At 37.7% G+C, this 72089-nt stretch overlaps 1 pseudogene; it reads right to left on the bottom strand.

Annotated features, from left to right (window-relative positions):
- Nucleotides 1–29661: 29661 nt before the first annotated feature.
- On the bottom strand, nt 29662–31340 carry LOC127095315 (uncharacterized; annotated as a pseudogene).
- Nucleotides 31341–72089: the final 40749 nt, after the last annotated feature.

Here is a 72089-nt window from a genome sequence, read left to right as displayed (position 1 = left end):
TCCAACAAAAAATCAAACAAAAATGAATTAAAAAAGCGAACTAAAATGATTTTTAATGAAAAATAAAGAGAAAATTCAAATCAAGCACCAAAACATAAAAGAAATGATTGAGAAAATTATGAGAAGTCAAAAGTATTAAAAATAAAAGGACCTCAAAAGTTGGATGCCAAAATATTTGAAAATGATGAAAAATAAAATTGAAAATGAAGGAAAATATCAATTAAATGCAAAAATGATTTTAAAAATATGCAAAAAATATATTTGATGCAAAATATTTTTATGAATTTTCTATAAAAAAATTGAGAAAAAAATGAATTAAGGATCAATGGAAATTAAATAAGAAAGTGAAAGGAAAAAGATAATAAAAATAAAAGAAAAAGAAAATGTTTGAATTAGGGCGCGCCAACGGCTAGCACGCATGTCAGGCAATGATTGGAGGGATTCAAATTTTGGCACTAAACAGCGTGTATCTGAACTTCATTTTCAACATTGAGCTGATTTGGAAAATCCTTGAACTCGTGTTTTTAGCAACACCTAAGCATAGAGTTAGCTTCGTAACATATCATCGTTCATGTCTCTTTGCATCAGAGCCATTGATTCCCTCTGAGCAAAGAGAATTTGCTCAAGCACACGAAGAACTCTAGTTCTTCAAAGTAAAATTAAATGATGAATGCAAAGAATAAATTCAAGGTAATTGAGGGTTTTTGATCAGTGAATCACGACGAACACACTGGTAACTTGTTTGCTTATAAATGTAACTTGTATCTACCTTTCATGTTGAAGCTTTAAAGGTAAACAATGCTGGATTTAGAGGTCAGGTTCTGTAAGACCCCAATTTTGACCCTAAGATCCCTCATGCAATTTCATCATATGCATTCGCATTGGGATCATACCTTGGCATCCTCCTTACCCCTCTTTCATTGGGTTTGTTTTGGGAGAGATCACCAAGCACCATGTGATTGTATCATACTTGTATATTTATCATTTTACTAACCAAAATACCAAAAATATGTCTTTGCATTTGCCTAACTCTTTTGTAGGTAGGGCATGATCCTCATTGGTCTATCAAGTTCACATCTAGGGTTTAAGACCCTCATGGCTAAGAGCACAACTAAGGATTGATCCACAATGTTTCAAAGCATCATATATAAGTCCCATTTATCTTTACATGTTATTTTGATCAAGCATTCTTCAAGGGTTTGGAGTTGGTTTGCCTTGGAAACCCTAGTTTGACTGGGTATCTTGAGTAACTTCTTCAACAAGCTTCCTCACCAATTGATCAAATTTTCTCAAGGGAAACTTCAAAATTCATCATATTATGAATATATGATCTACCATGAGCCTAAAAAGTCAAGAGAATTGCAAGTTAGCAAGTTGATTGATGGTGGTTGACCAGATGAATTCATCTGATCAAAATTGGGTCTCCCTAGACCCTATCTCCTACAATTTTCACCAAATGAAAATGATCCCAAGATAAACGTTACTCTAAGTGACATTCCAAACAACTTTAATGTTGAAGTCTAGATCTAATTTTGCTTGGAAAATCATTTTCTATGTTGAAACATTATAGGTCATTTTGTCTAAACCCTAATTTGAAAGTCAACTTCCCAAGGCAATAACTTGCTTAATTTTTATGAGAGGAAAGATTTAAAATTTGCACAATCAAATTCAAGATGTATATTTCAAATTTTATGTTTGGAGTGAAAGCTAAATCAACTTTTATGAGCATGTGATATGAGGATACATTATAGGTCATTTTGGACCAATACCATTGAACAAGTGATTTTCCCCAACTTCAAAAATGCATAAATCTCTCATTATAAATCCAAATGATGTCAAATTGGTTACCACTTTTATGAAGACACTTTTCTCATTTGGAGCTCACATGAAAAGTTGAGTAAGATGGAACATTGAAGTATATGACTTGACACCTAGAAAAAATTTTAACATGTTGGAATTTCCAAACTTCCACCTCAAAATTCACCTTGATCCAAGTTCCAAATGAAAAAGTGTTCAACGTACGAGTTGTTCCTCTTGATCTAAGCTTTCCAAAGAGTCCTCATTCATTCATTTTGGACCAAGTTTTCTAGGGCTGCGCATGGTTTCAACAGGCCTACATCATTGGTAGAAATCAAAGTTCAAATGATCACATAACATTGCCTTGCCATTCAAGCTTCATTCTATCATTATTTCAGTTGCATTTGGACCTAATTGGATTGCTTCATGGGTCTGTACACGCCCATGCAAGCTTGTGCATGACATTGCCAATTTTGGAAGAAACTTCAAGTGTGCAAATAACACTTCCAATTTCTATAAATAGGGACCCTCTGAGATCATTTGAAAGGACCCTTGTGCGCCATCTTTGCCCCATCTCTTCAAACCCTCACAATTCAAAGGAAAACCTGATAATTTTCACTTGAAAATTGATTTTGAATCTCACTGTTTGGAGATTCAAAAACTCCAGAATCCAAAGCTTCTTTCCATTCCTAATCCACTTCTACAAGTCATTGGAGCAAGATCAAACAAGAATTGAAGCAAGGAAGAGCAAGTTCTGCACAACATTGAAGGTATTTTCCAGAATTTTTCTTCTCTTCGATTCTCACTTAATTCTCATCAATTTTCTTGGATTTTTGGTTGTCTGAAGTCCTACCAATGTAGGCAAGAAGATTGAGTTGCTTTGAGGCCAAATCGAAGCAACTCAGTTGACACACCTCAAAATTCAACTCCTCATATCTTTCTATATATTTGGAGTTAGTTGAACTTGAGGTCAGATTCGTGCTCTACGCCATTTTTTCTTTCAGATCATGTCCTCCTTTTTCATTTTTGTGATGGTGATGACTGAACCAGTCCGGCGAGGTTCGCCTGAGAAGGTGACCAACCATTTGCTCTAGCGATATGCTGGACAGGTTCTGAGCCACATGATCAATTCAATTTGTTTTAATCTCATACGTTGATTTTGATTACCATCTCTGTAACGCATTGACTAATGTCCATTGTGGAACTCGCGCTGAGGACCACTTGATCTGCCACCTCAATTAATGAGGGAGATCAAGTGGTCCATGTTTTTTGTATTTTTTTAATTTTCATTTTATTCCTTTAATTTTCATTAATTCATATTAATTTTAATATTGATCCAAAAAATATGAGAGTTTCACCACAAATTTTTAAATAAAATCCTCTTTCATATTTTGAATTTAAATTATTTTTTGGATCATTATTAATATTTTTCATGACTTGATTGATTTTGTGAATATTTTTGATTGTTTAAAAATACTTTTAAGTTTCTAAAAATTCTGAAATTTTTTCTCCAAGGTCCTTTGACCTTGTTTGACCTATGATAAATCTCATGGCCATTTCTTTGGTGTTTTGATGAGGTTTTAGGAATTTGACAAACCATATTTAATTTAATGCATTATTTTTAGTATTTTTAAATTGAATAAATGCCAAATAATTATGTTGAGCCATTTTGATTGATTGTGTAGGTTTGACTTGTGTTGTTGGGCCTTGGTCAAGGTTGATTTTCTTTGTTAAGTTAAGATCATTGGATTTAGGGGATTGATGGAATGTACATTCCATCTCCCGAAATGAATGAATGATCTTAATTTGGTAAAAATCCTCCTTTTTCCAATTTGAGTTTTGATCCATTCCTCTCCCTCTTCATCTCATTCCCCTTCTTTATGCATTCATGTCATGGACCTATGATATCTCCATATCCTAAGGCTAGTTGATTGCAAGATCAACATAATTATGGATGAGATTATACCACCACTTTTTCATATTCTTTTTGTGTGTCGTATGTTTCATGAGCATAGTCCATTATACTATGTCTCTAACATGCATTAACATCAATATTCTATTGCCTGGCCTCAAATAGTTGTGACTTCTACATAAGTTCAATTACGATTGCTTAACATAGCGCTAAATTTGTGGTACAAAAGACATAGAATTCTAATTAGTGAGATTTTAAGTCTCCCCTTTTTCATGGTATTGTGTGGAAACTTGACATTTTTTCCTTCCTTTGGAAGATGTATTGGTTCAAGGATCCATGCTTGTGATAAGTGGGTGGAGTGTTGTCCAAAGAATGACTTAAAATAAAAAGCAAAAGCAATACTAACTTCTAACTCATTAACAACTAACATTTAATTTCAAGTCATTTACTTTAATGCACCTTATTTTTAAGCCTTATTCATTTGCCATTATTCATACCATTTTAATTGTTTATGTTAATGCCATTTTCACTTTGTACACTTGGACCATATTGTGTGATATATCTTGTTTGTGTGGTCTTGGACCATTAATGTACATAATAAGAACAAAACCCCTAAAAAATATCTTGTGTGGATTGTTGGTTTGATCTGAAACAATTAGACTTAGAATTTAGGCAACACTCCCTATGCAAAGAACTTGGCCAATGCCAACTTTTATGAAACCAAGTGCTTGCAATTTGAAACTTCATCTGATACATTATTGAAGATCCATTTGAGTTCATCTGCAACATGATCATTGTGAAGTTGTTATGTTGAACCTGTGATTTATGGAATTCATCTGCTACATGGGCAAATTTGAAGAAGATCATGGAGTTGCTAAGCTTGGATGTGGCTATATTTATTTGATGCCTTGCTCTTTAAGTTGATTTTTGTGTATTGTTTTTTGCATGATTCTAATGTCCAAGGGAATTTGGGTTTCTATATGACATTTTTATCTATTGGATTGCATCCCATTGGTCAGATCTTTTCAACTCTTAACTTTTAAATTTGTGCTTAGGATTAGTCCCTTCATCTTCTCCCCATTTCTTTAATTTCAAAGTCTCTCCCCCCTTTTTTGCAAACTTCTTTACTTGTGCTTGTTTTTCTAAAATTAGACCATATTGCAAACTAGAAACTTTGGCCTTATGCCATTGCATTTTTAAACTTCTTTTCTTAATCATCAAGGAAGCTATTGCATTTGCTCAAGCCGGTAGTCTGGACATTTTTGAAGATATTTTTGTGTTGCTCATCTATGGATTAGCTTTGTTCCCTAACATTAACGGTTTTGTTGATGTTAACGCTATTAGAATTTTCTTGATTGGAAATCCTGTGCCTACTTTGTTGGGTGATATATACTTTTCTTTGCATCTAAGAAATTCTAGGAGTGGTGGAACTATTGTCTGTTGCATTCCTCTTTTGTGCAAGTGATTTATTTTGCACTTGCCTCAGACACCCGCTTTTGTGGAGAACAAACAATGTCTACGGTGGTCTCAGAGACTCATGTCTCTCACTAATGATGATATGGTTTGGTATGATCCTTCTTTGAGCAGTTTGGAGATTATTAATTATTATGGTGAATTCTCTAATGTGCCTTTTATTGGTACACAAGGAGGAATTAACTACAATCCTGCTTTGGCTCGTCGTCATCTTGGGTTCCCCTTGAGAGACAAACCTAATAACACTTTGTTAGAAGGTATTTTCTATCACGAGGGTAAACATCCTCAACATTTGAAGTAGAAGATTGTGCATGCTTGGCATAACGTGCATAGGAAAGGAAGATCCGAGTTTGGCCCATGCAACTGTGTAGCTTTGGAAGCTTACACTCTTTGGGTGAAGAAGGGAGCTTTGGAATTGAAGATGTCTTATCCTTGTGAGAGACCAATGTCTATGGTTGTGGTTGAGCCATTAACTCTCCCTAACCAAGATTTAGAGGAGTTTGAAGACGCACTCGCCCATATGAAGCGAGAGAAAGATATGTGGGAAGAATGGTTCCATGCTTTGAGAAAAAAGCATGAGGAGTTGCAGTTGGAGTCTAAGGACAAAGATGCACTCATTGAGCTACTTGAAGACCGAGTGACAAAGAGATAGAGAGAGTCAGAGGTTTCATCTTCCTCTAGCATGCCTAAACCTTCCGTCGTTTGGAAGATGATTGTTGATCAACTTGTCCTCGAGAAGACTCAGATGAAGGCTTCTTTTGAGTCCAAGATTCGACGCATTTGAAGGAAGTACGCGCCTACAGCCAGATCTTCTGATATTGTTGTTAGGGATCCTTAGGATGACTAGTCTCCTTTTCTCTTGTATTTTTCATTTGGTTTCTGAAATTGTACTCAGTGTAATCCTTCCAATTATATAAATAAAAGAGACTTTTGGTCATATCAAATTGTTGCAATTGTTGTTTATCTATATATATATATATATATATATATATATATATATATATATATATATATATATATATATATATATATATATATATATATATATATATATATATATATATATATATATATATATATATATATATATATATATATATATATATATATATATAGTAAGTTCCTTGAAAATAAAAATAATCAAGCATTGCATTTCATACATCATTTGCATAAACAGGTTTCCCTTTCGCCATATGTCTCATTGGTGTTTCTTTTATGCTTCAGCCAAGCCGACTCATCTGTACGATACTCGCGCCAATCACTCTAGAATCATGGAATATCTTGAGCAAGAGAATAAAGATTTGAAAGAGGAGATCGTCCGCCTGACTGCCATGATGGAGTCAGTGTTAGCTACATAGAGCCAGTCTTCTCCAACGCCCGTAACTCCTCCTCCTCAGAGGACTGTCATTTCAGAGGTGGCTACCTCTACTGTTCCTGCAACTGCCGCTCAGTTCGCGCCTGCCATGCCCGTCGGATTCCCGTGGGGAATGCCGCCTAACTTCGTGCCTGAAGGCTTTGCGCCTACATTTGCTTCTATGCCAGCATCTAGCCTGGTCATGTCTGTGCTGCCGCCTGTCGTGCATACCTTACATCGTGTGGAAGACACCATTTACCATTCCGAGCCATATGTGGGCCCGAATGTGTATGAGAAGATGGATGAAATGAAAGATCAATTTCTTGAGCTGCGCAAGGAGTTGAAAACTTTGAGAGGTAAGACCTATTTGGGAAGAGTGCTGCTGAGTTGTGTCTAGTGCCGAATGTGAAGATTCTAGTAAAATTCAAAGTGCCTGACTTTGAAAAATACAAAGGGAACACATGTCCACTTAGTCATTTGGTGATGTATGCCCGCAAAATGTCTACCCAAACAGACAACGATCAGCTGTTAATCCACTACTTTCAAGACAGTCTGACCGGCACTGCGCTAAGATGGTAAATAGGGTTGGATAGTGCGAGCATCCTCACTTTCAACGATTTGGGTGAAGAATTTGTTAAGCAGTACAAGTACAACATTGATATGGCTCCGGACCGAGATCAGTTGAGATCACTATCTCAGAAGGACAAGGAAACGTTTAAGGAGTATGCGCAGAGGTGGAGAGAACTCGCTACTCAGATCAACCCTCCTTTAGAAGAAAAGGAGATAACCAAGATTTTTATGAAGACCCTGAGCTCATTTTATTATGAGCGTATGATCGCCAGTGCCCCCAGTGACTTTACCGAAATGGTAAATATGGGGATGAGGCTAGAAGAAGGTGTCCGAGAAGGATGATTGTCTAAGGAGGAAGTATCATCTAGCAAGAGATACGACAACAGTTTTGGCAAGAAGAAGGACAACGAAGCCAACGCAATTAGTAGTGGGAGGCAGAGGAGGACTCAAATCAGAAGAAATCAACCACCCTATCAACATCATCATCAAGTATATTTAGTAATTCCTGTATTTTCAATTAGTCAATCAACACCAATTCAACAACAATAACGTCAACAACAACAACAACCACAATAATGAGCAAACACCTACAACAACAACAATACCAACAATCATCAACAATAATCTTTCAAGAGGAAGAAGGTCTCTTTCGACCCGATTCCGATGACATATGCAGAGTTGTACCCATCATTGGTTCTCAAGAACCTACTCCAACCAAGAAATCCTACACAAATACCTAAACCACTTCCATGGTGGTACAAGCCTGAACTTCGATGTGCTTTTCATCAAGGAGCACCCAGACATGACATTGAGAACTGCTATCCACTTAAATATGAAGTGCAGAAGCTAGTGAAAAATGGAATGGTGTCCTTTGAGGACCGTGCACCTAACGTAAAAGCTAACCCACTGCCATCCCTAGAAATTCATCCGTTAACATGGTAGACGGTTGCCCTAGGGAGTCCAAAGTGTTCGACGTACGTTTCATAAGGAGATCCTTGGTGACGATGCACAAGGAATATTTGCTTGGTTAGTGAATGTGAGCATGACCATGATGGTTGTGCTATTTGCAGTGTTAACCCAAGAGGTTGTGAGATTGTGAAAAGAGACATCCAGCAGTTGATGGATGAAGGTATGATCTAGATTGTTCAATCCCGTCACGTAGATGACGGTGTGAATGTGATTGTTCCTGTGTTTAAGAATCCCGAGAGAATGGTAATTCAATATGATAGCAGCAACAGTAACAATATCAGCCAAAGATCGGCATCGCCGTTAGTTATACGGTTGACGGGTCTAGTCCCGTATTCATCCAATAAGATTGTTCCTTATCAATATAATGCAACTATGCTGAAGAATGGTCAATAGGTTCCATTACCTATGACCAATTCTGTCGTGAGCATTGTTGATGTTACCAAGGTGACTCGTAGTGGTCGAGTGTTTGGGTCGGTGTTCCCAAAAGATGTAGAAGATTTAATCATCAGTAAGAAGGTGGAAGTGCCGGCAGTAGATCCAATTAGCACTTCAAAGTGTCAATCTAGTGAATCCATCAATTTGAAGACTAATGATGATGATGAGGTACTTCGGTTAATAAAGAAGAGTGAGTTTAATGTGGTGGAGCAACTGCTCCAAACCCCCTCAAAAGTTTTACTAATGTCTCTGCTTATGAATTCAGAAGTGTACAGAGAAGCACTGCAAAGAGTTCTTGAGCAAGCGTTCGTAGAACACAGTGTTACGGTGGATCAGTTTGATCATATTGTAGCTAATATCACTTCTTGCAACAATCTCTGTTTTTGTGATGAGGAACTCCCTGAGGAGGGTAGGAATCATAATCTGGCTTTGCATATCTCCATGAACTGCAAAGATGACGCTTTATCTAATGTTCTTATTGACACTGGATCATCGTTGAACGTATTGCCGAAGTCAACATTATCAAAGCTGTCATATCAAGGAGCGCCTATGAGGTATAATGGCGTAATCGTCAAAGCTTTTGACGGTTCATGCAAAACAGTGATTGGTGAAGTGGACCTTCTAGTGAAGATAGGTCCGAGTGACTTCCAGATTACTTTCCAAGTAATAGATATCCACCCGGCCTACAGTTTTTGTTGGGAAGGCCATGGATCCACGAGGCGAGAGCTATTACTTCCATATTGCATCAGAAGCTCAAATTTGTGAAGAATGGCAAGCTTGTCATTGTTGGCGGGGAGAAGGCATTGGTTAGCCACCTGTCATCTTAATCTTATGTTGAAGCTGAGGATGAGGTTGGAACTCTGTTCCAAGCCTTGTCTATTGCTGTTGAAAAGAGAGTTGGGGCACCTATGTCCTCATTGAAAGATGCCAGGAAGATTATTGAGGAAGGAATTGTTGATCAGTGGGGACAAATGGTAGAGGTCTCCGATAACAAGAATAGAACCGGTCTGGGTTTTCAGCAAGGTTCATCAGCTGCTAGATCAGAGGATATATAACTTAGCTTCCATAGCGGAGGGTTCGTTCATGGCAATGAACAACACTTAGCTGCTGTGCTAGAGGATGACAAAGAGGAAGACTGCACCAATTTTGTGACGCATGGAAAGGCTTGCGACAATTGGACTGTTGTTGATATTCCTGTTATTTTGCATCGATCTAAGTAATTGTTTTTATTTGTTTTAAAAATCCTTCTTCTATGCCTAAGGGAGAAGTGAACATTGTTGGGAATTTCAATTTGATCATCAATAAAATTTATTATATTCATCCACATCTATGATGTTTTATTTTTACTTTTTGCTTTATTCTGAAAATGATAATCACAAAAAACATAAATAAACAATATAATTGTCCATCTGCATAATATTTGGTCACAAATTCACTTCTCTAAAATCAAAATATCAAATCATTATACAAGTTGGTTTCTAACCCCATTGAATACAATGATCCTTCTCCTTCTCCAAATTTTGAATTCCATGTGTTTGAGGATGAGGAGGAAAGTGATGAAGAAGTGAGTGATGAATTGTCTAGTCTTCTTGAGCATGAAGGAAAATCCATTTAGCCATTCGAAGAGCAGGTTGAGCTAGTCAATTTGGGTTCCGAGGATGATGTGAAGGAAGTCAAGATTGGGTCTCGACTATGTCCAGATGTAAAGAAGGGATTGATTGATCTTCTCCAAGAGTATTCAAATGTGTTTGCTTGGTCCTATCAAGATATGCCTGGTTTGGATTCTGAGATTGTGGAGCATAGATTTCCGTTGAAGCCAGAGTGCCCGCCAGTCAAGCAGAAGTTGAGAAGAACGCATCCAAATATGGAAGTGAAGATTAAAGTAGAAGTGCAAAAGCAGATTAATGTTGGTTTCCTTGTGACCGCTGAGTATCCGCAATGGGTGGCCAGTATTGTACCTGTGCCGAAGAAAGATGGAAAAGTCCGCATGTGTGTTGACTATAGAGATTTGAATAAAGCCAGTCTAAAAGATGATTTCCCTCTGCCACACATTGATATGTTAGTAGACAATACATCTAAATTCAAAGTCTTTTCGTTTATGGACGGATTTTTCGAATATAATTAGATCAAGATGGCACCCGAAGATATGGAGAAGACCACATTCATTACACCTTGGGGAACATTCTGTTATAAAGTGATGCCTTTCGGTTTAAAGAATGTTGGTGCAACTTACCAAAGAGTAATGACTACTCTTTTTCATGATATGATGCATAAAGAGATTGAAGTTTATGTAGATGATATGATTGCTAAATCAATTGATGAAGAGGAACATGTTGAGCATTTGTTGAAGCTATTCCAGCATTTGAGGAAGTATAAACTCCGCTTTAATCCTAATAAGTGTACTTTTGGTGTTCGTTCTGGTAAGTTCTTGGGCTTTATTATCAGCGAGAAGGGTATTGAAGTTGATCCCGCCAAGGTCAAAGAAATACAAGAGATGCATGCACCCAAGACTGAGAAGCAAGTCAGAGGTTTTCTCGGTCGCTTGAATTATATCTCAAGATTCATTTCACACATGACTGCCACATGTGCGCCTATATTCAAGCTTCTTCGGAAAGATCAGTGTTGTGATTGGACTGAAGATTGCCAGAAAGATTTTGATAGTATCAAAGAATATTTGCTTGACCCTCCAATTTTGTCTCCACCTGTTGAAGGAAGACCATTGATCATGTATTTAACTATGCTCGAGGATAGTATGGGTTGTGTCCTAGGTCATCAAGATGAGACTGGAAAGAAAGAATTTGCAATTTACTACCTCAGTAAGAAGTTCACCGACTATGAGACTCGGTATTCTATGCTTGAGAAAACTTGTTGCGCATTGGCTTGGGCTGCTAAGCGTCTGTGTAAGTATATGTTGATTCATACCACTTGGTTGATATCCAAAATGGATCCAATCAAGTATATATTCGAGAAACCTGCTTTAATTGGGAGGATTTCCCGTTGGCAGATGTTGTTATCAGAGTATGATATCGAATACCGATCTCAGAAAGCAATCAAAGGTAGTATCTTGGCTGACCATTTGGCTCACCAACCAGTTGAAGATTACCAGTCAATGCAGTATGATTTTCCTAATGAAGAGATTTTGTACTTGAAAATGAAATATTGTGATGAACCATTGCTTGAAGAAGGGCTAGAACCTAGTTCCCGTTGGGGCATGGTATTTGATGGAGCTGTTAATCAGTATGGTAATGGCATTAGGGCCGTGATTATTACTCCTCAAGGCACGCATTTTCCATTTACAGCTAGATTGACTTTCAAGTGTACAAACAATATGGCAGAATATGAAGCTTGCATTATGGGGCTCGAAGAGGCCATTGATCTCAGAATCAAGCATTTAGATGTCTTTGGAGATTCAGCTTTGGTTGTGAATCAAATCAAATGTGAACGGGCGACAAATCAACCCGGTTTGATACCATATAGAGATTATGCGAGGAGGATTTCAACTTTCTTTACAAAGGTTGAATTTCATCATATCCCTCGAGATGAAAACCGGATGACATATGCTCTTGCAACGTTGGCATCAATAATTGTAGTGAAGTATTGGAATGAAGTTCCCAATTTAACTGTGATGTGTCTTGATAGGCCAGCTCATGTGTTTGTTGTTGAAGAGGTCAAAGATGAGAAACCGTGGTATTATGACATCAAATGTTTCCTCCAAAGTCAGATTTACCCGTCCGTGGCATATTTGAAAGATAAGAAGACTTTGAGAAGATTAGCCAGCAATTTTTACCTGAATGGTGATGTGCTGTACAAGAGAAACTTCGACATGGTTTTGCTCAGATGCGTGGATAGACACGAAGCAGACCTTTTGATGACTAAAGTCCATGAAGGGTTCTTTGGTACTCATTCCAATGGACATGCAATGGAGAAGAAGATGTTACGAGCAGGCTACTATTGGCTGACAATGGAATCTGATTGTTGCAAGTTTGTGAAGAAATGCCACAAGTGTCAAATATATGCGGATAAGATTCATGTTCCTCTGACACTGTTAAACACCATTTCCTCTCCATGGTCCTTCTCCATGTGGGGAATCGATATGATTGGCATGATTGAGCCCAAAGCTTCGAACGGACATCGTTTCATTTTGGTGGCAATTGACTACTTCACCAAATGGGTTGAAGCATCAGCGTATGCAAATATAACCAAGCAAGTTATTGTAAGGTTTATCAAGAATCATATCATATGCCGTTATGGTGTGCCAAGCAAAATCATTACTGATAATGGATCGAACTTGAATAATAATATGACGGAAGTTCTTTGCAAAGACTTCAAGATTGCACATCATAATTCTTCTCCCTACAGACCTAAGATGAATGGGGTTGTTGAAGCTGCAAACAAGAACATTAAGAAGATTATTCAGAAAATGGTGGTAACATATAAGGATTGGCATGAGATGCTCCCATTTGCTTTGCACGGGTATCGTACATCCATCCACACTTCAACAGGGGCAACCCCTTTCTCTCTTGTATATGGTATTGAAGCAGTGCTCCCCATAGAGGTTGAGCTTCCGTCATTGCGTGTGCTCATGGAAGCCAAGTTGACTGAGGCGGAATGGTGTCAAACCAGGTATGATCAGTTGAATTTAATTGAAGAAAATAGATTGACTGTCATGTGTCATGGTCAGTTATATCAGCAGAGGATGAAAAAGGCTTTTAATAAGAAGGTCAGACCTCGTGTGTTCACAGAAGGTGACCTTGTGCTTAAGAAGATTCTGTGGTTCAAACCAGATTCTAAGGGCAAATGGACTCCTAATTATGAAGGCCCATATGTTGTTAAGAGAGCCTTTTCAGGCGGTGCTTTGATTCTTACAACTATGGATGGTGAAGAGTTCACTCGTCCTGTGAACGCAGATGCAGTCAAGAAATACTTTTCCTAAAAAAGAAAAGAACAGCTCACTAAGTTGAAAACCCGAAAGGGCAGCTTAGGCAAAAAAGAGCATCTCGGTGGATTAAAAACTCGGAAGGGAGATCCAGGAAAAAGTTAGAGACATAAAACAGAAAGATTATCTCGATAAATTGAGTATTCCATATTGGGGCAATTTATGCAAAATTAGGGATTATGGCAAGTAACTGCATCCTGCCAATCTTCAGTATCGAAGACACTTTTGAGCACAACAGTCGATGATGATTCATCATCCCCAGTAGCGGCCAAAAGCACAGTGAATATCAAGAGTTGGTGGAAGGATTAGTGATCATTTGTATTCAATGTAACCCTTTTCCATGTAAATTACCATTTTCAACTTTATAAAGATCTATGGAGTCTTGTCATTTACAGACTACCATTCCATTAAATAAAGTTGAGCTTTTATCCAATTGTTTATACTCGTGTTTATTTCAGCCAATAGTTTTAAATTTTATTATGATCATTTTGAAATTAAAATTTTTAAATAAAAATTATTCTTCTTAAACATATAAAAGCATGAATTTAAAGCAATCGATTTGATTTAAAAAAGGAATATCGACAGTGGTTCGAAAGCAGTAAGCCTTAAGTGTGGAGCGTTATTGGTTCTCCCTAAGCAGTGGGCGCAATTTCACTTTCAGCATTTTTAGCATTCAACAATCGTTGTTCGCTATTCCCGAGTAGGATAGCCAGTTGAGTTGGTTGATTAGTCCCCTGCGAAGAGTTTATCCCTCAACGGAGTTTGTGTTTATTCCCCAGCTGAGAACCGGTTTCCTCAGCGGTTCTCGTGGTTGCGGTAGAATTTTGATTTCCTCACCAATCGCCATTCAATTCGCTCCTAGTCAGAGTTTCCTCTTGGTTTCTGAGCAACTATTTGTGTTTATCCTCTGCATGGTTGTCTCCTATTTGATATGGTATTGACCTAAAATTCCCCGCAAACTCGATAACATTTTTTCTCAGCAGATCTCCTTTTTCCCCAGCTAGGTTTGAGCCTTTGGGATGTTGATCAATCTTTTTTCCAGTAGTTGTCTCCCTCTTTTGTGGATTGACCTAGAATTGTATCGATGATTCAAATTTGTGACACCTTTGTATCCTTTGCGATCGTTTTGTTAACGTGATCGTCACATATACATATACATGTACATATATACTCATATATTTCATCATCATTATTGTCGATTCACTCATGTGATTCTTATTCTATGTTATGGCGGTACTGTATCCCCATACAAAGTTGGTGTCTGTCCTCTCTCCATTGTAGAGTGTCAGCCCCTTAAGCAGAAAGACTTTAACCTTTGGGTCCCCTAAGAGTTTATTACCCAGTAACTGGTAATATTCTTCTTAGTCTGCAGTTTGCTACTTCTTGCCCTAATACCCGACAAAAGTACCCCTGTTTTCTCCTCAGTGGAGTCCCCAACGGATTCATTTTTATGTTTCCCCAGGAAGTATATCCTTGATATGTTCATCCTAACCGATGACAGATATTTTCTTCCCCTGTTTTGACTTTATCCTTGATATGTTCACCCTAACTGATGACGGATACTCTCATCTTTGGTATTCTACCCAGTAAAAAGGTAGTTGTAACCCCTATTTTGGTTCCCTAGAGAGTTAATTCTTGATATGTTCATCCTAACCGATGATGGGTTTCCTTCTTTTTGCAGTCTTCTGCCCAATAACCGGTAGTTGTAAATCCTGTTTTTCATTCCCCTTGCCGAGTTTATCCTTGATTTCATCTTATCCGGTGACGGATACTCTCTCTTTTGGTATTCTATCCAGTAACTGATAGATGTAATTCCTATTTCTCTCCTCATAGAGTCTATCCTTGATATGTTCATCTTAACTGGTGACGGATTTTCTCTTTGATGGTATTCTATCTAGCATTCGATAGATGTAATTCCTACTTTTTGTTCAGGTGGTTTATCCTTTATATGTTCATCTTAACCGATGACGGATATCCTCCTTGACACCCCAAGCAAGTCTATCCTTGATATGTTCATCTTAATCGATGATGGATTTTCTTTCCTCTGAGTCTATCTTTGATATGTTCACCTTAACCGGTGACGAATATTCTCATCTTTGGTCTTCTGCCCAATAACTGGTAGTTGTAAATCCTATTTCTACAATTTCTCCCCAGCAAGGCTATTCTTACCCAGTAACTGGTAGTGAATACTCCCTCCTGGCAGTCCCCAGCGAGTCATCCTTGATATGTTCATCTTAACCGATGACGGGTGCCCTCTCTGTCAGATCTTTATTATCTCCTTACCCAGTAACAGGTAGTGGATAATAAATTTCTGCTCCTCTTGAGTTGAAGTTTATTTCTTCCCCAGTTGAATTGAGTGCATATTTCCTTAGAGAAATTGCCCTTCCTGCATAATTCGAGTACTTTAGTTTTTTTCTAATCTACTCGTTTCCCATGCAGATGTTCCTTTGTTCCCCCCGCTGAGTCTTTCCATTTTTTATGGAATTCCTCTAGTCCCCCAGTAGTTTTTAATTCGTAGCCTGGCCTACACATAATCCTTTTATCCCCTCAGAGTCTTTGTCTCCCTAGTGAGTTTTCCTTACGGAATACATTGCACTCCTGCGGACTTTAGGTCGCTCTGATTTCTTTTCCTTTGTGGTAATATCTCCCCACAAAGAGTTTATTTTACATTCATATCATATACATCATGAGGTCTCTTAGGGACCAAAATTCATTTCTATATGTTGTTATTTAAGCCCATTCTACTGAGTCAATATGAAGACTTTAACATTCACCTCCTCAGTTTGAATGTTCTTAAATAGGGGCAGCTGTAAGACCCCAATTTTAACCCTAAGATCCCTCATGCAATTTCATCATATGCATTAGCATTGGGATCATACCTTGGCATCCTCCTTACCCCACTTTCATTGGGTTTGTTTTGGGAGAGATCACCAAGCACCATTTGACTGTATCATACTTGTATATTTCTCATTTTACTAACCAAAATACCAAAAATATGTATTTGCATTTGCCTAACTCTTTTGTAGGTAGGGCATGATCCTCATTGGTCTATCAAGTTCACATCTAGGGTTTAAGACCCTCATGGATAAAAGAACAACTAAGGATTGATCCACAATGTTTCAAAGCATCATATATGAGTCCTATTGATCTTTGCATATTATTTTGATCAAGCATTCTTCAAGGGTTTGGAGTTGGTTTACCTTGGAAACCCTAGTTTGATTGGGTATCTTAAGTAACTTCTTCAACAAGATTCCTCACCAATTGATCAAATTTTCTCAAGGGACACTTCAAAATTCATCATCTTATGAATATATGATCTACCATGAGCCTAAAAAGTCAAGATAATTGCAAGTTAGTAAGTTGATTGATGGTGGTTGACCAGATGAATTCATCTAATCAAAATTGGGTCTCCCTAAACCCTATCTCCTACACTTTTCACCATATGAAAATGCTCCCAAGAGAAACTTTACTCTAAATGACATTCCAAACAACTTTCATGTTGAAGTCTATATCTAATTTTGCTTGGAAAATCATTTTCTATGTTGAAACATTATAGGTCATTTTGTCTAAACCCTAATTTGAAAGTCAAATTCTCAAGGCCATAACTTGCTCAATTTTTATGATATGAACTATTTCCGAGTTACACAATCCAATTCAAGATGTCTACTTCAACTTTGATGTTTTGAGTGAAAGCTAAATCAACTTTTATGAGCATTTGATATGAGGATACGTTATATGTCATTTTGGACAAATACCATTGAACAAGTGATTTTCCCCAACTTCAAAAATGCATAAATCTCTCATTCTAAATCTAAATTATGTCAAATTGGTGACAATTTTGAAGTTCTTTGAAAGAGCTATAACTTTGATTAAGACACGTTTCTCATTTGGAGCTCACATAAAAAGTTGAGTAAGGTGGAACATTGAAGTATATGACTTGACACTTAGAAACTTTTTCAACATGTTGAAATTTCCAAACTTCCACCTGAAAATTCACCTTGATCCAAGTTCCAAATGGAAAAGTGTTCAACATACGAGTTGTTTCTCTTGATCCAATCTTTCAAAAGAGTCCTCATTCATTCATTTTGGACCAAGTTTGCTTGGGATGTGCATGGTTTTAACAGGCCTGCATCATTGGTGGAAATCAAAGTTCAAATGATCACATAACATTGCCTTGCCATTCAAGTTTCATTATAACATCATTTCAGTTGCATTTGGACCTAATTGGATTGCTTCATGGGCATGTACACGCCCATGCAAGCTTGTGCATGACATTGCCAATTTTGGGAGAAACTTCAAGTGTGAAAATAACACTTCCAATTGCTATAAATAGGGACCCTCTTAGCTCATTTGAAAGGACCCTTGCACGCCAGCTTTGCCCCCTCTGTTCAAACCCTCACAATTAAAAGGAAAACCTGATAATTTTCACTTGAAAATTGAGTTTGAATCTCACTGTTTGGAGATTCAAAAACTCCAAGATCTAAAGCTTCTTTTCATTCCTAATCCACTTATGCAAGTCATTGGAGCAAGATCAAACAAGAACTGAAGCAAGGAAGAGCAAGTTCTGCACAACATTGAAGGTATTTTCCAGAATGTTTCTTCTCTTCGATTCTCACTCAATTCTCATCAATTCTCTTGGATCTTTGGTTGTCTTAAGTCCTACCAATATAGGCAAGAAGATTGAGTTGCTTTGAGGCCAAATCAAAGAAACTCAGTTGATACACCTCAAAATTAAACTCCTCATATCTTTCTATATATTTGGAGTTAGTTGAAATTGAGGTCAGATTCATGCTCTACGCCATTTTTTCTTTCAGATCATGTCCTTCTTTTTCATTTTTGTGATGGTGATGACTGGACCAGTCCAGCAAGGTTCGCCTGAGAAGGTGACCGGCCATTTGCTTCGACGATGTGCTGGACAGGTTCTGAGCCACATGATCAATTCAAATTGTTTTAATCTCATGCGTTGGTTTTGATTACCATCCATGCAGCGCATTGACTAATGTCCATTGTTGAACGCACGCTGAGGACTACTTGATTTTCCACCTCAATTAAGGAGGGAGATCAAGTGGTCCACGTTTTTTGTATTTTTTCATTTTCATTTTATTCCTTAAATTTTCATTAATTCATATTAATTTTAATATTGATCCAAAAAATATGAGAGTTTCACCAAAAAAATTTAAATAAAATCCTCTTTCATAATTTAAATTAAAATTATTTTTTGGATCATTATTAATATTTTTCATGATTTAATTGATTTTGTGAATATTTTTAATTGTTTAAAAATACTTTTAAGTTTCAAAAAATTCTGAAAATTTTTCTCCAAGGTCTGTTGACCTTGTTTAACCTATGATAAATCTCATGGCCATTTCTTTGGTGTTCTGATGAGGTTTTAGGAATTTGACAAACCATATTTAATTTAATGCATTATTTTTAGTATTTTTAAATTGAATAAATGCCAAATAATTATGTTGAGCCATTTTGATTGATTGTGTAGGTTTGACTTGTGTTGGTGGGCCTTGGTCAAGGTTGATTTGACTTTGTTAGGTTAAGATAATTGGATTTAGGGGATTGATGGAATGTACATTCCATCTCCCGAAATGAATGAACGATCTTAATTTGGTAAATGTCCTCCTTTTTCCAATTTGAGTTTTGATCCATTCCTCTCCCTCTTCATCTCGTTCCCCTTCTTTATGGATTCATGTCATGGACCTATGATATCTCCATATCCTAAGGCTAGTTGATTGCAAAATCAACATAAGTATGGATGAGATTAGGCCACCACTTTTTCATATTCTTTTTGTGTGTGGTATGTTTCATGAGTATAGTCCATTATACTATGTCTCTAATACGCATTAACACCAATATTCTATTGCCCGACCTCAAATAGTTGTGACTTCTACATAAGCCCAATTGTGATTGCTTAACATAGCGTTAAATTTGTGACACAAAAGGCATATAATTCTAGTTATTCAGATTGTAAGTCTCCCTTTTTTCGTGGTATTGTGTGGAAACTTGGCCTTTTTTCCTTTCTTTGGAAGATGTCTTGGTTCAAGGATCCATGCTTGTGATAAGTGGGTTGAGTGTTCTCCAAAGAATGACTTAAAATAAAAAGCAAAAGCAATACTAACTTCTAACTCATTAACAACTAACATTTAATTTCAAGTCATTTACTTTAATGCACTTTATTTTTAAGCCTTATTCATTTGCCATTATTCATACCATTTTAATTGTTTATGTTAATGCCATTTTCACTTTGTCCACTTGGACCATATTGTGTGATATATCTTGTTTGTGTATATTGTATTTGTTTTGTGGTCTTGGATCATTAATGTACATAATAAGAACAAAAATCCTAAAAAAATATCTTGTGTGGACTGTATGTTTGATCTGAGACAATTGGACTTAGAATTTAGGCAACACTTCCTATGCAAAGGACTTGGTCAATGCCAAATTTTATGAAACCAAGCTTGCAATTTGAATCTTCATCTGATACATCATTGAAGATCCATTTAAGTTCATCTGCAACATGATCATTGTGAAGTTGTTATGTTGAACCTGTGATTTATGGAATTTATCTTCTACATGGGCAAATTTGAAGAAAATCATGGAGTACTAAGCTTGGATGTGGCTATCTTTATTTGATGCCTTGCTCTTCAAGTTGATTTTTGTGCATTGTTTGTTGCTTGATTCTAATGTCCAAGGGAATTTGGGTTTCTATATGACATTTTTGTCTATTGGATTGCAGCCCATTGGTCAGATCTTTTCAAATATTAACTTTTAAATTTGTGCTTAGGATTAGTCCCTTCATCTTCTCCCCATTTCTTTAATTTCAAAATCTCCCCCCCCCCTTTTTGAAAACTTCTTAGCTTGTTCTTGTTTTTCTAAAATTAGACCATATTGCAAACTAGAAACTTTGGCCTTATGCCATTGCATTTTTAAACTTCTTTTCTTAATCAAAAAATTGTAAATAAACTTTACTATACTTGACTTAAAATTTTCAAAAGCCAAAAAGAACTAAATCATTCAAACCATTTTAGGCCTTTGGGAATTTCAAACTTAATTTTTGTTAAAAAAGCAATGTATCCACTTTGAAATTTATACCATGAACTACGAGGTTTTGATCCCTCATTTTATGTTGGTACGTAGGCACAAGTACGAAGGTCTTGTCAAACACAAAAGTATAATTAATGAATTCTTTTCTCATCCCCCCATTCTATTTGTTTGTAAACATCATCTTGTACAAAAATACATATGCACACAAAAAAGGGCTCCCTAGGAGTACCTAGGACACTTTGGGTGCTAACACCTTCCCTTTGTGTAACCAACCCCCTTACCTGTAATCTCTGGCATTTTATTAGTTTTGATTTGAAAACTTCTTATTTTTGGATTTTGTCCGTACTTTCCCCTTTTTCCTTAGAAACAATAAAAGCGCGGTGGCGACTCTTGTTATTCGATATCTTGCTTATCCATAGCTTGATGATCATGAATTTACCACTACAGGTTCCAAGGAGTTTCAAGCCACTCAGAAGGTGCCGATGAGTGATTATGGGCAAAGATTCGAAGCTAAAAGAGCTTGAATCGAAGAAATAGTTAACTAGTTTTTGAGGTATCGGGTTCAAATGGTTTCATAGTTTATTTGGCTATCAAAGCTTGCAAATGAAGGAAAATGATTCCTCTATTTATAGGGAATGAAGTGAGATCATGGTACATGTTAAATGGTGGAAAATTCGTGTGAATTAGGTCAGAACTTTGAGCATTTTCCAAGAGTGTGAAATGGAACGTGAAATGCGTGAATTGATGATGAAACCAAGTCGTTTTGCACTTGCTCAGATGCGTTTTGCTTTTCTAAAGAGGTTGAACATGCGCAGGTGGTCCCAAATTAAACATGAAATGGAATTCGTGACCTGGAATTCGCACAAGAAGTAGAGTCCGTGGTACCATGTTTGAGCTTAGGCCAAATGAAATCCACTTGAGCGTTTTGAGATATCATTTGTGTCAAATGATCTCCTCATGGTGAAGAAGAAAATGCAAAAATAATAAAATCAAAAGGATGCTTGAGTTGAAAATGTCATGGATGGAAATTTGGGGTCGTGACCTGAAATTCTAGGGCATACATTAGGTTGACCAGGTCGTGGGCCTACTTTTGTGCACACATGGGCATCTTGGCCAATTCCAAAATTGATAGACTTTGAGGCAAAATTGATGTTTGACCCTTGAAAAAAAGTTGTAGAAGAGTTCAAATGTGACATTTGGATCAAAGTAGAATCCAAAAATGTTAAGAAATGAGAGAGTTATGGTGTTTGGACCAAGTGACATGCCATACTTGATTTTAGGTCAACCAAACATGTGCCAACTTGTGATTTCTTGAAATTTCTGGCATCCAAAGTCCCAATGATGAATACTTGAATACCAAATGAAGGAAAATTGATTGTCCTTTGAAGAATATTGATAATTGCTTGAAAATTGGATGGAGATGGCATGGAAATAAACACATGAACCATACTTGAATTAACTTTGAAAACATGCACCAAATTTAAACTTCTCTTGATCAAATGACTTTGAATGAAGCTTGGCATGAATGTGACCTAAGATCATAGGTCATGCCCTGAAGTAAAAGCACTTATGGACTACTCGTTGACCAAACTTTGACCTTGGGAATCAAAACCGTAATTTAGAAACCAAACTTAATCCTTTGATTGCAAGTCCCTACCTTGTACAATAAGAAAAAGGAAATAACACATATTTTTGTATTTTGAATAAGATTAGCAAAGTTAGATGCAAGCAAGCAAAAAGGTAAAAAGATAACACAAATGGTGCTTAATGATCTCCTACAAAGGCAACTTGTAATTTTGGTTGAAATGCAAATGATATGATAGGTGGAATCTTATGGGTAAAATTAGGGTATGACACTCGGATTTCCCTTTTCTCGCTTAGTGATACCCAGTGAGGCCTTCAAGCGAGATCCCAGCGAGACTCGGGTGAGACCAGACAGAATGTCACATTTCCTCAAGATCAACTTTCTCTCTTAGCGAAACCGACCATCCCCTAGCGATAATAGCATAACATTTTCTGCTACAAGCCATTGGTTTGCTCGCCTAGTGAGTTATTCCCTCTCCTAGAGAGACTTGTAGAACTCAGCAAGCAATAAAACATAATAGGATGAATAAAACAAGTGATAACAACACCATGTCATAGTATATCACAAATAAACAAGGAAGATAACAAGAACATCATATGTTAGCATAAACTTCATGATTATGTTAAAACACACAAACCTTAATCCCATCATCATGTAAAACTTCCCCCAAAGGATAAAACTACCTAGAACCCACCTCTCGTAGATGAAGATGATGAAATACTTGAGATGAAAAGATGATCCAAGCTTGTATATCTCTTATTCCAAGTTTTCATTCTTTTTCCTCTTCTTTCTCTTCTCTTCTTTTCTCTTTATATTTCTCTTTTTACTAACAAGGCAAAGTTGGAAAGAAAAAGTATATAAGAAAATATCTATAAAGAAGATGTCTATTATAGAGGGTAATTGGCCATGTATTAATGTAACCAAAATGTTCCTTTCTTTCATTAATTGACAAAGGTCAACTAAATTAAATGATAATTAAGCTCATATGAGTTCACTAGGTACTCTAATTGTCCCAACTAACAAGGAATATAGCACATAAGAACTCAGTTTGTCCCAACTGATTATGAATGGATCATTTAAGACGATATGAGATATTACATTCTCCCCCCTTAAACAAAAATTCATCCTCGAATTTAAAAGATTTACCTGAAAGAGATAAGGATAAGCTTCTCACATCTCGGACTTTAGCTCCTAAGTAGCTTCGCCCGGGTGCGATCCTTCCCAAAGAACATTGACAAGAGGAATCTTCTTATTCCTTAATGTCTTAGTCCCATAATCTACGATCTGATTGAGCTGAGGTATGAAAGAAATATATGATTCTACCTCAAAAGTATCTAGAAGAACATGTTGAAGAGGATCATGAATGAATCTTCGAAGTTGAGACACATGAAATACATCGTGCGTATCGGAGAGTGGAGATGGTAATTCCAAACTGTAAGTTGCCTCACTGATCCTCCCAATAATCTGATATGGTCCAAGGTACCTTGGACTTAACTTTCATGACTTAAAAGGTCCTTTTGAATCTCAATCTTGGAGTAATCTTCAAGAATACATACCTTTTATGAACTCCAATGGTCTCCATCTACAGTCTGTATAACTATTTTGACGATCTTGAGCCTTTTAATATTTTCTTGTATCATCTTTATCTTTTCAGTGGTCTCTTGAATAATTCTCGGTCCTATGACCCCCTTCTCTCTAACGTTCGTCCAATAAAGATGACTTTGACGTCTCATTCCTTAAAAAAGCTTCATATGGAGCCATACCAATACTAGAATGATAATTGTTATTGTATCCAAATCCAATCAAAGGTAGGAGGTCTTTCCAATTTATTCCACTTTCAAGCACATATGCCCTTAACATATCCTCCAAAGTATGAATCGTCCTTTCGGTTTGATCGTTCGTCTGAGGACGGTTATAAGTACTCAAACAGAACTTCGATCCCATATAGTTTTCAAAGGCTTACCAAAATATTAAAGTAAATTTTGGGTCTCTATCAAATACAATAATATATGAAATACCATGCAACCTCACAATTTCTGTAATGAATAACCTTGCAAGGTGAACAACTTGGTAAGTGATCTTCACTGCAAGGAAATCAGCTGACTTGGTTAATTGATTCATAATCACCCAGATCGAATTGTAACCACCATGAGTGTATGATAACCATAAAGTCCATAAAAATACTATCCCATTTCCATTCCGGAATTTCCAATGGTTGCGACAACCCACCTAGTCTTTGATGTTCGATTTTCACTTGTTGACATACCACACATTCAACCACATACTCAACAATATTCTTCTTCATACCAGACCACCAATAATCTTTCTTATGATACATCTTTGATGAACCTGGATGAATGGTAAACATACTCTTATGTAGAACTTCTAAGACCAATCTCCTTAACTCCACATCCTTCAGAACACACACTCTTTGATTGAACATGAGAATTACATCAGTGGCATTAGTAAAACCTGGTTGAGTTGACACTTCTTGCAATTCGTCATCAAAAAATTGACTTCGTCGAATCCTTTCTTTCAAATCAAAAGTGACACTCAAATTTCCCATCAATACACCATCCTGAGTCCGCGAAAATTGAAGGTTGAGATTTTAGAGTTTTTATAACAAATCATACTCCAACATCATTAATTCAGCCTTGTGTATTTCTTTCCGACTTAACACATCAACCACCTTATTGGCCTTACCTGAATGATACTTTAATTCAAAATCAAAGTGTTACGAGTATTCCATCCACCTCCTTTATCGCGTTTTCAATTCCTTATGATCAAACAGGTGTTTCAAACTCTTGTGATCACTAAACATTTCAAAATTAACTCAATAAAGATAATGATGCCACACTTTCAAAGTAAAGACAACAGCTACTAACTCAAGGTCGTGTGTCAGATATTTCTCTTCATGATTTTTCAGTTATCGTGATGCATTTGCTACAACTTGAGCATTTTGCACCAACATTCTACCTATTCCTTTCTTGGAGGCATCACAAAATACTTTATAAGGCCCATTTGGATTTGGAATTATCAACACAAGTGTGGTAGTCAATGTTTCTTTTAGCTTAGAGAAATTTTTTCACATTCTGCATACCAGCTGAAAGTAATCTCCTTCTGAGTAAGCTGGCTCATTGGTAAAGCAATCTATGAGAATCCTTGGATAAACTTACCGTAGTAACCTGCCAACCCCAGAAAACTTCTGACTTTTGATACATTTTTTGGCCTTTCCCAATCGATAAGTGATTCAACCTTAGATGGGTCTACAACTACTTCTTCTTTGTAATATTACATGACCAAGAAATTTCCGTTCAGTTAACCAAAACTCGCACTTGTGCAGCTTTGTAAAACATTGCTTCTCTTGCAATACTGGTAGAAAAATACTTAAAGGTTCCTCATGCTCTTAGAAGTACGAGAATAAATAAGGATGTCATCGATGAATATCACCACGAACTGATCCAAGTAAGGTTGGAATATTCAGTTCATATAATCCATAAAGACAATAAGTGGATTCGTCACTCCAAAGGGCATCATGAGGAATTCGTAATGGCCATATCGGGTTCTAAATGGAGTCTTTGGGGTGTCTGAACTCTTAACTCAGATTTGATGGTAGCCCGACCGCAAATTGATCTTAGAAAACACACATGATCCTTTCAATTTATCTAGCATATCATATATTTGGGTTAAAGGATACATGTTCTCAATGGTAACCTTACTCAACTGTCTGTAATCAATACACAAACGCATTTCACCATATTTCTTCTTCACTACAAACACTGGAGGTCCCCACGGTAAGAACTCGATTGAACGAAATGTTTAAGTAATAACTCTTCTATCTGGATCTTTAATTCCCTAAGTTCCATAAGTGACATATGGTATGGGCTGACTGAGATAGGGGCAGCTCCTGATACAAAGCTAATAAAGAATTCCACTTCTCTTTCTGGAGGAAGAGAAGTGATGTTCTCGGGAAAAAATTTAGGAAAACCACAGACTATAGGAACTTGTGCAACATTCAATCCTTCACTCGATTCCTTGGTGAGAATCAAGAGAATAAACTTTTCATGTTCAAATAAAAGTTTGGTCATGATAACCGTACCCTCTAAGATAGAGGTTATCACATCATTAGGAGTAGTCTTCTTGGTTGGAATATAAATTACTTTTTCCTCACAACCAATGTACATTGAATTGGAGGAAATATAATCCATTCACAATACCACATAAAACTTCTTAAGTGGTAAATATATGAGATTAATATGGAATACTCGACCATTCACCCATAACAAACAGTTTTCACACATCCACTACGTCTCTACAACATCATATGTGGCAGTAGTTACCACCATCAGAAGAGATAAGGGAATTTCTATTAGCCCAAGACGCTTCATACATTGGTTCTACATAAAGGAATGTGATGCTCCACAATCTAATAATACAAAGCAAGGATGGTTATTCAAGTGACACATGTTGTCAATCAAATAATTATTACCCTTGGTCTTCTTAGAATACAAAGTCTAAACTCGACCAGAATTCTTCTCCTACACTCATACCTTCCTCTATGGATAATCTCTAGCCATGTGACCCTCTCTCTGACATAGAAAACACCTAAGTCCTCTAATAACACATCTCCCAAAATGACATTTCTTACTCAATTTACACCGGGGAGGTTAAAATGGCCTTGCATTATGTCCTTGCTTCCCCTTAAGATACTGGGGTTTCAACTTAAACTGGTGTCTTGGTCTTCCTTGGTCCTTTTGAACAAACCCCTATTGATCGTGTTCCTCTCAAACCCTTTTCAAACTATTCTCAGTAACATAACATTCTCTCAATAACTCCACATAAGTAGTGAACTCTCTCTGAGACACATTGTGAGCAATTTCTCCCCTCATTCCAGATATGAACGGATCCATCTTCCACTTCTCATCCAGTGCATACACGACTTTCTAGGAATAGACAACCATATTCTCAAACTTTTTTGCATACTCGGCCACCAATATATTACCCTGTCTGAGTTGTTGAAATTAAAATTCCTTATGAGTCCTCAAACTACTCGGAAAATACTTATCCAAGAAAGTGGTCTTAAAATGTTCCCAATCTCTGGAAATTCCCTGATTATCCATAAGAGTAGAACCAATTTCCCACCACCTTGCGGTATTGCCCTTCAACATATGCGAAGAAAAAACCACTTTGTCCTCTCCACCACAAGGCACAACCTGAAACATTCTTTCCATATTAGAAAACCAATCACGAGCCTTCAATGGATGTAAGTTACCTTGGAATTTAGGAGGATTCATCCAAAAGAAGTCCTTAAAGTTTCCACCCGGAGCAACCTGTGGAACAACTAGTGATTGAGAACCACCATTTGCTTGTTGCATCACATGTTGCACAAACTGTAAGAACTGAGATGACCATTAAGCCCCATTATCTTCAACTGTAGGTTTCAGTTCCTCATTTCGAGTTCTGCGCCTTTTAGAGCCTTTGCGTCTATCAGCCATGCTCCTTAATTTCATACGTATAAAATTAAGTTGACCAGGCTCAATACTATGATATATGACATCAAGGGAAACGACGATATTACACATTTGAGGCAAAATTGTATAACTTATGATATTTCATGGTTGGATCAAGAATCGACCTTCTCTGATTCCAATTGTAACACCCACATATAGTATATCTATATATATATCTATATATATATATATATATATATATATATATATATATATATATATATATATATATATATAGATAGAGAGAGAGAGAGAGAGAGAGAGAGAGAGAGAGAGAGAGAGAGAGAGAGAGAGAGAGAGAGAGAGAAAGAGAAAGAAAGAGAGAGAAAGAGAGAGAAAACATTACATATAGTATTAACTGGTACTGATACACATAAGTGCCTATCAACATCATTATATACACATGTCCAAAAAGAATAATATACAATATGACACATGATATACAAGAGCGCCTAAACAAAATTTAAGATCTATGTACAATATCCACATATGCAAATATGCTACAATGGAATATCACGAGCACAAAGTCTTCGAAACATCAACCGGTAAGCTTACCATTTCCCATAACCTATTTAGAACCACCTAAAAACAATAATGATAGTGGGATGAGATAATAATCTCAATGGATTCCCTATCTTATGGGTCCACTCGGCTCAAAAAGGCTGTCATAGATTTCTTAACTTAAGCTTCTCAATTTTACAATACATGTGTACACTTACACAATAGATTAAGACTTAAGTGTCTAAGGGATATCCGCATTGTATGGAAACATATAATTTTGAGTTCACATAACTCAATAAATCACTATTCTTAAATGCAACAAAGCATATTTCCCTGACTGAGCCTACGTCTAAGACTTTGGAAACGACTCTCAATTGACAAGGAATAGAGCATTTAAAAGAATATGGGATATTAAATAAGTCATAGGAATTTGGTCATGGTGGGCTAGATATCTCCTGGGTTTAGTCACTACTCAGGGTAGGCTGGGAGACCATACATTGGGAAGGCAGGGGCAAACTTAAACATTCATATCTAGTTTTGGAAGAATATTAATTCTCACAATGTGTTATGTGTATCACAACTCTTGGAACATTCGCCAAATTCGCCAAGTTCTAGGAGCTTATGGTATGGCGTTCTGAGGTGATAAGAAAGTGTGTTTGATAGCCAATTTATGGTTATGTTTGATGTTTTTTTATCCTTGAGATTGGATCGGCTATGGACCTATTATATAAAAAGTTCTTGTAGGTCGAGGATAGGATTATTATTTGCGTGTCTCAGGATTTCAGAACAAACCTAGGTTAGATCCACTGGAACTTACTGAGATTATTATCTCATCTTGATTATTGTTTTTTTTTCAAATAATCAGTAGGTGAACCGGGCCAAAGGGAAGAAGAAGATCTAGTGATACACTTCCAACAATAAAAGGTGGTTACCTATGTATATGTACATAGTAATCTTTTGTTTTATATTTTGTTTCAAAAGAAACATAGTATTTGTTCGAGTCTTGTATTCTGAATATTGTCGTCAGAATTTTGTTTGTTATGTATTGTGACATCTTATGATGTCATGTATAATATTCTAGACAATTATGCATGGTGTTATATTTTTTGTCAAAAATCTGGAAAACAAAATTGGCTCAAATGCAGTTGAGCATTTTTTTAAAATTGGCAACATACAAGTTTTATAATTTAATATTTTTCTAAATAGTAACTATCACGCCTAATTGCAAATACTAAACTATTGAGTTGGTATAACTATATAGATATTGACAAGTTTTTGTTGCAAGATTCAAATTTAAACGAGAGGTTACTATTTAATTTTAAAGTTACTAATACAATCTCCTCTTAACATTTTTGTGATTTTAATATATTGAGTGAATGGGATCTCTAATAGTTAATTCGCGAAATCTTAATTTGAAGTATAAATTAAAAAGTATAATGGTCAAAGTATTCATTATACACTTATCAATACAAATTGCTTACAAATAAAAAAAATATTGAATGTAGTACTTGTCATTATCAACGAGTACTCTACATAAAATAAGTAAAAATCATAAGAGTTTGATGTCTATGTTGTGTGTGGTAATTAATAAGCCAAATAGAAGTACATATGTCCCATAGCTCCAGTGATAAATTCATTTTTATATCTAGATTCTACGGTCACAGTTTCACCATCCTTAATCTTGATTGAACCTTCTTTAGGATAACATTCTGACATTTCAATAACATAACCTTTCTCATTTCCCGCTTTCGTTCCAGTTTCGTATCTTGGTGTTGATGTGCACAATGTTCTTCCATCCTAATGAATGAATCCAACAAAAAAAAAGTTTAGTTAATAAATATTAAAGATTAAAAAACACACTATTAGACAATTAATTTAACGATGTATAGAATCAAGCATATTTATCACCAATTAAAAACTAAATTAATCAAATATAATCATGTTCAATAAAATTTTGTCAAATTAAAAATAAACTCTACCTACCTATCCGTACAGTGTTGCATTAACAACACCTGTATGCACATGAGCAGTGCCATAAATAAGATAACCACCTTTTTCTATAGGGATGCTAGCTTTTTGAACATGAAAAGGGTCATTACTATTGTTTTCTGGAATAGTATATTCTGCCTGTAAAAATTACAAAATATACTCATCAACCAATTATTTATAACGTGAAAATTAATTAAAAATATATGTTGTATAAGGTTTTAGAATTATTTTTATCTTACTTTTATATGGAAATGTAAATTGTTAGTAAATATTATGTTAGTAACTAGAGTTCCCACGAACCTTCTTCTAAGGTGCATATCTCAATCTTTTGAATTATATCTTTATCTTTATTTAACTTAATTGATCAAGAAATTGAAAAATATAATTTAAGTAACTTGTTTACCAGACAATCATGGATTGTTTCAGAACCATTTGTTCTGACTCGATCGGTAGAATCAAGTACATAAAATCTAACAGGAATATGATCTTGGTCCCAATCCACCCAAGTTATTTTGTATCTTAGAGCAAGGTTACTCCTTGGTGCTTGAAACCCCTCTTCCAATTTGCATTGAAATCCATTTTGACAACAAAAGACTCCTCCTTTATACTCAGGGGACAATGGTTTTCCATGTATGTCATACGTCACATTATAAAAATTCTCTGGAAGATTGAATTGGTCACACCTACACTCAGTGCAACTTTTTCTATCTTTTGTACCACGTGTATCAATAACCATGAGACTAAATAACCATCTCTCTTCCCATCCTTCTGTAATATTCGTAGGGTTACCTAGTTCAGCTGCAAAGGGATGTGGAAGATTTGAAACTGTTCCTCACGATTCACTTCCTAAACCCCAATAAAGTGGAAGAATACCTTTGTTGCATGTTCCATCATTTCTTTTGTAAATGGGACCCCCGGTAGGATCATTAGGGGTCATCTGACATATTCTTCCCCTTAGCTACAATATATTTTACACCAAACCAATGATGAAAGTATGTTTCATACAATGGAACAGAATTCCCTTGTTCATCAATTAAATCAACATCAAAGCTTTTGACTCCAATATGGCCCTTTGGAAACTCAATATCAACCAATGCTTTATTCGCAACTTCTCCGGGTCCTACTTCAAACTTTTTTCACACATATTTTGCAGAGTGGATAATTTTTTGAGATATTTGTTGTTGGGAGTAAGTTGTGCTTGGTAGGATCATCAGTATTAATAATGAAAAAATAATTGTTTTAGAGATCATCCTCATGTTTACCTGCACGTGAATTATTATTGCTACATAATTAATTAAAAATAGTTCTGGTAATTTTATTATTTTATGTAAATTGATATATAAATATTAGAATAAGTCCTTAAAAATTAAGAAAATTAATTTGAAAGAAATGTACCTCATGAAAAATCATAATGGAGATTTTCTCTTTCATGAACTTCCAACAAATTTTAAAAATAAAGATGGATTAAATGTAAGTTTGTGAATATGTGGAGATCTTGCATGTTTCTTATTAGAAATCTATATGTTGAATCATAATTGATTGTGTTTGAGATGTTTTTTATTTATTTGAAGGTATATAGTTTCAACAGAAAAAAATTGTTAGAAATTTATTGGGTTTTTGGCAATTCAAATTATTTGAAAAAATTATTTTACCCTACTATTTATAGGTTTAGCAGGTTTCTTTTTGAGTTTTAGATTACATCTCAACCAAAATATTTAATATAATAAGTTTAACCAATAGTTAATTAGTAAGTTGTTCAAGAGAATAGTTAATTAGTTAAAGATTTTTGTTGTTGTCTTTTATTTCATTTTTGGCAAACAATTTCACAAAAAAAAAAAACGTAAATCATACATAGTGTTACTTTTATTCATGTGAACAGTTCAACTAAATTTTAAACCTTTTTTTATCAAGAAATTTTAAGTCTCATTATATATATATATATATATATATATATATATATATATATATATATATATATTATATATATATATATAATATATATATATATATATATATATATATATATATATATATATATATATATATATATATATATATATATATAATGTAACATTCTTCATCTCATAAAACTTTGTGACGACAGATTTTATCAATTAGCATTATACATAAGATTTTAGTTCATTTATATTATTGTATAGTTTATGTAAATTAAATTCATATTTTATCTTTCATGATAACAAACTTTTTTTTAAAGTCCTATGAATTCTTCACAAAAAGAAAAAGTAAATCAGCGATATTAATTTTTAAAATTTACTTTTTTTTAATAAAAGTAAATATACAATTAATAAGAATATAAAAGATACCCCATCATAAACAAAGAGGCGATCAAAATTGTCTCAAAAGTTATTATATTAAATATTTAAAGATTTATGCACAATGAATACAAATAATATATATTATGATAAAGTTTTTATTTCAATTATTTAAAAAGGAATGCGACATTTATTATTTCATTTTAAAAAATAGTTCTTAAACCTAGGTATCTATTATATAAAAAGTTCTTATAAGTCGAGGATAAGATTATTATTTGCGTGTCTCAGGATTTCGGAACAAACCTAGGTTAGATCCGTTGGAACTCATTAAAATTATTATCTCATCTTGATTGTTTTTTTTCTTCAAATAATCAGTAGGTGAACCGAGCCAAAGGGAAGACGGAGACAAAGTGATATGCTTCCAACTTTGAAGGTGGTTAGCTATGTATATGTAGTAATCTTTTGTTTTGTATTTTTTTTTCAAAAGAAACATAGTATTTGATCGAGTGTTGTATTCTGAATGTTGTCGTCAGAATTTTATTTGATATGTATTGTGCCAACTTATGACTTCATGTATAATATTCTAGACAATTATGCATGGTGTTATAATTTTTGTTGAAAATCTGGAAAAAAAATTGGCTCAGGTGCAAATGAGCATTTTTTATCTTGCTATAAATAATTATATGGTCAAATATTTTTACTAATGCAAATAATCATTATGTCAAATATCTTGATTCTAGTGTTGGTGTATAAGGTGATAAAGATGAACAATGGAAATAAGACAAAGAAGAGAGAATAGTAATAAACTTTCATTACTCTAAAACGGTTACAACAAACGCACAGACACACTGCTCTGCTACACTACACAGACTGCAAAAGGAACAATAATATTGTTCACACCATTCACTTGCCTAAATATAAGTGGAACTTAAGTAGAAATACTAAAATATCCTCTAACAAAACTAAAACATTCAACTTAACTAAAACTAAAAACACAAATTAAATCCCTCAAGTGGAGAAATTGATCAGTCTTGACCGCCTTTGTCAAAACATCTGCCAGCTGCTTCTGGGTGCTACAGTGCATAACTTTTAGCACTCCATTCTGATTTTGATTTCTCAGAAAGTGATACTTAGTCTCAATGCTTTCTTCTTCCATGTAGCATTGGATTCTTGGAAAGATTGATTGCAAACTTGTTATCAATCATCAGCTTCAGAGGCTCGTTTAATTTGATCTTAAGATCCTGCAGTAAATTCAAAAGCCACACAGCTTGACATGTAGTCACAAGACCTACAATATATTCTGCTACACAGGTTGACAAAGCAACAATGGGTTGCTTCTTGGAACACCAAGAAATAGGACTTCCCAGAAACTTAAACAAGTATCTGGAAGTACTTCTTCTGTCAGCTCTGTCTCCACACCAATCAGAATTTGAGTAACTCATAAGTTCTTAGTCAGTTTCAGCACCAGAAGAGAACAAAACTACATACTTCAGAGTTCCCATTATATACCTTAGAATTCTAACAGCAATTTGGCAATGAGACAACTTCGGTTTACTCATAAACCAACTCACCATTCCAACTGTATAGAAAATATCAGGTCTGGTATTACACAAATATCTCAGAGTATATAATCTTCATCCCTGGAAAATAAACCATATTTCCTAAATCAGACATCTCAAACTCATTCATTAGCTCCTTCTTGAACTTAGTTATCTCATGTTCACAACTTCCTGTTAGCAATATGTCATCAACATACATACATACCAGAATCATATTACCTTTAGAAGTATGTTGAACATATACACCATACTCCATCTCACATTTTCTGAAATCCCTGCTTCTTGAAAAATGAATCAATTTTCAAATTTCAAGCTCTATGGGCTTGCTTCAGTCCATATAAAGCTTTGTGTAATATGTACACCATCCCTTCCTAATTTTTTTTCTCAAATTCAGGAGGTTATAACACATAAACCTCTTCTTCTAATGGACCGTTCAGAAATGCAGATTTCACGTCTAAATGCATCTGAGGCCAATTCCTATTAGAAGCTATTACAATCACCAGCCTGATTGTTTCATGTCTTGCTACAGCCACAAACACTTCAAAGTAATCTAACCCACGTTTCTACAGAAAACCTCCCACAACTAACCTTGCTTTGTGTTTGCCAATTGATCCATTTGGCTTTAACTTCACCTTATAAAATCATCTCACATTGATGGCTTTCTTATTCTTTGGAAGTTTTGTCAGCTTCCAAGTCTTGTTTCTCTCTATGGCATCAAGTTCTTCTTTCACGACCTTCAGTCAGACTTTCTGCTTGAGAGCTACTTATGTACTCACGGGTTCATAGCCTACTAACATGGAACACTGAATAACTTCCCCTTCAGAATCTACTTCAGTATCTTGCAGCATGTCAAACTACACAAACCTTCTCGAAATGTTTCTAATTCTTTGTGACCTCTGAACTTGTTCAGAACCTTCTGATTCTGGAACAATATCAGATGCTGGAACTCCAGAAGTATCGACTTCAAAAGCATGACCACCTTCAAAATTTGGAATATTCTCAGAATCTGGACTACGACCAGAATCTGAATCACCATCAGAATCTGGATCACAGAATCTGAATCACCATCAAAATCTGGATCAAAATTAGATTCTTCCTCAAAATCAATCTCGCCCACTGATTCTAACTCATTATTAGAATCATTTTCAGGCTCTGACTCATCTTTAGAATCAAAATCAATATCTTCAGAAGTTAACTCTGCATCGCAATTGGATTGAAACTTGCTCCAATCCAATACTTCTGACTCTTTAACAACAACATCTCTGCTGACTTCAACCTTATTAGTGAATGGACAATAAATCTTATAAGCATATGTACTGTGATACCCCACCTGTAACATCACCTTGCTTCTATCATCCAACTCCTTTCTAATAGCATCTAGAACGTTTTTATAATAGGCAGAACCAAGCTTCAAATGAAAAGGTGTTCAACATAAAAGTTGTTCCCCTCGATCTCACCTATCCAAAACATCCAAGATCATCTCATTTGGAAAAAAATTGAAGGACTTGCACATGGCTTTATTATGGGAAGTGTTTTGGCAAGATTGAACTTCACATGATCATTTCCATTTGCATGCTTGCACATGATGGTTTTAGCAGATTTTATACACGATTTGGAGTTGGGTTGCATCACTCTTGAGGCCCAAATGATTGCCCATTCACCCATGCAAGTGAATTACTATTTTTGTCCAATTTTCAAGTGGTGTAAATATCAAACACATTGCTTATTTAAACAAGCTTAAGGCTTCAAATTCAGAATCAACACCTTGCCCAAGCTTTGCTAGACTCCTGCAAACCCTCACTGCCATAGAATTTTCTGAGATTTCTCTTGAAATAGAGCTTGAACTTCACCTTCTGTTTGAAAGTTCAAACTCCATAAACTCACTTCCATTTTCATTCCATTTGGTTTCTACAAGCAAGAGGAGGAGAAAACAATCAAATCCAGATCAAGATCAAGTCAAATTGGATCAACTCGAAGGTGAATTTTCAGAAACTCTAACTCTTCGATTCTCTCTTATTCATCCACTATTCTTGTTGATTTTTGGTTCTCTGAAGTCATGCCAATGTAGGAAACAAGATTGAGTTTCTTTGAGGTCAAATCAAAGCAACTCAGTTCATGATCCTCAAAATTCAACTCCCTGTATCTTCTCATATACTTGGAGTTAGACAAAATTGAGGCCAGATTCGAGCTCCTGAGCATTTTTTCTTTAAATCCATGTCTTGCTTTTTCATTTCGGTGATGGTTAAGGGTGGACCAGTTCAGTGAGGTCCACCGGAGAAGAAGACCGAAGCTCTGGCTCCGGCGATGTGTTGGCAAGCTTCTTAACCACATGATCCATTTAAATTATTTTAATCTTGGACATTGATTGTGATTACCACGTGTGCTGCTCAGTTGACTAAAGACCATATAGAACGCGTGCTTTGGACCATCTGATATGCCACCTCAATTAATGAGGGAGATCAGATGGTCCACGTATTTTTGATTTTCAGAATTTTCATTTTTATTACTTTATTTTTATTAATTCATATTAATTTCATTATTGATCCAAAAAATATGGGACTTTCACCAAAAACATTCAAATATTTTTCTCTTTCATTTTTTAAATTAAAATTATCTTTTGGATCAATATTGATATTATTCATGATTTAATTGTTTTTATGTATATTTTTAATTGTTTAAAAATACTTCTGAATTTTCAAAAATAGTGAAAAAAATTCTCCAAGGTCCTTTGACCTTGTTTGACATATGATAAATCTCTTGGCCATTTATTTAGGGTTTTGAAGAGGTTTTAGGTTTTTGATCAAACATAATTTAATTTAATGCATTTTTGATTAATTTTTTAATTTGTTTAAGTGAAAATAAATTGTGTTGAGCTATTTCTATTGACTTGTGAAGTTTGACTATTGTATTTAAGCCTTGGTCAAGGTAGATTTGACTTTTGTTGGATTAAAATCATTGGATTTAGGAGATTGATGAAATGTACATTTCATCTCCCAAATGAATGAATGATTTTAATTTGATAAAATTCCTCCCATGACCAATTTGTGTTTGTCTCATTTTCCCTCCCTCTTCATCTTCAATCCATTTCTATCCCATTCCTCCCATTGGCGAATGACATCTCAATATCCTAAGGCTAATTGGTTCATGAACCAATACAAGTATGAATGAGATTAGGTCCACCCTTTGATCATTTTCTTTTTGTGTGTGGCATGTTTTAGGAGTATGGTTCATTATACCAAATCTCTAACATGCATTAACACCAAAAAAATTATTGCCCGACCTCAGATAGTTGTGACTTCTACATAAGTCCAATTACGATTGTTTAACAAAGCGCTAAATTTTGACATAAAGGCACAGCATTCTAGTAAGTGAGATTGTAAGTCTCTCCCCTTTCATGGTATTGTGTGGAAACTTGGCCTTTTTTCCTTCCTTTGGAAGATGTCTTGGTTCAAGGATCCATGCTTGTGAATAGAGGGTTGAGTGTTCTCCAAAGAATGACTTAAACAATTAAAAAAGTAAAACTTCACTAACTTCTAATTAACTAACATTTGACCAACTTTTAATTTCAAGTCATTTATTTTTATGCACTTTAAATTCAAGCCTTTTATCATTTGCCATTATACATACCATTTAACTTGTTTATTTTAATGTCATTTTCCCTTTTCTCACTTGAGCCATATATTGTGATTGTATATACTTGCTTGTGTATTTTGTTTGTGTTTGTGGTCTTTTGACCTTAAGATACTTAATAAACAACAAAAACCCTAAAAAATATTTGTGTTGACTGTTGGATTTGATCTGAGACTTGGACTTAAAATTAGGCAACATTCCCTATGCAAAAGGACTTGACAAATGCCAACATTTTTGAATCCAAGCTTGAAAATTGAACTTTCATCTGATACAAGTGTTGAAATCCTTATGAGTTCATCTGCAATATGGTTTTGATGCAAATGTTACTTTGATTCTGTGTCTAATGCCTTATTCTGAGCCATTCAAGGAGTATGTCATCTGATATATGGGGAAGATTATGAAGAATACTATGTCGTTGCTTGCTTGGATGTGGCTATCTTTATTTGATGCCTTGCTCTTCATCTTGCTATTTGTGTATTGATATTTCTTGATTCTAAAGTCCAAAGGGAAAGTGGGTTTCCATATGACATTATTGTCTATTGGATTGTATCCCATTGGTCAGATCTTTTCAACTCTCAACTTTTAAATTTTTGCTTAGGATTAGTCTCTTCATATCCTCTCACTTCTTAAATTTCAAAATCTCTCCCCCTTTTCAAAAACTTCTTTGCTTGTGATTTCTGAATTTAGACTCTTTTGCAAACTAGAAACTTTTGCCTTATGCCATTGCATTTTTAAAATCTTTTCTTAATTCAAACTTGTAAATGAATCTAATCATATTGACTTAAAATTTCAAAAGAAAAAAAAGAATTAACACTCATTCAAACTTTTATAGGCCTTTTGTGCCTCTCTTAAACTTAAATTTTTATTAAAAGCAACTCACTCACTTTGAAATTGATACCACGAACTACGAGGTTTTGATCCCTCATTTTTATGTTGGTATGTATGCACAAGTCCGAAGATCTTGTCAAACACAAAAATATAATTAATAAATTCTTTTCTCATCCCCACACTCTATTTATTGCAAACATCATTTTATACCAAAACACATACACACATGAAAAAGGGCTCCCTAGGAGTACCTATGACACTTTGTGTGCTAACACCTTCCCTCTGTGTAACCAACCCCCTTACCTGTAATCTCTGGCATTTTATTAGTTTTGATTTGAAAACTTCTTATCTTTGGGTTTTGCTCGTACTTTTCCCTTTTCCCTTGGAAACAATAAAAACACGGTGGCGACTCTGGTTTTATTGACGTTAAGTTTATCCATAACCTAATGGTCATGAATTTACCACTACAGAAATTAAGTGGAGACTATGCTGGGGAGTAGTCCTCAGTGGGTTTAGCCTACTTTTTATGTGTACATAATTGTATATTTGATGTTTGTATATTTGTTTGTATGATATAATCTGCTTGTTGTGCCTGGTGATCTCTGAATGGTGAGATAAGTTCTAACCCGAACTTGAGTGCATTTAAGATAGGAGGATGGTATAGTCATGTTCGACTCTGAGTGATGAGATAAGTTCTAACCCAAACTTGAGTGCATTTAAGATAGGAGGATGGTATAGTCATGTTCGACTTGTGTGGAGTAGTCCTTAACAAGTTGGCTTGAGACCCATCTGCTCAGTGGAGAACCTTTTGGATTTATTAATGTCACACAAGTTATTTGTGGTTAGGCATTACTTTCTCTGATTTGGGGTCCGAGAAGCTGAGGACCGTAGAACATTTAACCTAACTTGGCCTATTTAGGACATAGTGCAGGGACTATTCAGGTGTAGACTTGATAACAGTTGTTACGCGATACTACACTCAGACGAGTTTCTCTTGAGAATATTATGGGTTGATGAGTCAGTCATCCTAACCTATAATATCCGATTGATGGAATTAAGACTCTGAGAACTTTTTAGAACATGATCTATAGGTTTTATCCTTAGTACACTCCTTTGGGATGGTTCTTAAATTGACTTCATGCTCGTGACTCACAATAAACCCTTGATGCTTGGTTGATTCAATCAAGTCTTGTCAATACAAATGGAACTTGGTTATTGATAAGGTGAAAACCATAATCCACCAAAATGGATGATTGATCTTGACAATGACTTGATTCATCCCTTGACCTTTGTTTGTTTGCCTTGTGTGTGATCCCTTATTTGATATTGTTGCATTCATGCATTCATGCGCATCATGACATTCATCACATGAAAAATAACTTCAAGGAACTGAGGTTTTATTTGCAAATATTTTCAGACCATAGATTGTGGACGAAGGAACACTAAGAAGTACAGTTTCAGATGTCTCGATTTGAAAGAGCTAAGAAAGCTATCATCTTTTGTATTAGATCCCTTGGACTTCAAACAAAGTCAGGGGAAGCTTAAGTGTGTTGGTTCAGTTTTATGACCCTCTCTACCGTTGCTTCACTTTTCCTGATTATCAGCTTATGCCTACGTTAGAGGAGTATGCCCATCTTTTGGAAATACCTATTTCTGACAAAGTGCCTTTTAGTGGATTGGAAGAGATTCCCAGATCTCATCTTATAGTTGAAACTCTTCATCTGAAGAAGTCTGAGATTGAGGCTCGTTGGGTTAAGAAAGGAGGAATATTTGGATTGAATTCTGAATTTCTCATAGGGAAAGCTACTGCTTTTGCTAAAGCCGGTAGTGTGGATGCTTTTGAAGCCATCTTTGTGTTCCTCATTTATGGTTTGTTCCCTAACATTGACGATTTTATTTATGTTAATGCCATTAGAATATTCTTTATTGGGAATCATGTGCCTACTTTGTTGGGTGATATGGACCTCTCTTTGCATTTGAGGAATTCTAAAGGTGGTGGGACTATTGTGTGTTGTTGTTCCTCTTCTGTATAAGTGGTTTATTTTGCACTTGCCTCAGACGCCTGCTTTTGTGGAGAACAAACAATGTCTACGGTGGTCTCAGAGACTTATGTCTCTCACTAATGATGATATAGTTTGGTATGATTCTTCATTGAGTAGCTTGGATATTATTGACGGTTATGGTGAATTCTCTAATGTGCCTTTCATTGGTACATAAGGAGGAATCAACTACAACCCTACTTTGGCTCATCATCAAATTGGGTTCCCCTTGAGAGGCAAACCTAATAACACTTAGTTATAAGGTCTTTTCTATCAAGAGGGTAAGATGATACACGCTTGGCATAATGTGCATAGGAAAGGAAGACCCGAGCTTGGTCCGTGCAACTGTGTAGCTTTGGAAGCTTACACTACTTGGATGAAGAAGAGAGATTTGGAGTTGAAGATGTCGTATGCTTGTGAGAGACCTATATTTATGATTGTGGTTGAGCCATTAACTCTCCCTAACCAAGATATATAGGAGTTGGAATACGCACTCGCCAAGATGAAGCAAGAGAAGGATATGTGGGAAGAACGGTTCCATGCTTTGAGCCAAAAGCATGAGGAGTTGCAGCTTGAGTCTAAAGACAAGGATGAACTTATTGAACTTCTTGAAGACCGAGCAGTGAAGAGATAGAGAGAGCTAGAGAGTCCATCTTCATTTAGTATTCCTCAGCCTTCCGGTGCTTGGAAGAAGATTGTTGATCAGCTTGTCCTCGAAAAGGCTCAGATGAAGACCTCTTTTGAGTCCGAGATCTGATGCATCCAAAGGAAGTACGCGCCTGCAGCCAGATCATCTGACACTGTTGTTAGGGGATCCTTAGGATTATTAGTTTACTTTTCTCTTGTATTTGTATTTTGGTTTCTGAAATTGTACTCAGTGTAATCCTTCCAATTATATGAATAAAAGAGATTTTTATGGTCAATCAAATCGTTACAATCGTTATTATACATTTGCAAATAAAATAATATGTTCCTTGAAAATAAAAGCAACCAAGACATTGCTTTTCATGCATCATTTTCATAACATGTTTTCTTCCGCCAGATGTCTTATTGGTTATTCTTTTGTGCTTCAGCCAAACTGACTCACCGATACAACACTCGCGCCAATCAACCGAGAATCATGGAACATTTGGAACAAGAGAACCGAGAGATGAATGGAAAAATTGCTCACTTGACTGCCATGATGGAGTTTGTACTAGCTGTTCAGAGTCAATCTTCTCCAATGCCTACAACTCTTCCTCCTTAGAGGACTGTCATTTTAGAGGTTGTTGCTTCAACCGTGTCTGCTACTCAGTTTGCCCCTACTATGCCTACCAGATTCCCGTGGGGAATACCTCCGAACTTTATTCCCGGAGGATTTGCACTTACTTTTGCTTCTATGCCGGCATCTGGCCCGGTCATATCTGTTCCATCTCCAGTTGTTCACACTCTGCCTCGTGTTAAGGACACCATCTATCATTCCGAGCCGTTTGAGGGTCCGGATGTTTATGAGAAGATGGATGAGATGAAAGACCAGTTCCTTGAGCTGCGAAAGAAGTTGAAGACCTTGAGGGGAAAAGATCTGTTTGGTAAGAGTGTTGCTGAACTCTACATAGTTCCGAATGTCAAAATCCCGATGAAGTTCAAAGTCTCTGACTTTGAAAAGTATAAGGGAAATACCTCCCCACTCAGCCATCTCGTCACGTATGCCAGGAAAATGTCAACGCAAACTGATAATGATCAGTTATTGATTCACTACTTTCAAGACAGTTTGACTAGTGCCACTCTGAGGTGGTACATGGGATTGGATAGTGCAAGTGTTCGCACATTTAATGATTTGGGCAAAACTTTTGTGAAGTAGTATGAGTACAATGTGGATATGACGCTAGATAGGGACCAACTAAGGTCGATGTATCAGAAGGATAAAGAGACATTCAAAGAGTATGCCCAGAGGTGGAGGGAGCTTGCTACTCGGATCAACCCTCCGTTGGAAGAGAAAGAGATGACCAAGAGTTTCCTGAAGACCCTGAGTTCGTTTTATTAGGAACGTATGATTGCTAGTTCCCCCAACGATTGTACCGAAATGGTAAACATGGGGATGAGGTTAGAAGAGGGTGTCCGAGAGGGACGTTTGTCCAAGGAAGAGGTATCGTCTAGTAAGAAGTATGGTAGTGGGTTCGCCTGAAATAAGGAAGATGAAACCAATACATTGTCAGTGGGGAGGCAGAGGAGGCCTCATGTCAGAACAAGTTCGCAACCACGTCAACATCATCATCGAGTATCATCCGTTATTCTAGTATTTTCCAATAATCAATCAGCATTAGTTCAATAACAACGTCAACAATAGCCATAACAAAGAACAAACAACTACAACAACAACACCAACAATAATCAACAACAACATAATTTTGAGAGGAAGAAGGTCTCTTTTGACCCTATTCATATGTCCTACGCTGAACTTTATCCATCCTTGGTTCTCAAGAACCTACTCCAGCCAAGAAATCCGCCATAAATTCCTGAACCACTTCCATGGTTGTATAAGCCAGAACTCTGTTGTGCCTTTCATCAAGGAGCTCCTAGCCACGATATTGAGAATTGCTACCCCTTAAAGCATGAAGTCTATAAGCTAGTAAAGAGTGGGATGGTGTCCTTTGAGGACCGTGCGCCAAATGTGAAATCTAACCCATTGCCTCCTCATGGTAATCCCTCAGTTAACATGGTAGATGGTTGTCCCGGAGAGTTCAAGATCTATGACATCCGCTTCATCAGAAGATCCTTGGTTAGAATGCATAAGGACATCTGTATGGTGAGTGATTGTGAGCATGACCATGATGGTTGTGCAATTTGCAGTGTTAATCCCCGAGGGTGCGTAATTGTCAAGATACACATCCAAAGGTTGATGGATGAAGGTATGATTCAGATTTTCCAGTCCCGTCACTTGGGTGACGATGTGAATGTTATAGTGCTAATATTTAAGACCCCGGAGTGGGTGGTAATCCAGTTTGACAATAGTAGCAGTAGCAATATCAATAGATCGGTATCGCCATTGGTAATACGGTTAGCGGGCCCAGTCTCATATGCATCCGATAGAGTTGTTTCGTATCAATATAACACTACCATGTTGGAGAATGGTCAAGAGGTTTTGTTGCCTACGACTAATTCCGTTGTGAACATTGCTGATGTTATGTAGGTGACCCATAGTGGTCGTGTTTTTGGTCCTGTTTTCCCAAAAGATGTAGAGGATGTTGGTAAGAAGGTTGATGTACCTGCATCAAATCCGGTTAGTGATCCAAAGTTTCAGTCTGGTGAATCCAACAATTTGAAGCCTAATGATGACGACGAGGTACTACGTTTGGTTAAGAAAAGTGAATTTAATATGGTGGAGCAGCTGCTCCAAACTCCTCCCAAAATTTCAGTGTTGTCTCTGCTCATGAATTCTGAAGCACACAAATAAGCATTGCAAAAAGTATTGGAGGAAGCATATATCGAGCATGATGTAACAGTAGATCAGTTTGACCATATTGTGGCTAACATCACTTCCTGCAATAACTTGAGCTTTTATGATGAAGAACATCCCGAGGAGGGAAGAAATCACAATCTGGCACTGTATATATCAATGCATTGCAAGGAGGATGCGTTGTCCAATATGTTGGTTGATACCGGTTCTTCATTGAATGTACTCCTGAAATCAACTTTGTCCAAATTATCCTATCAAGGAGCTCTGGTGAGATACAGTGGCATGATCTTCAAAGCTTTTGATGGGTCTTGCAAGACTGTTATTGGTGAGGTGGACCTTCCAGTAAAGATAGGTCCGAGTGATTTCCAAATTACTTTTCAAGTAATGGATATCCACTCGGCCTATAGCTACTTATTAGGAAGGCCATGGATACATGAGGCGGGAGCTGTTACATCCATTTTGCATCAGAAATTGAAATTTGTAAAGAATGGTAAGCTCGTCATCGTGGGTGTAGAAAAAGTTCTGTTGGTGAGTCATCTGCCATCTTTCTCATATGTGGAAGTTGAGGATGAGATTGGAACCCCGTTCCAAGCTCTATCTATTACTGAAGAGAAGAAAGTTGGGGCACCTATGTCCTCTTTTAAAGATGCTCAGAAGATTGTTGAAGATGGTAGTTCTGATCAGTGGGTCTGAATGGTAGAGGTCGCCGAGAACAAGAATTGAGCTGGTTGGGGTTTCCAACAAGGGTTATTTGTTGTCAAATTTGAAGATGTACAACCTAGTTTTCGTAGCTGAGGGTTCATTCATGGTGATGAAGAACACTCAGCTGTAGTAATCGAGGGTGATAAAGATGAAGTCTGCACCAATTTTGTGACGCATGGAAAAGCTTGCGACAATTGGATCATTGTCGATGTTCCTGTTATTATTCATCCCTTTAAGTAATTGTTTTTCTTATTTTTGAAAATCCTTCTCCTATGCTTAAGGGCGAAGTGAACATTGTTGGGCATATTTCAAATTGATCATCAATAATATGCAATTCTATTCATCCACATCTATGATGTTTTATTTTTACTTTTTGCTTTTCTGAAAATGGTAATCACAAAAAACATTAAAAAATAATAATAATTGTCCATCTGCATAATATTTGGTCACAATTCACTTCTCTAAAATCAAAATATCAAATCATTATGCAGGTTGGTTTCTAAACCCATTGAATACAATGATCCTACTCCTTCTCCAAACTTTGAATTCCCTGTATTTGAGGCTGAGGAAGAAAGTGATGAAGAAGTGTCTAATGAATTGTTTTCGTCTACTTGAGTACGAGGAAAAAGCCATTCAGCCATTTGAAGAGCAGATTGAGCTAGTCAACTTGGGTTCCAAAGATGACGTGAAGGAAGTCAATATTGGGTCTCGATTGTGTCCAGAGGTTAAGAAGGGGTTGATTGATCTTCTCCAAGAGTATTCAGATGTGTTCGCTTGGTCCTATCAAGACATGCCTAGTTTGGATTCTAATATTATGGAGCATAGGTTGTCGTTGAAGCCAGAATACCCGCCAGTCAAGCAGAAGTTGAGGAGGACTCATCCTGATATGGCAATGAAGATCAAAGAAGAAGTGCAAAAATAGATTGATGCCGGTTTCCTTGTTACTGCTGAGTATCCACAGTGGGAGGCCAATATTGTGCCTATTCCTAAGAAAGATGGAAAAGTTTGTATGTGTGTTAACTATAGAGATTTGAACAAGGCTAGTCCGAAAGATGATTTCCCTCTGCCACACATTGATATGTTGGTAGACAATACAACTAAGTTCAAAGTCTTTTCATTTATGGACAGATTTTCCGGATATAATCAAATAAAACTGGCACCCGAAGATATGGAGAAGACCACATTCATTATACCTTAGGGAACATTCTGTTATAGAGTGATGCATTTCGGTCAAAAGAATGATGGTGCAACGTACTAGAGAGTGATGACCACTCTTTTTCATGATATGAGGCATAAAGAGATCGAAGTCTATGTTGATGATATGATTGCTAAATCAGGTAATGAAGAAGAACATGTTGAGCATTTATTGAAGTTATTCCAGCGTTTGAGGAAGTACAAGCTCCGCTTGAATCCCAATAAATGTCCATTTGGTGTTCGTTCTGGTAAGTTGTTTGGCTTTATTGTCAGCGAGAAGGGTATTGAAGTTGATCCTACCAAGGTCAAAACAATACAAGAGATGCATGCGCCCAAAACAAGTCAAAGGTTTTCTCGGTCGCTTGAATTATATCTCAAGATTCATTTCACACATGACTGCCACATGTGCACCTATATTCAAGCTCCTTCAAAAAGATCAGTCTTGTGATTGGACTGAGGATTTCCATAAAGCTTTTGACAGTATCAAAGAATATTTGCTTGAGCCTCTGGTTTTATCTCCACCTGTTGAAGGAAGACCAATCATCATGTATTTGACTGTGCTCGAAGAGAGTATGGTTGTGTTCTTGGTCAGTAAGATGAAACTGGAAAGAAAGAACATGCTACTTACTACCTCAGTAAGAAATTCACCGACTGTGAGACTCGGCATTCTATGCTAGAGAAGACTTGTTGCACATTGGCTTAGGCTGCTAAGTGTTTGCGTCAGTACATGTTGAATCATACTACTTGGTTGATAGCCAAAATGGGTCCAATCAAGTATATTTTTGAGAAGCCTGCTTTAACTGGGAGGATTGCCCGTTGGCAGATGTTGTTATCCGAGTATCATATTGAATACCGATCTCAAAAATCTATCAAAGGTAGTGTCTTGGCTGACCATTTGGCTCACCAACCCATTGAAGATTATCAGTCAGTGCAGTATGATTTTCCTGGTGAAGAGATTTTGTACTTAAAAATGAAATATTATGATGAACCATTGCTTGAAGAAGGGCTGGTACCTGGCTCCCGTTGGGGCATGATATTTGATGGAGCTGTTAATCATTACAGTAATGGCATTGGGGCAATGATTATTACTCCTCAAGGCACACATTTTCCGTTTACAGCTAGATTGACTTTCAAGTGTACGAATAATATGGATGAGTATGAAGCTTGCATTATGGGGCTTGAAGAGGCCATTGATCTCAGAATCAAATATCTTGACGTTTATAGAGATTTAGCTTTGGTTATGAATCAGATCAAAGGTGAATGGGAGACGAATCAACCCGGTTTGATACCATATAGAGATTATGCGAGGATGATTTCAACTTTCTTTACAAAGGTTGAGTTTCATCATATCCCTCGAGATGAAAACCGGATGGCAGATGCTCTTGCAACGTTGGCTTCAATGATTGTGGTGAAGTTTTAGAATGAAGTTCCTAATTCGAATATGATGCGTCTTGATAGGCCAGCTCATGTGTTTGCTGTTGAAGAGATCAAAGATGAAAAGTCTTGGTATTATGATATCAAGTGTTTTCTTCAAAGTCAGATTTACCCGTCAGGGGCATCTTTGAGGGATAAGAAGGCTTTGAGGAGATTAGCCGGCAACTTCTACCTGAATGGTGATGTGTTGTACAAGAGAAACTTCAATATGGTTCTGCTCAGATACGCGGATAGACACAAAGCAGACTTATTAATGACATAAGTCCATGAAGGTTCCTTTTGTACTCATTCCAATGGATATGCTATAGCTAAGAAGATGTTAAGGGCATGTTACTATTGGCTGACAATGGAATCTGACTGTTGCAAGTTTGTGAAGAAATGTCATAAGTGTCAAATATATGCAAATAAAATTCATGTTCCTCCGACACTATTGAATGTCATTTCCTCTTCATGGCCCTTCTCCATGTGGGGAATTGATATGATTGGCATGATTGAGCCCAAAGCTTCGAACGAACATCGTTTCATTTTGGTGGCTATTGATTACTTCACAAAGTGGGTTGAAGCGGCACCATATGCGAATGTAACCAAGCAAGTTATTGTAAGTTTTATCAAGAATCAGATTATATGCAGGTATGGTGTGCCAAGTAAGATCATTACTGATAATGGATCGAACTTGAACAATAATACGGTGGAAGATCTTTGCAAAGACTTCAAGATTGCACATCATAATTCTTCTCCCTACAGACCTAAGATGAATTGGGTTGTTGAAGTTGCAAACAAGAACATTAAGAAGATGGTTGTGATGTACAAGGATTGGAATGAGATGCTCCCATTTACTTTCCACGGGTATCGTACATCTATCCGCACTTCAATAGGGGCAACCCCTTTCTCTCTTGTATATGGCATGGAAGTTGTGCTCCCGGTAGAGGTTGAGATCCCATCGCTGTGTGTCTTGATGGAAGCTAAGTTGACTGAAGCTGAATGGTGCCAAACCAGATTTGATCAGTTGAATTTGAATGAAGAGAAGAGATTAACTGCCAAGTGTCATGGTCAGTTGTATCAACAAAGGATGAAGAAAGCTTTTGATAAGAAGGTTAGGCCTCGCGTATTCAGAGAAGGTGACCTTGTGCTCAAAAAGATTTTATCTTTCAAACCAGATGATAGGGGAAAATGGACTCCTAATTATGAAGGCCCATATGTTGTTAAGAAAGCCTTTTCAGGCGGTGCTTTGATTCTTACAACTATGGATGGTGAAGAGTTCACGCGTCATGTGAATACCGATGTAGTCAAGAAATACTTCGCCTAAAAAGAAAAGAACAACTCGATAAGTAGAAAACCCGAAAGGGCGGCTTAGGCAAAAATGAGCGTCTCGGTGGATTGAAAACCTGAAAGGGCGATCCAAGTAAAAGTTAGAGACATAAAACAGAAAATTTATCCCGATAAATTGAGTACCCCACCTTGGGGAAATTTATGCATAAAATAGGGATCATGGCAAGTAACTGCATCCTGTTGATCTTTAGTTTTGAAGACATTCTTGAGCATAACATTCAGTTCTAATTCATCTTCAGCCAAAGCCAAGAGCATAATGGATATCAAAGTTGGTAGAAGGATTAGTGATCATTGTATTCAATGTAGCCATTTTCCATGTAAATTACCATTTTTCAACTTTTATAAAGATCTATGGAGTCTTGTCATTTACAGGCTACCATTCTATTAAATAAAGTTGAGCTTTTTATCCAATCGTTTCTACTCTTATTTATCTTTCAGCTAAATAGATTTAAATTTTATGATGATCATTATGAAATTGAATTTTTAAATCAAAATCATGTTTTCTTAAAAATAAAAGAAGTTGCTTTAAGAGCAATCGATTTCATTTGAGGAATATCAATAGCGGTCTGAAAAACGGTAAGCCCTAAATGTGAAGCATTATTGGCTCTCCCCAAGTAGTTGGAATGAGCTTTGTGTCCCCTCCAACAGTTGTAGCGGTAAATTCATGATCATCAAGCTATTGACAAGCTAGAGGTCAAATAACAAGAGTCGTCACCGCGCTTTTGTTGTTTCCAAAGAAAAAGGGAAAAAGTACGAACAAAACCCAACAAGTAAGAAGTTTTCAAATTAAAACTAATAAAATGTCAGAGATTACAGGTAAGGGGGTTGGTTACACAAAGGGAAGGTGTTAGCACCCAAAGTATCCTAGGTACTTCTAGGGAGCCCTTTTTGTGTGCATATGTACTTGGTATAAAGTGATGTTTACAAACAAATAGAATGGGGGGATGACAAAAGAATTCATTGATTATATTTTTGTGTTTGACAAGACCTTCAGTCTTATGTCTACGTACCAACATAAAAATGAGGGATCAAAACCTCGTAGTTCGTAATACAAATTTCAAAGTGGATGCATTGCTTTTAATAAAAATTAAGTTTGAAAGGCACAAAGGCCTAAAAATGGTTTGAATGAGTTACTTCTTTTTGGCTTTTTTGAAAGTTTAGGTCAAGTATAGTTAAGTTTATTTACAAGTTTGATTTAAGAAAAGAAGTTTGAAAATGCAATGGCATAAGGCCAAAGTTTCTATCTTTTTGCAAAGTGGTCAAAGTTTAGAAAAAAAGTAGTTCACACAAAGAAGATTTTGAAAAATGGAGAAAGAGATTTTGCAATTAAATAAATGGGGAGAAGATGAAGAGACTACCCTATGTACAAAATTTAAAAGTTTAGAGTTGAAAAGATCTGACCAAATGGGTAGCAATCCAATAGACAAGAATGTCAATAGAAACCCAGAATTCCCTTGGACTTTTAGAATCAAACAACACAATGCACAATTATATTATCTTGAAGAGCAAGGCATCAAATAAAGATAGTCACATCCAAGCTTATCCATTCCATGATCTTCTCCAAAATACCCCATGTAACAGATGAATTCTACAAGTCACGGGTTCAAAATAACAGCTTCACAATAATCATGTTGTAGATGAACTCAAAAGGATCTTGAATGATGTATCAGATGATGTTTCAAATTGCAAGCACTTGGTTTCTCAATAAGTTGGCATTCCAAGTCCTTTAGCATAGGAATGTTGCCTAAATTCTAAGTCCATTTGTCCAAGATCAAACCAACAGTCCACACAAAAGTTTTTAGGGTTTTTTTATTGTTATTATGTACATTAGTGGTCAAAGAACACACAAACAAACAAAGTATACACAAACAAAATATATCACACAATATGGTCCAAATAGACAAAGTGAAAATTTCATTAACATAAACAAAAATGATGATATGAACAATGGCAATGAATAAAAGCAAAAATTAAATGGCATTAAAGTAAAGGGCTTGAAATTAAAAGTTAGTAGTTAATAGGTTAGAAGTTAGTATTGCTTTGTTTTTTGCTTTTTAATTGAAGTCGTTCTTTGGAGAACACTCAACCCACTTATCACAAGCATGGATCCTTGAACCAAGACATCTTCCAAAGGAAGGAAAAAAAACCAAGTTTCCACACAATACCATGAAAGAGGGGAGACTTACAATCTCACTAACTATAATGCTTATGCCTTTTATGTCACAAATTTAACGCTATGTTAAGCAATCGTAATTGAACTTATGTAGAAGTCACAACTATTTGAGGTCGGGCAATAAAATTCTGGTGTTAATGCATGTTAGAGACATATTATAGTAGACTATGCTCATGAAACATACCACACACAAAAAGAATATGCAAAAGGAGTGGTCTAATCTCATCCATACTCATGTCAATTTTTCAATCAACTAGCCTTAGGATTTTGAGATATCATAGGCCAATTGGAATGAATGAATGAAGAAAGGGAATAAGATGAAGTGGGAGGGAAATGGATCAAAACACAAATTGGTCAAAGGAAGGCTTTTACCAAATTAATATCATCCATTCATTTTGGGAGATGGAATGTACATTCCATCAATCCCCTAAATCCAATGATATTAATTTGACAAAGTCAAATCAACCTTGACCAAGGCCCAACAACAAGAGTCAAACATAAACAAGTCATCACAATTGGTCAACAAATTTATTTGGCATTTATTCAAATTAAAAATACTAAAATAGTGCATTTAAATTAAATATGGTTTGTCCAATTCCTAAAATCTCATCAAAACACCAAAGAAATGGCCATGAGAGTTATCATAAGTCAAACAAGGTCAAAGGACCTTGGAGAAAAATTTCATAATTTTTGGACATTTAAAAGTATTTTTAAACAATTAAAAACAAATGCAAAATCAATTAATTCATGAAAAATATTAATAATAATCCAAAAAATAATTTTAATTCAGAATATGAAAGAGGAAAATTTTTTGAATTTTTTTGGTGAAAGTCCCATATTTTTTGGATCAGTATTAAATTTAATATGAATTATTGAAAATAAAGCAATTAAAATGAAAATTAAAATATCAGAAAAAACGTGGACCACTTGATCTCCCTCATTAATTGAGGTGACAGATCAAGTGGCCACCAACGCGCGTTCCATCGTGCACTTAAGTCAATGCGCCACACAGTTGGTATTCAAAAGGAACGCTCATGATTAGATCATTTTAAAAGGATCCTATGACTCAGAACCATCCAGCACACCACCGGCGGCCAATGACCGGTTGTCTTCTCCGGCGAACCTCGCCGGACTGGTTCAATCATAACCATCACCAAAATTAAAAACAAGGACATGATTTCAAAGTAAAAATGGCACTGAGTTCAAATCTAGCCTCAATTCACTCTCACTCCAAGTATATTGAGAGATACATGGACTTGAAATTTGAGGTACATGAACTGAGTTGCTTCGATTTGGTCTCTAAGCAACTCAATCTTCTTGCCTACATTGGTAGGACTTCAGACAACCAAAGAATCAATAGAATTGAGCAAGAATTAGAGAGAATCGAAGAGATCAAAATTTCTGAAAAATACGTTCAATGGAAGTCTGGATTCAACTGATCTTGCTCTTGCTCGTGCTTGATCTCACTCCAAATGCTTGCAGAAGAAGGATTGAATGCTCAAAAGGTTGTGGATCCCTGGAGTTTTGAATTTCAAAACAGTGGAAATTCAAACTCAAATTCAAGTGAATTTTTCAGGATTATCCTTTACAATGTGAGGGTTAGAGATTAGGGGTCAAAGTTGGCACCAATGTCCGTCCAATGCTGAGCATATGAGGCTATATTTATAGCTGAAACCATTGCTTTTTTCACACTTGAAATCCACTTTCAAAATTTGGTATTGATGATGCATGGGTGCATCGGCGCGCATAGGCCCATAAAATCATTGCCCTAAGTCCACAAATGAGTGTGAGATAGTCTGAATTCAACTTGGGTTGCAAGGCAAGTGTACATGAAGATTTGAAGTTTGATCCTTGCCAAGTGATGACACCATGTTCATGTCATGCGCAGCCTATGCATTTCTTGTCCAAAATGGATGAATTTGAGCTCTTTGGAAAGGCGAGATTTAGAGGAATAAATTTCATGTTCAACACTTTTCTATTTGGAGTTTGTATCATGAAGAAATTTGAGGTGGAAGTTTGGAAATTTTTGACATATCAAAATTTTTCTAAGTGTCAAGCCATATGTCTTAATGTTCCATCTTGCTTAACTTTTTATATGAGCTTCAAATGAGAAAGGTGTCTTAATCAAAGTTGTATATATTTCAAATACCTTAAAAATGGTCACCAATTTCATGTCATTTGGATTTTAAATCATAGAGTTATGCATTTTTGAAGTTTGGAAAAATCACTTGATCAATGGTATAGGTCAAAAGTGACCTATAATGTAACCTCATATCACATGCTCAAAAAAGTTGAATTAGCTCCAACTCCAAACATAAAAGTTTAAGTAAACACATTTTATTTGATTTTTCAACTTGGAAAACTTTCATATCATAAAAATTGAGCAAGTTATCGCCTTGGGAAGTTGACTTTCAAATTAGGGTTTAGACAAAATGACCTATAATGTTTCAACATAGAAAATGATTTTCCAAGCAAAACTAGCTCTAGGTCTCAAAATTAAAGTTGTTTGTAATGTCATTTAGTGTAAGTTTTATGTTGGAATCATTTTCATATGGTGAAAATTGTAGGAGATAGGGTCTAGGGAGACCTAGTTTTGATAAGATGAATTCATTTGGCCAACCACCACCAACCAACTTGCTAACTTCCAATTCTCTTGACTTTCTTGGTTCATGGTAGATCATATATGCATAAGATGATGAAATTTTAGGTGTCCCTTCAGAAATTTGATCAATTGGTGAAATAGCTTGTTGGAGAAGTTACTCAAGATACCCAGTCAAACTAGGGTTTCCAAGGCAAATCACCATCAAACTCTTGAAGAAAACTTGATCAATATAACATGTAGGAATCAATGGAACTCATATATGATGCTCATAACCATTATTGTATCAATTCATGGTTATACTCTTTGTTCATGAGGGTCTCAAACCCTAGATGTGAACTTGATGAATCAATGGGATCATGCCTTTCCTACAAAAGAGTTAGGGAAATACAAAGACATATTTTGAGTATTTTGGTTAGTGAAATGATAAAATACAAGTATGATACAATCACAAAGTATTTGGTGATCTCTCCTAAAACAAACCCAATGAAAAAAGGGGAAGGAGGATGCCAAGGTATGATCCCATGCTAATGCCTATGATGAAGTTACATGAGGGATCTTAGGGTCAAAATTGGGGTCTTACAGCTGCCCATATTTAAGGACATTCTAACTGAGGAGGTGAAGGTGAAAATCTTCAGTAGAATGGGCTTAAATAACAACATAGAGAAACAAATTTTGGTCCCTAAGAGACCTCATGATGCATATGACATGAATGCAAAAGTTAATGCTCTGTGGGGAAATATTTCCACAAAGGAAAAAGAAATCAGAGAGACCGAAAATCTGCAGGAGCACAATGTATTTCGTAAGGAAAACTCACTAGGGAGACAAAGACTTTTGGGGGGGGGTAAAAGGGGTTATGCGTAGGCCAGGCTACGACTTAAAACTGCCGGGGGACTCGAGGACATCCATATAAAATGGAAAGACGAGGAAAAACAACATCTGCAGGGAATACGAGTAGATCAGAATAACACTGAAGTACTTGAATCATGCAGGGGAAAAGCAATTTCACTAAGGAAATGCACACTCAACTCAACTGGGGAAGATAAACTTCAACACAGGAGGAGCATAAATCTATTATCCACTACCTGTTACCAGGTAAGGAGATAATAAAGATCTGACAGAGAGAACATCCGTCATCGGTTAGGATGAACATATCAAGGATGACTCACTGAGGATTCCAGGAGAGGAAATTCATTACCGGTTACTGTGTAAGAATAACCTTGTTGGGGAAACTGCAGAAAAGATAGGATTTACAACTACCAGTTACTGGGCAGAAGACCAAGGGTGAGAGTATCTGTCATCGGTTATGATGAACATATCAAGGATAAACTCGACAGGGAAGAAAATTCGTCACCGGTTAAGATGAACATATCAAGGATAGACTTTCCTGGAAAGGTCAAGGAGGATACCCGTCATCGGTTAGGATGAACATATCAAGGATATACCAACTGAATAAAAAGGGTAGAAATTACATCTATCAAAAGCTGGATAGAAAACCGTCGGAGAGAAAATCCATCACTGGTTAGGATGAACATATCAAGGATAGACTCTGAATAGGGGACAAAGTAGGATTTACAACTACCGATTACTGGGTAGAAAACCAATCAAAGAGAAGACCCGTCATCGGTTAGGATCAATATATCAACGATCGACTCTGAAGAGGAGCAAAAATAGGGATTATATCTATCAGTTCCTGGATAGAATACCATAGAACAAAAAATCTGTCACCGATTAGGATGAACATATCAAGGATAGAATCCACACAGGGGAAAAGTAAGATTTACAACTACCGGTTACTGGGTAGAAAACCACAAGGAGACGAAAATTCGTCATCGGTTAAGATGAACATATCAAGGATTAACTCTCTGGGGAACAAAATAGGGATTACAACTATCTTTTTACTGGGTAGAATACCAAAAGAATGAGAATACCCTTCACCGGTTAAAGTGAACATATCAAGGATAGACTCGGGCAGGGGAAAGAAAGATATTTGTCACCGGTTAGGATGAACATATCAAGGATATACTTCCTGGGGAATAGATCCACTGGGGACTCTACTGAGGAAAAAAAAAGGTACTTTTTTCGGGTAGTGGGCAAGAAGTACAAACTGCAAACTAAGAAGAATATTACCAGTTACTGGGTAATAGACTCTTAAGGGACCAAAACATCTATCTAGGTAAGAGCTAGAAAGAAAACAGTCAATCAAGACTCAACCCAATGAGGACATAAATCAAGGGGAGTAATTCCATCCAGAAAATCAACTGGGGAGGAAACTGAAATAACAACCATCCACGAGGAAACAAACTCAGTGGGGAAAAGGAGAAAGGTTAAAGTCTTTCTGCTTAAGGGGCTGACACTCTACAATTGAAGGAGGACAGACACCAGATTTGATATGGGGATAAAATACCGCCATAAGAATCTCAAACAAATCAAATATGAAGATGCAGGGTATGCAATCATGAAATTATATGATTGTATATGTATATGTATATGTATATGTATAGATGATGATTATGCTGACAAAACGATCACAAAGGATACAAAGGTGTCGCAAAGAATTTGAAGCATCTGTATAATCCTCGGTCAATCCACAAAATATGGAGACAACTGCTGGAGAACAAAGAGATCAACATCCCAAAGGTTCAAACCTAGCTGGGGAAGGAGGAGCTCTGCTGAGGACAGAACATCCAATTTGTAGGGAATTTTAGGTCAACACCATAAAAATGGGAGACAACCCTACAAAGAATAATCATAACAAAAGCTGCTCAGAAACCAGGAGGAAACTCTGACTAGGAGCAAGTTGAATGGCGATTGGTGGGGAAACCAATGCGATCTACTAGGGAAGATCAACCACCTTTGAAGATCAATCCTTCTGAGGAAATATGAACTTCGTTGTGGATGTACAAACTCCGCTGGGGAAGGCAGAAACTCTGTCGGGGAAAACAACACGCCGTAGGGTATCTGAATCAACCAACTCAGCTGGGGACGAGGAAAGGAATTCCACTGAGGATCAAACACTCCACTGAGGAACTGAATCAACACAAACGTCTAGGGATACCCGAAGGATTAACTGCTTGGGGAACCTCTGATGTTTCGCACTTAAGGACTTGTTATCCATTGAAATGATGTTGATATTCCTTTTACTTGCTTTGGAAAAATTCTTGCTTTTATATATTTAAGAAAAAAACTTGATTTTGATTTAAAAATTTAATTTCAAAATGATCATAGTAAAATTTAAAACTATTGGCTGAAGTAAATAAGAGTAGAAACAATTTGGATAAAAGCTCAACTTTATTTAATGGAATGGTAGTCTGTAAATGACAAGACTCCATGGATTTTTTCAAAGTTGAAAATGGTAATTTACATGGAAAAGGGTTACATTGAATACAAATGATCCTTAATTCTTCTACCAACTCTTGATATCCACTGTCCTCTTGACCGCTGCTGGGGATGAACTGATATCAACCCTTGTGCTCAAACAAGTCTTCAAAATATGAAGATCAGCAGAATGCAGTTACTTGCCATAATCCTTAATTTTTGCATAAGTTTCCCCAAGGTGGGGTACTCAACTTATCAGGAAATTCTTTCTGTTTTATGTCTCTAATTTTTGCCTAGATCGGCCTTTCGGGTTTTCAATCCACCGAGACGCTCATTTTTGCCTAAGTCGCCCTTTCGAGTTTTCAACTTAGCAAGCTGTTCTTTTATTTTTTAGGCGAAGTATTTCTTGACTACATCTACGTTCACAGGACGAGTGAACTCTTCACCATCCATAGTTGTAAGAATCAATGCGCCGCCTAAAAAGGCTCTCTTAACAACATATGTGCCTTCATAATTAGGAGTCCATTTTCCTCTAGAATCTGGCTTAAACGTCAAAATCTTCTTGAGCACAAGGTCACCTTCTCTGAACACTCGAGGTCTGACCTTTTTATCAAAAGATTTCTTCATCCTTTGCTGATACAACTGACCATGACACATGGCAGTCAATCTCTTTTCTTCAATCAAATTCAACTGGTCAAACCTGGTCTGACACCATTCAGCCTCAGTCAACTTGGCTTCCATGAGCACACGTAATAAAGGAATCTCAACCTCTACGGGGAGCACTGCTTCCATACCATAAACAAGAGAGAAAGGGGTTGCCCCTGTTGAAGTGCGGATGGATGTACGATACCCATGCAAAGCAAAAATGAGCATCTCATGCCAATCCTTATATGTGACAACCATCTTCTGGATAATCTTCTTGACGTTCTTATTCGCAGCTTCAACAACCCCATTCATCTTGGGTCTGTAGGGAGAAGAATTATGATGTTCAATCTTGAAGTCCTTGCAAAGAGCTTCCACCATATTGTTATTCAAGTTTGATCCATTTTCAATAATGATCTTACTTGGCACACCATAACGGCATATAATCTGATTCTTGATAAACCTTACAACAACTTTCTTGGTCACATTTGAATATGATGCCGCTTCAACCCATTTTGTGAAGTAGTCAATTGCCACTAAAATGAAACGATGTCCATTTGAAGCTTTGGGCTCAATCATCCCAATCATACCAATCCCCCACATGGAGAAAGGCCATGGGGAAGAGATAACATTCAATAGTGTCGGAGGAACATGAATCTTATCAGCATAAATTTAACACTGGTGGCACTTCTTCACAAATTTGCAACAGTCAGATTCCATTGTCAGCCAATAGTAACCTGCTCGCAACATCTTCTTCGCCATTGCATGTCCATTGCAATGAGTACCAAAGGAACCTTCATGCACTTCAGTCATCAACAAGTCTGCTTCGTGTCTATCCACGTATCTAAGCAAAACCATGTCGAAGTTTCTCTTATATAGTATATCACCATTCAAGTAAAAATTACTGACTAATCTTCTCAAAGTCTTCTTATCTTTCAAAGATGCCCCAGGCGGGTAAATCTGAATTTGGAGGAAACATTTGATGTCGTAATACCACGGCTTCTCGTCTTTGATTTCTTCAACAGCAAACACATGAGTTGGCCTATCAAGACGCATCATAGATAAATTGGGAACTTCATTCCAATACTTCACTATAATCATCGATACCAATGTTGCAAGAGCATCTGCCATTCGGTTCTCATCTTGAGGAATATGATGGAACTCAACCTTTGTAAAGAAAGTCGAAATCCTCCTCGCATAATCTCTATATGGTATCAAACCGGGTTGATTTGTCTCCCATTCTCCTTTGATTTGATTCACAACCAAAGCTGAATCACCGAAGACATCCAAATACTTGATTCTGAGATTCATGGCATCTTCAAGCCCCATAATGCAAGCTTCATACTTTGCCATGTTGTTTGTACACTTGAAAGTCAACCTAGCTGTAAATGGTAGATGTGTGCCTTGAGGAGTAATAATCACTTCCCCAATGCTATTTCCATATTGATTAACATCTCCATCAAATACCATGCCCCAACGGGAACCAGGTTCTGGCCCTTCTTCAAGCAATGGTTCATCACAATCTTTCATTTTCAAGTACAAAATCTCTTCATCAGGAAAATCATACTGCACTGATTGATAATCTTCAATTGGTTGGTGAGCCAAATGGTCAGTCAAGATACTACCTTTGATCGCTTTATGAGATCAGTATTCGATATCATACTCTGATAACAACATCTGCCAACGGGAAATCCTCCCAGTTAAAGCAGGTTTCTCAAATATATACTTGATTGGATCCATTTTGGATATCAACCAAGTGGTATGATTCAACATATACTAGCGCAGACGCTTAGCAGCCCAAGCCAATATGCAACAAGTCTTCTCAAGCATCGAATACCGAGTCTCATAGTCGGTGAACTTCTTACTGAGGTAGTAAATTGCAAATTCTTTCTTTCCAGTCTCATCTTGCTGACCAAGAACACAACCCATACTATCTTCGAGTACAGTCAAATACATGATCAGCGGTCTTCCTTCAATAGGGGGAGACAAAATCAGAGGTTCAAGCAAATATTCTTTAATACTGTCAAAATCTTTCTGGCAGTCTTCGGTCCAATCACAAGACTGATCTTTCTGAAGAAGCTTGAATATGGGTGCACATGTGGCAATCATGTGGGAAATGAATCTGGAAATATAATTTAAGCGGCCGAGAAAACCTCTAACTTGCTTCTCAGTTTTGGGCGCATGCATCTCTTGTATTGCTTTGACCTTGGTAGGATCAACTTCAATACCCTTCTCGTTGACAATAAAGCCCAACAACTTACCAGAACGAACACCAAAAGTACACTTATTGGGATTCAAGTGGAGTTTATACTTCCTCAAACGCTGGAATAGCTTCAACAAATGCTCAACATGTTCCTCTTCATCAATTGATTTAGCAATCATGTCATAGACATATACTTCAATCTCTTTATGCATCACACCATGAAAAAGAGTAGTCATTGCTCTTTAGTATGTTGCACCAACACTCTTTAAACCGAAAGGCGTCACTCTATAACAAAATGTTCCTCAGGGTGTAATGAATATGGTCTTCTCCATATCTTCGGGTGCCATCTTGATCTGATTATATCCGGAAAATCCATCCATAAACTAAAAGACTTTGAATTTAGCAGTATTGTCTACCTACATATCAATGTGTGGCAGAGGGAAATCATCTTTCGGACTGGATTTATTCAAATCTCGATAGTCAACACATATGCGGAATTTTCCATCTTTCTTCGGCACAGGCACAATATTGGCCATCCATTGCAGATACTCAGTTGTTACAAGGAAACCGGCATCAATCTGCTTCTGCACTTCTTCCTTGATCTTCACAGTCATATCAGGATGCGTTCTTCTCAATTTCTGCTTGACTGGCGGGCATTTTGGCTTCAACAACAATCTATGCTCCACAATCTCAAAATCCAAACCAGACATGTCTTGATAGGACCAAGCAAACACATCTGAATACTCTTGGAGAAGATCAATCAATCTCTTCTTGACATCTGGACACAATCGAGACCCAATCTTGACTTCCTTCACATCATCTTCGGAACCCAAGTTGACTAGCTCAATTTGCTCTTCAAATGGCTGAATAATATTTCATCTTGCTCAAGAAGACAAGTCAATTCATCACTCACTTCTACATCACTTTCCTCTTCGGTCTCAAACACAGGGAATTCAAAATTTGGAGAAGGAGAAGGATCATTATATTCCATGGGGTTAGAAACTGACCTGCATAATGATTTGATATTTTGATTTTAGAGAAGTGAATTTGTGACCAAATATTATGCAAATGGACAATTATATTGTTTATTTATGTTTTTTGTGATTACCATTTTCAGAATAAAGCAAAAAGTAAAAACAAACATCAAAGATGTGGATGAATAGAATTAATTTTATTAATGATCAAATTGAAATGCCCAAACAATGTTCACTTCTCCCTTAGGCATAGAAGGAGGATTTTAAAATATAAAAGCAATTACTTAGATCGATGCAAAATAACAGGAATATCAACAACAGTCCAATTGTTGCACGTCTTTCCATGCATTACAAAGTTGGTGCAGTCTTCCTCTTCGTCATCCTCTAGCACAACAGCTAAGTGTTGTTCATTGCCATGAATGAACCCTCCGCTACGGAAGCTGAGTTGCATATCTTCAGATCTTGCAATTGATGAGCCTTTCTGGAACCCCAAACTGGTTCTGCCCTTGTTGTCGGAGACTTCTACCATGTGCCCCCACTGATCAACAATACCTTCTTTAACAATCTTCTGAGCATCTTTTAATGAGGACATGGGTGCCCCAACTCTCTTTTCAGTAGCAATAGACAAGGCTTGGAACGGAGTTCCAACTTCATCCTCAGCTTCAACATAAGAGAAAGATGATAGGTGGCTAACCAACAACGCCTTCTCTCCTCCAACAATCACAAGCTTGCCATTCTTGACAAATTTCAATTTCTGATGCAGAGTGGAGGTAACAGCTCTTGCCACATGAATCCATGGCCTTCCCAATAAACAGCTGTAGGCTGAGTGGATATCCATTACTTGAAAAGTAATATGAAAATCACTCGGACCTATCTTGACTGCAAGGTCCACTTCACCAATTACTGTCTTGCGTGAACCTTCAAAAGCTTTGACGATTACACCGCTATACCTCATGGGCGCTCCTTAGTAAGATAGCTTCGACAAAGTTGACTTTGAAAGCATATTCAGTGACGACCCGGTGTTAACCAACACATTTGACAAAGCACCTTCTTTGCAGTTCATAGAAATGTGCAAAGCCAGATTATGGTTTCTGCCCTCCTTAGGGAGTTCTTCGTCGCAAAAGTTGAGATTGTTGCAAGAAGTGATGTTAGCCATAATGTGATCAAATTGATCCATTGTAACATCATGCTCTATGTATGCTTGTTCAAGAACTCTCTGTAGTGCTTCTCTGTGCACTTCAGAATTCCTCAGTAGAGACAACACTGAGATTTTTTAGGGGGTTTGGAGCAGCTGCTCCACCATATTAAACTCGCTCCTCTTTATCAATCGGAGTACCTCATCATTATCATTGGCTTTCAAGTTGCTGGATTCACCAGACTTATCTTTTGAAACGCCAATCGGATCTACATTAGGAACCTCCGCCTTCTTACCAATAATCGTTTCTTCTTTGTTTTCTGGGAACACCTGCCCAAACACTCGACCACTACGGGTCACCTTTGTTACATCAGCAATGCTCACTACTGAACTAGTCGTAGGTAAAGAGACCTCTTGACCATTCTTTATCATTGTAGCATTGTACTGGTACGATACAACCTTATTAGATGAATATGGGACTGGGTCCGCTAACCATATTACCAACAGCGATACTGATCTTTGACTGATATTATTATTGTTGCTGCTGTCATATTGAATTACCAACCGGTCTTGTTGTTTGAAAACGGGCACTATGACATTGACGTCGTCATCTACATGACGGGATTGAACAATTTGAATCATGCCTTCATCCATCAGACGTTGGATGTCCCTTTTCACTACAACACACCCTCTTGGGTTCACACTACAAACAACACAACCATCATGGTCATGTTCACAATCACTCACCAAACAGATATCCTTGTGCATCAGCACCAAGGATCTTCGGATAAACCGAACGTCATAAATCTTATACTCCACAGGATAACCGTCCACCGTATTCACTAAAGAATTCCCATGAGCGGGCAAAGGGTTTGCTTTCACATTTGGCGTGCGGTCCTCAAAGGACATCATACCACTCTTCATAAGCTTTTGAACCTCGTACTTCAATGGATAGCAGTTTTCAATGTCGTGTCCGGGTGCTCCTTGATGAAAAGCACAACGGAGCTCAAGTTTATACCACCAGGGAAGTGGTTCTGGGATCTGTGGTGGATTCCTCGGTTGAATTAAGTTCTTGAGAACTAACGAAGGATACAACCCTGCATATGACATAGGAATCGGGTTAAAAGAGACCTTCTTCCTCTCAAAGTTCTGATGATGATGATTGTTGTTAATATTGTTGTCATTATAGGTGTTCGCTCTTTGTTGCAGTTGTTGTTGTTGACGTTGATGTTGTTGTTGTTGAATTTGTGTTGCTTGTTGATTAGAAAATATCGGAATTACTGATCACACTTGATGATGATGATGTTGACGGGGTGGTGGATTCCTTCTGATCCGAGGCCTCCTCTGCCTCCCACTGATTATTGCGTTTGTCTCACTGTCTTTCTTCTTACCAAAGTTGCTACCATATTTCTTGCTTGTTGACGCTTCATCTCTTGAAAACCGTCCCTCACGGACTCCTTCCTCAAGTCTCATCCCCATGTTTACCATTTCGGTAAAGTCATTGGGGGCACTAACGATCATGCGTTCATAATAAAATGAACTCAGAGTTTTCAAGAATATTTTTGTCATCTTTTTGTCCTCCAAAGGAGGAGTGATCTGGGCATCCAACTCCCTCCATCTTTACGCGTATTCTGTAAATGTCTCTTTGTCCTCCTGAGACATAGACCTCAGCTGGTCTCTATCAGGCGCCATGTCCATATTATACTTGTATTGCTTCACAAAAGCCTCTCCTAAGTCGTTGAAAGTGTGAATGCTTGCACTATCCAACCCCATGTACCAACGAAGCGCAGCACCAGTCAGACTATCTTGGAAGTAGTGAATCGATAATTGATCATTGTCGGTCTGAGTAGATATCTTACGGGCATACATCACAAGATAACTAAGCGGACAAGAGTTCCCCTTATACTTTTCAAGGTCAGGCACTTTGAACTTCACCAGGATCTTAACGTTGGGCACTAAGCACAAGTCAGCAACACTCTTTCCAAACAAGTCTTTACCTCTTAACGTCTTCAATTCCTTGCGCAACTCAAGAAACTGATCTTTCATCTCGTCCATCTTCTCATACACATCCGGACCCTCAGACAACTCGGAATGATAGATGGTATCCTCTACGCGAGGTAAGGTGTGCACAACGGGAGGTGGCATGGACATGATCGGGCTAGATGCCGGCATGGAAGCAAATGTAGGCGCAAATCCTTCGGGCACAAAGTTGGGCGGCATTCCCCACGGGAATCCAGCAGGCATATTCAACACGAAGTGAGCGGTAGCAGCAGGCATGGTAGAGGTAGTCGCCTCTGAAGTAACAGTCATCGCGGGAGGAGTTGCAGGCGTTGGAGAAGCTTGATTCTGAGCAGCAAGAACTGACTCCATCATGGCAGTCAGGCGGGCGATCTCGTTCTTCAGCTCTATGTTCTCTTGCTCCAAATGTTCCATGATTCTCAAATGATTGACTCGGGTATTGTACCGGTGAGTTAACTTGGCTAAAGCATAGAAGAAACACCAATCAGACATCTGGCGAAAACCTGCTTGTGCAAATGATGCATGAAATGTAATGCTTGATTATTTTTATTTTCAAGGAACTTACTATATCATTTGCAAATATATAATATTCAAATGGTAATTGCAACAATTTGATATGACCAAAAATCTCTTTTTATTTATATAAATTGGGAGGATTACACTGAGTACAATTTCAGAAACCAAAATAAAAAATACAAGAGAAAAGGAGAATAGTCATCCTAAGGATCCCTAACATCATCAGAAGATCTGGCTATAGGCGCGTACTTCCTTCGAATGCGACGGATCTCGGTCTCAAAAGAAGCCTTCGTCTGAGTCTTCTCGAGGACAAGCTAATCAATAATCTTCTTCCAAGCAACAGAAGGCTGAGGCATGCTAGAAGATGAAACCTCTGGCTCTCTCTGTCTCTTAGTCACTCGGTCTTCAAGTAGCTCAATAAGTGCATCTTCGTCCATAGACTCCAACTGCAACTCTTCATGCTTCTTGCTCAAAGCATGGAAACGCTCTTCCCATATGTCATTCTCTTGCTTCATCTTGATGAGCGCGTCTTCCAACTCCTCTACATCTTGGTTAGGGAGAGTTAATGGCTCAACCACAACCATAGACATAGGTCTTTCACAAGGATAAGGCATCTTCAACTCCATAGCTCTCTTCTTCACCCAAAGAGTGTAAGCTTCCAAAGCTACACAATTGCACGGACCAAGCTCGGATCTTCCTTTCCTATGCACATTATGCCAAGCATGCACAATCTTCTGCCTCAAATGTTGGGGATCTTTACCCTATTGATAGAAAAGTCCTTCTAATAACATGTTATTAGGTTTGTCTCTCAAGGGGAACCCAAGTTGTCGACGAGCCAAAGCGGGGTTGTAGTTAATTCCTCCTTGTGTACCAATGAGAGGCACATTAGAGAATTCACCACAACTATCAATAATCTCCAAACTGCTCAAAGACGGATCATACCAAACTATATCATCATTAGTGAGAGACATAAGTCTCTGAGACCACCTTAGACATTGTTTGTTCTCCACAAAAGCAGGGGTCTGAGGCAAGTGCGAAATAAACCACTTGTACAGAAGAGGGATACAATAGACAATAGTTCCACCACCTTTAGAATTCCTTAGATGCAAAGAGAAATACATATCACCAAACAAAGTAGGCACATGATTCCCAATCAAGAACAGTCTGATGGCGTTAACATCAACAAAACCGTCAATGTTAGGGAACAAAGCTAATCCATAAATGAGCAATACCAAGATAGCTTCAAAAGCATCCACACTACCGGCTTGAGCAAAGGCAGTAGCTTTCTTGATGAGGAAAACAAATGGCAACCCAAATAACCCTCCTTTCTTCACCCAATGAGCCTCTATCTCAGACTTCTTCAAGTGAAGAGCTTCAGTAATAATACTAGATCGGGAAATCTCCTCCAATCCACTAAAAGGCACTCTACTAGAAATAGGTATCCCCAAAAGATGAGAATACTCCTCCAAGGTACGCACAAGCTGAAAATCTGGGAAAGTGAAACAATGGTAGAGGGGATCATAGAACTACACTAGCACACTCAAGAGTCCTTCAACCACATCAGTAGACAAGATGGATAGAAGCTTCCCATGATGTTGTTTGAAGTCCAAGGGATCTAATACAAAAGATGCTAGCTTCCTTAACTCTTTCAAGTCGGGACATCTGAAAATGTACTTCTTAGTGTTCCTTCGTCCACAATCCATGGTCTGAAAATATTTGCAAATGATACCTTAGTTCCTTGAAATTTATGTGTGATGAATGTTATGATGCACATGAATGTATGAATGCAACAATCATAAATAACGGATCACACACAAGACAAGCAAAGGTCAAGGGATGAATCAAGTTATTGTCAAGATCAATCATACATTTTGGTGGATTATGGCTCACACCTTATCAACACCCAAGTTCTATTGATATTGACAAGACTTGATTGGATCAACCAAGAATCAAGGGATTATTGTAATTCACGAGCATGGAGTGTGGGTAAGAACCCCAAAGGAGTGAACTAAGGATAAAAACTTGTAGATCATGTTCTAAAAAGTTCCCAGAGTCTTAATTCCATCTATCGGATATTATAGGTTAAGATGACTGACTCATCGACCCATAATATTCTCAAGAGAAACTCGTCTGAGTGTAGTATCGCCTAACAACTGTTACCAAGTCTACACTTGAACAGTCTCCGCACTACATCCTAAATAGGCCAAGATGGGTTAAATATTCTAAGGTCCTCAGTTTCTCGGACCCAATTAGAAATAGTAATGCCTGTAATACCCCAAAATTTACCCTTCATTTTTCCTGAAGAAAAAAAACGAAAAAAAAAAGTTAAAAATAAATAAATAAAATTAATTAAATAAATAAATAAAATATAACAAATTTTTTTGGACTTGGGTCTCCCTCATTTGAGCCCACTACCCACGAAAATCAGTCTATAAATACTGAAGTTTCAGTAGAGGAAAAGACACTTGGAGTTACACTGGGAGATTCACTGGAGAAAGATTTTGAGAGAAGGAAACCTAGGAACTACTCTGCAGCGACCTTCAGGCAGCCCTGAGAAGTTCACTCCGCCTCACACAAACCCTAGTATTACTTTGCAGATCCGGCCGTACCATTCAATCTTAATCAATCTCTCTCATCAGCTGGAGAGATCTCAGGGTTGCTAATCCTTTAATTGCTGTAACTTCGGATCTTTATCCGTGTGGTAATTTTTTCCTTTTCTCGTACTTTATCGCTTTCTTAGCTGGAAGACCTCGATAGGAGGCAATGTTTGAGCCCCTTGGTGGCATTTTACTTTGAGATACATGTTTTGTGTTTTGTATTCATATCCCCACATGTAGCACGGTTCCTTCGTCAAGGACTGCCTATTTACCCTCGAGCATCCCAAACCCTAAAACCCAAAGCAACACGTTTACTCCTTCTACTACAGGCGAGTAAGTCTCCAAAGGTCGAGCATCCGGTAGATTGCGTAGTGACGTCGTTCGTCCAAAACCCAATCCACAACCCCATAGTTAGCCGAACTACGGATTGCTCTGATTCTCATTCCAGATGAGATACGTAGGCATAAGACGCGATGTCTTAGCGAGCACACATCCCCCAACCCATAGGTCAGCCGAGCTACGAAGACTCTGATTCTCATATTCAGATGAGATACGTATGCAGTGGATGCGACATCCGCGCGAGTCATTTCTCTTAACCTTTTTAGTAAATAAACACATTAGGTAAACCCACACCCTTTAGACAAGAACTACAAAAGTGGATCCCGTAGAGTACTATGGATGCGTAGGGGTGCTAATACCTTCCCTTCGCATAACCGACTCCCGAACCCAAGATTTGGTTGCGAGACCCCGTCTTGTCCTTTCCTTTTTCAGGTTTACTTCGAGCGTTTCCTTTCCCTCCTTTGGGATGAATAACGCACGGTGGCGACTCTTCTGTCTTTTTCTTTCGCCGGTTGTTTTTTTTCGCGCACTGTATTTTTCAGGTTGCGACAGCTGGCGACTCTGCTGGGGATCAAGAAGTTGACCTCTTGCTGGTCCATCTTCCCTAAGCGAGTCCCTCCTAGCTTTTGTGATTTCTTGTTTATTGGGTGTTCATGCTTCTGTACATTTATTTGCTTACCTGCTTGCATGCATCTGTTGTATCTGTTGGATCTGTTTGTTTGTTTGTTGGGATGGGATGTTCTACGAGAGATAAGCCCATTACCCAGGCTTGAGTGCACACACAGGTTTTAGAGTGGATAATCATGAGGCTTGCGTGGCATGTTGCTACGTTAAGTCGTTCGTGAAGAACCACACCCAGACGAGGTTTCTCTTGGATATATTATGTCCTACGGATGTTCCGTAACAACATGATGTTCCTTTAGAAATCGTCGACTCTGGTGACCATTTCCCGAGAACTCAGTCGAGGCCTCTCCTCCGAGACGTGATTATGTTAGCTCTGGTGGGCGCATTCTCGCTGATCAATCCGAGGACCCCGAGACTGGGAACTTGCTTTAGGATGTCCTGTTGAGGGGAGTCAGTGGAGGTCTTTTATCCCGTAATAATGCCAAACCTTCAGTGGTAAACGTATTATTCGCGACTGAAGGGCTGAAGTTGACGAACTTCTGTTCTTAGAACCTACCAGTGAGGGGCGGGCTAAATTCAGGAAACCTTAACCTCCAACCAACCCGGTTTTCTGGAGCAGAGCTTTGATCTTGTATTATATTCCTCAGTGGTTTTCTCTTCAGACAGTGTAACCCGACAGATGTTCAAGCAGATACAGCAATCCTGATTGACATACCGCTGCATTGCATTCACATCATCACATCATTTGCATTCATATCATTTAACACATGTTTATCCATTTCAAGGGGGTTTACATCTTCTTCTTGATTCCAGTCGGAGTTTTTCTGGTTCTCTTAAGATGGATATTGGCAGAAAGAGACTTGTCGCCTACAAGTTTCCGGTGGTCTGTCTGGAGCCCATCCAACAGTTGATGCAGTTAATGGATCCTGGTTCTCTAGAAGGATTCCGAGAGGATTACGGTCTGATTCTAAGTTTCGTCACGGTTCTTTCCAAAGATCAACATGACGCCCTATTCACACTGCTACAGTTCTATGACCCTCCATTGAGGTGTTTCACATTCCCGGATTATATCTTGGTCCCTACTCTGGAGGAGATTGCCAGCTTTCTCAGAGTTCCTATCAGGTCACAGTTATTGTTCTACAGTTCCGAGTTTCTGCCCGATCTCAGCATGGTTGCTTCAGCCACATATTTGGAGGAATCAGTCTGGAAGGCTAATATGTGTCAGAAGGGAGAAGTTAGTGGTTTTCATCTGAGTTTCTTACTGGGAGAAGCAAAGAAGAAGCTGGAAGACGGTAACCAGAGGGGTTTCAATGCTGTGTTGGCTCTTTGTGTGTATGGGATTGTCTTGTTCCCTAATGTTGCCAAATTTGTGGACATGGACGCAATACGCCTCTTCGTGTTGAGAAATCCAGTACCGACCTTGCTAGGAGATTTCTTTCATTCAGTGCACCACAGAAATAAGAATAGAAAAGAGGGATTGTTGAATTGTTGTGTGCCTTTGTTTTATAGGTGGTTCAGTTCTCACCTACCCAAATCAGGAGTATTCGTTAATGTCAAGGACTCGTTGAGTTGGTCGAAGAGATTGATGGGGTTGAGAGCTGAAGATATTCCTTGGTGGTCCGACCGGAGCTTGCTTCGGGCAGATATTATTCATAGTTGTGGGAACTTCCCAAATGTTCCGTTGGTAGGAAGAAGAGGAGGAATCAACTATAATCCTTCTCTAGCAGTTAGACAGTTTGGATATGCTTTAAGAACTCCGCCTTTGGAAAAGGATGTGGAAGAATCTCTGTTTTTCCATTCTTCGCCTGATTTGACGGTATCCCGTAAGGCAGCTGAGGCCTGGCTCAAGGTGATCAAGAGAGGAAGAACCGTCCTTGGAAAATGAGATTGTAGAACTTACCCTCGGTATGAAGAGTGGCTTCAAGGAAGATTCGAAGAGTTTGGTATGCCGTTCCCTATTGAAGAACCTTTGTATCCACCTACTCCTGAGCAGTCAACAATGGTGAGCCGAGAGGAGTACGACAAGTTGAAGAGTTCCATGGAGGGACTTCAAACCAAGAACTCAGAGTTAAGTGAGAAGTTGCAAGACTGTATGCATCAATTCCAGGAGGCAGAATATCAGAAGGGGGAAGCCGTCAGAGTGCAAAAGGAAGCAGAGAGGAGATTTGCTGTGGAGGCGGACTTCTTCAGGAAGACAGACGAAGCCTTGAGATCATCCAGTTCTGAGTTGAGGCGAGTCAAGCAGCAGTTAGTAGATGCTCATGGTAAATTAGCTGGGTGGCAGGAGCAATGGGATGCATTTTCAACTTCTCGGAAGGCAAAGGAGGAGGAGACAGTAGCCGAACTGACTGGTCAGATAGAGAAATTGACGACTTTGCTGAAGGGGAAAAACAATGAGCTTCTGTGCGCCCGTTCTACTAATGGCTACATCATAGATCAACTCCATGAGGCTCGAGGACAGATTGAAGAACTCAAGGTGTTGGCAGGTTTGAAGAAATCCAGACTTGAAGAGGTATTCGGAGAAGATGATGGGAATTACTACAGAGAGCACATCAACGAACTGGATGGGATCATTCACAAGAGGAATCTGCTTATCCGGCATTTGACAGAATCTCCAGATCATCCCGACACGGTGGCATTACTGGATGAAGTGAGGAGCAGTCCTTATGGGTTGTATACAGGAGGCTGATCCCTGGTTTATGTTCCTCCCTTTACTTTTTGTTTTCTTGTTGTGTAGTGATAATCCACATGCTTGTTGTGGGGATCCTCTTTTGATGTACTTTTGGCTAAGGCCCCTTTCCTGGAACTCATTTGTATGTTGGTTTCCCTTTGTTGCATCTTGATCTCAGAAGTTTATCCATGACTCAGTCTTCTTGCACTATTCGCCTGATGTGAGACGAGAATCAAGGGGGTAGAATACCTTTTGGATTTGATAAACATGGCATTGCATTTACATATTCATTGTCATATCTTGCATAACATGTATCGTTGCAGTGTTCTCATATTGTTTGGTGTCCCACTAGCAGGATAGCTGACTCAGGCATTCACCGATACGGTACCCGAAGGAATCAACGGAGAGCGATGGAGAGCCTACAAGCAGAGCTCGCCGAGATGAAGATTCGCATGAATCAATTCATGGATTTGGTTCAAGGGGTGGCTCAAGGACAGCAGGAGCTTAGATTGTTGGTGCAGAGGGATCCCCCTATTACTCAACCGGAGACGTTGGCTGATCCTCCAGCTGGAGAGGCTAATGGTCCCAATGGACCGGGGCCTATCCCGATCCCGCATGTCAACCTAGATCAACAACCCATTCAGGATGGTCAGGATGATCAGTTCCCCTTGCTTCAGGAAGACTTTGGCATGGACCCCATGTTTAGAAGATTGGAAGAGAGGTTGAAAGCAGTGGAAGGACAGAATCTTTTGGGAGTAGATGTTGCTGACTTGGGGCTGGTCCCAGGTGTGAGAGTGCCACCGAAATTCAAGATCCCGATATTTGACAAATACCATGGCAGCTCTTGCCCCAAAACTCACGTGCAAGCCTATTTCCATAAAATGGTTGCATACTCTGATGACGAGAAGCTACTTATGTACTTCTTCCAGGATAGCCTAGCTGGGGCATCCTTGGAATGGTATATGAGGCTGGACAGAGCCCATATCCGTTGCTGGAGGGATTTGGCAGAGGCTTTCGTGAAGCAGTATCAGTATAATGCAGACATGGCTCCGGACAAAACTCAACTTCAGAATCTGTCTCTTAAAAGCAATGAGTGCTTCAGGGAATACGCTCAACGCTGGAGGGATACAGCTTCCCGTGTTCAGTCTCCTATGTTGGAAAAGGAAATGGCCAACATGTTCATGAATACGCTGCCTGGACCTTATCTGGACCGTCTGGTGGGGTGCAATGCTTCCAACTTTGCTGATGTGGTCTCTACTGGAGAAAGGGTGGAGAATTACCTAAAGACCTATAAGAGCCAGAGTGGAGGTGGATCCTCATCAGGGGTGAAGAAGTCGTTCATTCAGGGACAGAAGAGGAGAGAAGGGGATGCAAATGCCATATCATCCTATCAGAACAGGGATAACCGGAGGAATAATTTTCAGAATTATCATCAGCAACCGTATGTTGCGGCTGTGACCATTCCAGCTGCAGCGCCACTACAACAACAACAATCACAACGTCAACCAGCTCAGTATCAACAACAGCAGCAACCGGGTAACATACCCGCTTATCAACAGAGGCAAAGGATGATGGACCGGCGTTTCGACACCCTTCCAATGTCGTACGCTCAGTTTCTTTCTAGTCTTCAACAACTACAACTTGTGCAACTGCGCACTCTGGCTCCTCCTATTGGTAGACTTCCGGTGGGTTACGACGCCAACGCTAGGTGTAGCTTCCACTCTGGGGCACCTGGCCACAATATTGAGAACTGCAAAGCTTTTAAGCACGT

The sequence above is a fragment of the Lathyrus oleraceus genome, chromosome 6 (assembly GCF_024323335.1).
Source record: "Lathyrus oleraceus cultivar Zhongwan6 chromosome 6, CAAS_Psat_ZW6_1.0, whole genome shotgun sequence".
NCBI lineage: Eukaryota > Viridiplantae > Streptophyta > Magnoliopsida > Fabales > Fabaceae > Lathyrus > Lathyrus oleraceus.
Note: the sequence above shows the minus strand (reverse complement) of the source record. Positions and strands in the feature narration are given on the sequence as shown.